Here is a 72,089-nt window from a genome sequence, read left to right as displayed (position 1 = left end):
CTGGGAAGTAAGTGACATTCTGTTTCTTGACCTGAGAATTGCATTTATGGTATGTTAACATTTAAACCAGCTCTAGGGAATTCCCTGGTGGTCCAGCGGTTAGGACTCCGCACTTCCACTGTGGGGGGTGAGAGTTGGAGAACTGAGATCCCGCAAGCTGCATGACATGGTCAAAAAATAAATAACTAAAATAAAATAAAGGTCATCCAGCCTAATAAATAAATAAATACATGAATACATACATAAATACAGAAATAAATAAAAATAACCAGCTCTAGGCTTAGGCTTTGTAAGTTGTTCTGTATATATGTTATACTTTAATAAATAGTTCGATTTTTTTTTTTAATTCTCTTTTTTCCCAGCTTCTTCTACTGCCAGAAAATACCCACTATATATTTTTTTCCTTTTAGGTACATTTTGAAATTTCTTTTCTAAAATTCAGCATTAAAGATACTCAGATTCATTCTCTGCACCCCACTCATGTAGGTATGAATTTGGCTCCGCCATCACTATTTAGCCATTTTAAACTCATTCTCCAAGGTCTGTTCTCTTATCTCCTTCCAACTCCCTCAGAAAACCATTCATGACGCTGGACTCTAGACAATTGCACAACCCTTTTATTGTCAGCTCTGGAATGAAGCTTCATGCATCACTAGCTGTGCGCATGCATTGTGAGGTAGAATTAATATCCTCTGTGTTGTTTAGTCTATATTTCATTGGCTAGCTGCCTAGAATGACTAAGGAAACTGCCTGAAAATTTGCCCCTTCCTCCTCAAAAGAAAAAAAAGGAAAACTCTGGAATTACTTTTACAGGTGGGAAAATTAATAAATGATTTAAAAAATAAACTGAAGGAGAAAAAAGAGTTCTCATACTAGTAGGGTCCTGATTGCACAAAAGTACTTCATTCAAACACAGCTATAGTTAGGCCAACTGTTACCATGCGCTGGAGACTTACAGATTGGGAGACCATATTCACAGGCAAAGCTTGTTTCACTTCAAATCTTAATGCAAAGTTAATTGCATACGTGAATTATGTTCTACAGAATCTCAAATAATATCAATGACACTAATGATATAACTTAGTACAGCTCTCTGGAAATTCATGAATACACCTCCTAATTAAGCTGAGTTTTGTAAAGACTTTAATCCTACTATACACTACAAAATAATTCATTGTAAATTAAGTTTAAGCATTTGTGTGTGTGAGTGTATGCCCGTGTGTGCAAACTCAAATATTAAATGTCAGGGGGAAGGATTAAAATGTGTGATTTTTCCCATAAATTGTTTTTGATAATTCTAGCAACTGAGGAGCAATGATTCCCTTTTAAGCTAAAGTCCTATATAATTTTAAGTGTCTTAAATTTTCTTCTTTTAATAGGTGAATTCTTTAATCCTATATACAGCACAACTTTTAGGTGAAAAGAATCCTCCTTGATGTTTGGAAAGACATGACACATGTTTTATAGCATCATACACTCTGATTATTAGCCATAATTTTGTTGTTTGAGATTCCTTCTGTCCTTCTTTATCTACCAGATACTCAGGGACACATTTAAAAATAAAGCCATGGATGCAACAAGCTTTAGGTCTAGTGTGAGCTGTTTTAAAGACAGGTGCACAGAAAGAGAAAAACAAACATTGTATATTAACACATATATGCAGAATATAGAAAAATGGTACGAATCAATCGGTTTGCAAGGCAGAAATAGAGACACAACATATGCAGCTTATTGTATGTCAACTGTATCTCAATAAAAGTTCTTAAAGGAAAAAAAAAGACAGGTGTGGTTTGGGAAGCATATACCTTAAAGGAAGAAAGTAATTAGGACTGCAGGTATAGCAAAGAAATAATTGCCTGCTTTTTCACACTAAAGAGAGCTTAGGTTTGTAAAAACACTGGTACTGGAAAGAAATATCTCACTCAGACTGAACCTAAACATCTCAGACATTAAACACCACGAATTCCCTGCTCACTGAGGTAAGATGTTGGATATATCATGTAGGCCCCATGAAACTACTGTGACGAGTCACGGCCTTTCCTCTCTTGAGCTAGCCCTCCCGACTTTCCAATCTGATATTCCATGTTCATTGATGGCTTATTCAATACTTTCCAAATACTTGAAACTCTGTGCTCTCTGCTGGCTTATTACCTCTGGCTCTCCAGGTGGTTTTGGGTCACATACCCAGAAAATTGCCATTGTTTTCTCCTTTCTCCAGAAGCCACCCTACCAGTTAAGGGCAGATTCTGTTCTTTTCTCCATTTAGAAACACCTTCCTGGCCAGCTGCCTTCCCAGGTTTTGCAGCCTAGTCCTCCTTTGTGGCCTCTTGGATACACTGCGAAGCAATGTTATGCAACATTTGTTTTGATACCAGGCTGCCTGCATTCAAATCCAGGTCCCTCTACGTATTGAGTACATCTTCACATACATTACTTAACCTCTCTCTCTCTCTCTCTCTGCCTCATTTTCCTCAACTGTAAATTGAGATAATATATATCTTGGAGTTTTTAGTGGAAACACTGCATGCAAAGGGCTTAGAAAGGTGTTGGGTATATAGCAAGTAGTCAATGAATATTGTTCTTAATTGTATGATCACCTTGGTCAATAACCCAAGAGCACCCAAGCTTGAACTCTGTGAACATAATGACATCTGGTACTTAATACAGACCATATGTTGATATAAGTCCAGTAAAAATCACATCAGGAAGATTAAGGAGTAAGATGATATGGAGAGAAGGTTTTTCAAGAACCAGAGTGGCCAAGGTCTGAGAGAGAGCAAGAAGGAGAATAAAAGCTGATCCCGACTGCTCTCTATCCTCTTCAATATCAACAACTTATACTAAAATCAAGCAATACTGAGGGTTTCCCCTCAGGAGTGGATGGCACAGTGGAAAAAGGAAAAGTGGTAGAGTCAGTGGGACCAGGATCTCCATTGAGTTTCTTGCCTACTCCGTGACGGTGAAGATAAACAAAATAAAAAAATCATTTTGGGAGATTATTCAGAGCATTATCTGTAATAACTCAAAAGAAATACTCCTGTCCTATATGTCTCCATCCTATTCAACATTCATTAACCCCCAGACGCTAATCTTAAAGAGTCACTGGGATCAGTCTCTGTTTCTTAATGTCCTGGGATTTCCACTATCAGCCTGGTGACAGCAGTTGTTTTAGAGATAGGGTTTCAAGCCATGCTAATGCGTTTAAATTCACTAGCTTTTGAAACAGAGGCAGCCACTTTCCCACTGTGATAGACAAAGGCTTGTCATCATTTTGCCGCCAAGGTGGTGGTGGGTGGAGAAGGCACCACCTCCAACCACCTCAGCTGCTGCCTGAAAAACAGTTAATTGAGACAATAGCTCAGCCAAGAAAGGCAGAGAGAGACAGAACCCTGGGGACACTTGTAAAGTTAATTAAACACGCAGGCCATTAGGCTGGGGTGGCTAATGCCATGGTGGTCTATGTAAGCAAACCAACATGGAAGCATAGAAATGCCTTAAGGTTATAAAACCAAAACGCTAAGGACAACCAGTCACAAACAGCCAAGAAGGCTTTAAGCTATACCCAGTCAAGTAATTTCCTCTTTTTGCTGCCGTACTTTCTCTACATAAGTCATTTCCCTGGTTCTTGTCACTGAGTGTTCCTAACCACTTGTGGTTTGGTGCTGCCCGATTGGAATCGATTTTTGCTCCAATAAACTCTTAAAAGGTTTAATATGTTTCAGTTTATCTTTTAACACATTGTTTGAGTCTCTTGATGTAACAGTAAAGGAAGAAAACCCCAGCTGAAATTTGCCAGTATATATGCCAGAAATTTTCCCTATCCTTAACCCATTTTGAATTGGATTTTGTCTTTTTCACTTGAAGAGGGTTGCCTAATACAAAGACCAACTGATAAAGATGTAAAGCTTTCCATGCTTGCTCTCTAAGCCTAGTTATCACATCTCTCTGAAGTTTACAGGATTCCCTTAGTAGCAAAGCCCTTTCCCTCTTCTGTGGCTGCTGATTTATTCTCAAATCACATCCCATAACTACCTCATAATTACACCACCTCCCCTTGCTTATCTTTAAGTCTAGGGCAAAAAGCACTGGGGATGGTGCAGGAAGGCAGGGGTCCTGCAGGGAGTCTGCTCTAGATCAGATATATACTTCTCATCAGTGCCTTAAAAGTACACTGTCACCTAGATCTCCTCTTTTATGTCTGCTATTCCCTCCCAATACACAGGTGCTTCAGTATGGTGTGCAAACTAGTAAGACTTGATCAATAAGAGCAGCCAGCACCCTACAGTGTTGTATGTAAATGTTTTCCTAACAGCATCTGAGAAATAACTTAGTCAAAGCAGCCAGAATATGTTCTTTTTTTAAAAATAAATTTATTTATTTATTTATTTGTTTGTTTATTTATTTATTGGGTCTTCGTTGCTGCCTGCAGGCTTTCTCTATTTGTGGTGAGCAGGGGCTACTCTTGGTTGTGGTGCACGGGCTTCTCATTGCAGTGGCTTCTCTTATTGCGGAGCACTGGCTCTAGGTGCACGGGCTTCAGTAATTGCAGCACTCATCTGTTCACAGATGTTCACCATATTTCTTTAAAAAAAAAAAAACTTCAAAATAAGAGGGGAATAAATGTCTGAGGATGGGGGATAGTTAATTAAGTTAGTTGTATCCTCAGTGGAATATTGTTGCCTGTGCTGTGTCTAGTCCAAAAAATCATTACCAAGCTCTATGTCAGGGATTTTTTCCCCTGTTTCATCTAGGAGTTTTAGAGTTTTAGGTCTTACTTACATTTAAGTCTTTGACCTATTTTGAGTTAGTTTTTGTGGGTGAACCTCTATAAGATAGAGGTTCAGTTTTATATGAAATGTCCAGAATAGGCAAATCTATACATAAAGAAAATATATTAGTGATTGACTAGGGCTGAAGGGAGGAAGAACTAAGGGGGAGGGAGGAGACTCTGCTGACAGGTACAGGGTTTCTTTTATTTTTTAAATTAAAAAAAATATTTTTTTTTGGCCCAGGCCACAGTATATGTGTTCCCCAACCAGGAATCAAAGCTCTGCAGTAGAAGCTCAGAGTCTTAACCACTGGACTGCCAGGGAAGTTCTCAGGGTTTCTTTTTTTTTTATTTTTTTATTTTTTTGGGGGTACACCAGGTTCAATCATCTGTTTTTATACACATATCCCCGTATTCCCTCCCTTCCTTGACTACCCCCCTCAGGGTTTCTTTTGAAAGGTGCTGAAAATATTCTAAATTCAGATTGTGAGTGTACTTGTGAATGCACTAAAAAAACATTGAATTAGATACTTTAATGGATTATTTATATAATATGTAAACTACATCTTGATAAAGATGTTTTAAAATGTTTAAATTTAACATATCAAATCATCCTGGAACTTAGATTTCACTAGATATCTTTTAAAGTGACGCAACAGCTTATACATCTTTTACAATATCAAATATTACATCTTTTACGACTATGCAAACCTAAAATGAAACGGTTTAGATGTCAGTTTAGAAATCTGTGTGCAGGTTAAGTATTTTTTCCAAAATTCTTTTGGAAGTTGTGTCAGCAAAACAGTGCGACTGACACTGGATTAGAAGGAAGTTCAGTTAAAATAGTTATTATGATCTTTCATGGGAATAGTTATCAGCACTTTCACTGAGGCAGTTGCAGCGAAAAAAGGAAGGCAAATATTTATTCATTCATCCATAAACTCTTTTTTTAAATTAATTAGTTTATTTATTGGCTGGGTTGGGTCTTCGTTGCTGCGCATGGGCTTTCTCTAGTTGTGGTGAGTGGGGGCTACTCTTCGTTGTGGTGCTCGGGCTTCTCATTGCTGTGGCTTCTCTTGTTGCAGAGCACGGGCTCTAGGTGTGCGGGCTACAGTATTTGTGGCGCACGGGCTTAGTTGCTCCGAGGCATGTGGGATCTTCCCAGAACAGGGAGCAAACCCATGTCCCCTGCACTGGTAGGAGGATTCTTAACCACTGCACCACCAGGAAAGTCCCATTCATCCATAAACTCTTAAAAGTAAGGCTTCAATGAACTGTTTGCTAAATAAACCTTGGAAAGGATGGTGGTGTCTGAGGCAGCTTCATAGTATATGGCTCATTATCCTACATAGAGTAATTACCCCAGAAAAAAATTATCTCATATTTAGAGCAGAAACAAAATATGCAGATTTTCACAAAGATTTCAAACTTTACCTTTAGTCAACGTATTTCCCTCTTTGCATCAGCAATCTTTTTGCTGTGTTCCCTAACAGGTTATGAAGAGGACAGTTGAAAAATGATCTTTTTCTGTCACCTGGGATGTGGATGAGAAGGGAAAGGATCTAAAAGGGAAGTGATCGTGACCCAACTAGATCGTTTCTAGAATGAATGAGTCAGTCCTCAAATAATGGAGATTCTGTAAGAAGAGAATTTCTTTTTTGCTTTGGTTGTTTTGGGGTCTTCATTGCTGCAGGCAGGCTTTCTCTAGTTGTGGAGAGTGGGGGCTACTCTTCATTGCAGTGCATGGCCTTCTTATTACGGTGGCTTCTCTTGTTGCAGAGCACAGGCTCTAGGTGTGTGGGCTTCAGTAGTTGTGGCACCTGGGCTCAACAGTTGTGGCTAGTGGGCTCTAGAGCACAGGCTCAGTAGTTGTGGTGCATGGGCTTAGTTGCTCCTCCTCACGTGGGATCTTTGACCAGGGCTCGGATCCATGTCCCCTGCATTGGCAGGCAGATTCTTAACCACTGCGCCACCAGGAAAGTCCCAAGAGAATTTCTTTTAAAAGAGAATGGAAGGGGACTTCCTAGGTGGCACAGTGGGTTAGAATCTGCCTGCCAATGCAGGGGACACGGGTTCAAGCCCTGCCCCAGGAGGATACCACGTGCCGCAGAGCAACTAAGCCCATGTGCCACAACTGCTGAGCCTGCGCTCTAGAGCCCATGAGCCACAGCTACTGAGCCCATGTGCTGCAACTACTGAAGCCCATGTGTCTAGAGCCCGTGCTCTGCAACAAGACAGGCCACCGCAATGAGAAGCCCGCACACCACAACGAAGAGTAGGCCCCGCTCACGGCAACTAGAGAAAGCCCGTGTGCAGCAACCAAGACCCAACACAGCCAATAAAATAAATAAATAAATACATAAATAAATAAATACATAAATTTTAAAAAAAGAGAGAATGGAAGAGAGCCTTGTTATAATCAATCACCACCTCCTGTTAGTCATGGGGAAACCAAAGGAATTCTTGACAGCCCAATACCTACCTCTTCAATCGCAAGTCAGTAAGAAAGCTCTATTCTTTAGGAAAGCACATCAGAGGGTCTTAGTTTTGGAAGGAAATTATCACTGGGACTAGGGCATGGCCAATTCTTTCATAATGTGCAGGTAGGCTTGGCAAATCTATCATTGAAGTGCTGATGTGACTGCACGTTTGCTTATGAATTGGTCGTGCATAGCAAGGTACGTTTCAACATTTGGAATTTGGCAGTTATTCTGTGAATTACTCCATATATTATTTGATGAGTGACAGAGGTTGCTATTTTAGGCAAAATGTACGGTAAATACAGGGGAGAATTCCTGTCGCATTCTGCTAATCACTTGCTACAGGTTTCTAAAATCCCATCATTAGAGACGCATCCCTTTGTGCTACAGAATAAGGTGGCACTTCTCCATGCCTCAGCTTTATAAAGCCCCTGGAAACTACCAACTCATTGAGCATCTATAGTCATTAGTACCTTTTTAAAATTAATTAATTAATTCATTTATTTATTGGCTGTGTTGGGTCTTCATTGCTGCCAGCAGGATTTCTCTAGTTGTGGAGAGCCGGCACTACTCCTCATTGTGGTGCCCGGGCTTCTCATTGCGGTGGCTTCTCTTGTTGCGAAGCATAGGCTCTAGGAGTGTGGACTTCAGTAGTTGTGGCACATGGGCTCAATAGTTGTGACTCGAGGGCTCTAGAGTGCAAGTTCAGTAGTTGTGGTGCACAGGCTTTAGCTGCTCCACGGAATGTGGAGTCTTCCCAGACCAGGGATAGAACCTGTGTCCCCTGCCTTGGCAGGTGGATTCTTAACCACTGGGCCACCAGAGAAGTCCCCACAGTCATTAATACTTTATGATGTTAATCAACCTATCAATTTCTGACCACCAAGCATAAAGTTCAATCCTATGCTCTGCCTATAAGGAGTTTACAATGTAACTGCAGAGAAGAAAAGGGCTTAGAAAGCTGACTACGATTACATGAATTCCTTTATAAGAGAATCAAATACACGGGACAAACAATAAGAGCTATTAGACTACTCAGAGGCATGCTTTACCAATTTCTCCCTCTTTCTTGATTTATCAGTTATTTCCTCCATTTAGAAACATACAGTAATTTCTCCCATCTAAACAAACAGATAACAGCAACAAAAAATTCCCCTAGAACATTGCAATTGCCTCCAATCTGTTTCACAGAAACTTTGCAGCACTAAATTTCTTGAAAATATAGTCTCTAATTCCCTTCATTACATTTTCTCTCAAAATTATTCTAATCAGACTATACAGCACCTGTCATTCCACCAAAATACCCAGTGACCTCTACAGCACTAAAGCTTATTGTCAATGACACATATTTAGCTGATTTGGTCTATCAGCAGACTTTGGCACAGTGATTACTCCCCCCTCCCCAAAATATTTTCTTTTTTTTTTTTTATTGAAGTATAGTTGATTTCTAATATTGTATTAGTTTCAAGTGTACAGCATAGTGATTCGGTATTTTTGGAGGTTATACTGCATTATACATTATTAGAAGATAATGGCTATAATTCCTTGCACTGTACAATATATCCTTGTTGCTTATCTATTTTCTATACAGAAATATGTCCTTAATGTAACTTTCTGGGTAACCACTCTCTTGGTTTTTCTCTTAACTCAATGACTATTCTTCATTTACTTTTTTTGATTATCCTTATCTTGTAGATTTCTAAACATCGAAGGCTTTAGGCTTAATCCTACGATTACTTCTGTTCTCTTTGCATTAATTCCTATAAGATCTTATCAAGTTTTATGGCTTTAATTGCCATTATTTGCTGACAACTCCCAAATTTATATATCCAGCTGAAACTTAATATGTTCAGGACCAAACTCTGGATCTTCTCCCCCAAACCTGCCTTGGATCATCCTTTCAGTTGTTTGGGCCAAAAGCCTTGGGGTCATGCTTGACTCCTGTTATGCTCACACATCCCTTTACCATTTTTCCATAAATCTATAAATCTTTCAATTTGTAAAATTTATTCAATCTAACTTAAAAAGCCTTCAATTCATTCAATCTTTCCACTTAATCCATAAATCTTTACAAAGAGGACTAATTATTAACAAGGTCTATTTCATCAAGGAGATTAAACTTGTATGTAAATGTAGAAAATCAGAAAACAAAATAAACAATTACAGGATAGTGTAAGTTTTGCGTCAGTTGTATTAGTTATGATTGTTTGCTTACATTTAAGAGAAAAGCCAATGTAGTTTTTAAAAGACATAAATTTATTTCTGTCTCACGTAAAAAAAAAAATCCTGGCAGTAGAATAGTTCAGGTGTGATATGGCATCTCTACAAAGTTCTCAGGGATACAACCTCCTGTTATACTGCTCTGCTAGCCTCAGCACAAGGCTTTCACCCTCAGCGTTAACTTATGGTCCAAGATAGTTCCTTTTTTTTTAAAGGAAGGAAATTTTTTTTTGGCCGTGCCCTACAGTTTGCAGATTCTTAGCTCCTCCACCACGGATTGAACCTGTGCCCTCAGCAGTGAAAGCATGGAGTCCTAACCACTGGACCACCAGGGAGTTCCAGTCCACAATAGCTCTTGAATGCATAGCCACCACCTCTGCATTCTAGGCTGTCTCATGGAGCAATGTGAAAGGGCACAAAGAGAACTTCTCCCAGGGGAGTCGGCTTCCTTTAAGCAGCTTTCTGGAGGCACCACAGAATACTTACATTTATATTTTATTGGCCTGGAATTAGTTACATGGCCACATCTAGGTGCAAAGGATGATGGGAAGTGTAGTATTCTAGTGTGTACAGCGTTATCTTGAATAAAATCAGGGTTTTGTTACTAAGAAGAAGGGGAGGTTGGATATTGGTTAGTGATGGACAGTCTTTCCCACAAATACAGTGTGTTGTAGGTGTTCAGATGAGGGGTCATAGACCCCCATTTAGGAGGCTAGAAAAAGTTGATAAGAGGAAATGATTTCTGCACCCGTAGGGCCCTGATTTAGAATTACACATATACCTGTCTCTATTTCCACTGGACTGTGAGACAGCTGGCACTCTGTCTTCATTGCATCTATAACCCCAGTTAGGGGAGCTTTTTACAAAGCAGATCTTCATATATTTTTGGTGAATTGAGATAAAGGTGATGAAGTTTTCGAGGAGGAACTGGGGAGAAATTGTGTCAGCAGTGCTAGAACTTTCATTAGCTTTCATCTTCAAAAAAACATACCTTGGGCTCTATATCACAAAGGCAGCTTACATTAATAATTGTTGGAACAGTTATAATTTCGTAACCCTTCAAAGGTCTTCCTACTAATGGCTGATCCGCTTTTTTAGTCATCTCAATGAGCAGACCTTCCTCCTTTCCCTCACGTCCACCCTCATTCCTGCCTCAGAGGTCCAAACCTGGCCAAGAGCCTAAAAGACAGGCCAACTTTGAAGTTTTGAAATCAGGATGGATCATAGGCTTTATGTAGGTAAGAAGCAGTGACTCAGGTTTGCAGAGACCATGACTTGTATCCTTTCACAGAGCACAGCTCTTGAAATAGGTATGACTGTAAAACCAACATTTGGACATGGATCACTGCCATAACTGATTCCCAGATGACTCACATTAGCTATTTGCAGATTTATGGGGTTATCTAAAGTTGAACATGGCAACTGCTGATTTACAGAGTTTAAAACCCAAGCTAAGACAACTCCTGATGACCAGGGGAACTTTAAGAGCAGCTGCTAACACACCTTCTCTTATTTCATTCCATTCGTTTTAACTGGTTTGAGATTATACAAAGAAAGAATGACTCTGAGATGACTACTGATTTACCGAGAAATAAAACCCAAGGTCCAACAGCTAGTTACCTTCCTGTTTGGTTTCGTATTCTCTTACTAAGAAATGACTGTCTGTGCACGTTAATTACAGCAAAGCGGATGGAAACTTGGCTGCCATGTCTAGACAATGGCTGAGCCTGAATCTGGTTGAAGACCTGGTCCAGTTTGAACCTAGATTGTATCGTGACCCTCTGAATGGCCTCTACCCACTTCCCAATCTTGAGACAGTCTGATATAGGCATGCCGCCAGTTGCTTCAACTTGGGCATTTCTGTATTATCGGTGGGGTGTGGAAGAGAGAAAGCAGACTGCACCCCCTTCAGATTCGGCCTGGTAGATCTGAAGAGTTGTGTTGGAATGCGGATTTCCGATGTTCCTTAAGATGTGCTCTTAAGTGCCCTTCAACAGCTGAGCTTCTTAGAACCTTCTCTTATCTCTTAGGAAAAAGAGATAATTTTCTCTGTTCTGTTTCCAGTTTTCACATGTGATGATTTGTGAGGCAGCTACAAAGCCACGAGCTCCTACTTACTGTTTAGGACTGTAGAACTATCAAACAGGGCAAACTGATAAGCTCCCAAAGTCAGGTAACTTAAAGATAACCGTGAGCTTTTCCTTCGTCTCTTCAGCCTGAGAGAAACACTTTAAGCTCAGTGCCTCAAGGGCAGAAGGAGAAAAACTACCTTTGCAAACAGAGAAATGCTCCTTTATTGACTTATGTCTTCAGAAACCTGAAATCCAGAACTCCCAATCAGTTGGGATGTTCAGTCCCGTGGGAAATGGAATATTGCACCTAAGAATCAGAGCATCACAGAGTCGTGACAAACCTTAGATTTTGAATCCAACACTCTGGTGTTACAGGCGATGAAACTAAGACAGAGAGAGGTGAAGTCCGAAGTTTAAAACCTAGTCCAAGAGCGATGTATTCACAAATGGAGTACAAGGATAGAGGTTGAACACCTGTCTCAGTATCTCAGTAAACTCAGTTTATTGCCACCTTTAGCACCTCTAGCTGCGCGTTAACTGAAACATAATTTATTTGCTTTTGACTAGAATTACCTCAGCTCAGTGTGGTCCACTTGTCTCTCAAGGTAAAATGAAATAATATTGTCTAATGCATGCAAGATGGTCTAGTGGAAAGAGTAGGAGTTTAATTCTGGCTCTGTTCCTCTTCGGACAAGTTACTTAAACTCTCTGAGCCACAGCTTTTTCATCTATAAAACAGAGGTAATTCTCACCTTGCAGGCTTGGCAAAAGGATTCCAGATAATGTATCGAAAGAAGACAACATGGTATTTGGCACCATTTGTGTTCAATAACTAGTTATTATTACCATCCTTTTCATTATTAAACATCAGAAAGACAAACTGCCAACTTGAAATTGAGCACACAGCTCATCAAGTCATCTCTCTACAGAGTCGAACTACTCACTGCCAACTATTGCAGAGAAACTTCTTTTCTGTTTGTAAGAAATCCTAGCTTTTCCATATGGGAACTTATATTCAAGTTGAACTTAACTTCTTGCATCCTCGAAGGAAGTGCCCCTCGAACCTCCTTGTCCTGAATTATGCTGTATTCTTGGACACACTTCCATCCCACATTCATTTGTTGTGTTCTGAATGTTTCCAGGGTTGCTATGGTTGCTAATACTCATTTCTAATCTGCAGCAGCAGGTTTGAACTGAGAGGTTACCAGTTAAGGGGAGGGGAGGGGTATGGCCACGTCAGACTTCAAGCCTTTATATAACATGGTCTCAAATTACCAGTCAAACCTTGTAATTTCCAAATTTATAAAATGAGATCATGATACCTGCTTCACAATTTTGTTGTGAGAATTACATGGGCTCATGCATGTTAAAGAATGCAACTTGCAATGTATCAGGTGTTTAACACATATGCTTATTCTTCATCCTCCGGGAGGTCCCATTATAAATACTACAATCCTACCAGTCTGGTTAGCTCACCCTACCTTTTTTTTTTTTTTAATTTTATTCATTAATTTATTTATTGGCTGTGTGGGGTCTTCATTATGTGCAGGCTTTCTCCAGCTGCAGAGAGCGGGGGCTCCTCTTCATTGCGACGCTCAGGCTTCTCATTGTGGTGGCTTCTCCACCAGGTGCGCAGGCTCAGCAGTTGTGGCTCTCAGGCTTAGTTGCTCTGCGGCATGTGGGATCTTCCCGGACCAGGGGTTGAACCTGTGTCCCCTGCATTGACAGGCAGATTTTTAACCACTGTGCCACCAGGAAAGTCCCCAGCTCACCCTACCCTTGACACACAGACATCTTTACCTCTTTTCTCTGCTCTCTTCTCCTTCTTCCTTCCTCCTGCTTTTAACCACTTCATTACATGTAGTTGTACCAAAGAGTAAAGGACTTTTTATAACTGGTTTTTTATTAGTGGCTTTATTACTCTATCTAAACTAAACTGCTGAAAATTTTTGAGGAACAAGCAGAGGTCCCAGAGAAGATGGACTCCTGGTCATGTGTATAACTCCAACGCTGAGCAAACATCTTGGCGTGTCACGATCACTCAGTGTGTAATCAGGAGTCAAGATTGTGGCTCTCGAATCTGAATGTGCAATCCAAACGTTTCTTGCTACCTTTGGACTTCAGGCAAGTGATCTGACCTTTTTCAGCTCTATTTCCTCCTCTGGAAAATGGAGATAACAATAGCGCTTTCCTCAGTGTTCTTTTGGGGATAAAACCGAACAATGCATATATTAAGTGTTCAGTACATTCCACATATTATTGATAGTTATAAGTAACTATTAAAATATCATGTGGAGATAAGATAATTGGCAGAAAAATGCATGAATAATTTGATGTTATTTAACCTGTAGACTAAGAACTGATGAGGAAGGGTCTTGGGACCCTCTGTCTCTTTCATTTAAGTGCACACTAGTCATATTACTCTCACCTATTCCCCTCCACGCATCCTCCATGCTGTGATTACAGTACCTTTTTCATGTACTTTATTCCATTTTGAATGCCCTTTCCTTTTCAGCCTTTAGAAATTGTACCTTCCTTTCAAGATACAAAGTGAATCCAGAGACCCCCATGACGTCTTCTTAGATCCCCCCATCTGCCTTTCACAGTCCCCCTTCACCCCTCCTTCCAAATACGATAGAGGATATGTCTCTCTATCCTCTGTTACTCCATGGAAACCTGTCCACACCTTCTCACAGCCCTGCATATAATGGCCTGATTGGTTTTTACAGCTTTTCTCTATTAGATTATGAACTTTTTGCCAGTAGAGTCCTCTTCATTTTTTATCTCCCACTTTAGGGAACAGGGCAGGCCTCTGTCCCATTTGATGAGATCCCACTGGATTGATTTAATTGGAACTGATGGCAGTTTGTGAAGACATTTGCCTCTGCTGCTTCTCAAGCCCTGGTTAATTTGACAGTTTACTCAGGGACTTCCCTGGTGGTCCAGGGGTTAAGACACCATGCTTCCAACACAGCAAGTGCAGGTTTGAACCCTGGTTGGGGAACTAAGATCTCACATGCCTCAAAAGACAATTTACTCTAATTACCTCTTACTGGAATCGTATTGTCAATTTAGTTTCTTGAGATTCTCAATTAAAATAGCAAACAGGATTGAGTGGGGTGGGGCTGCCTTAAGAGTGATTATAAAAAACTTAGAGGCAGTACTGTAGAGACATGCAAATCAGTACCGAGAATCTTCCCCACCTAATTCTCCGAGTTTGTAGAGGTTCTATCCTTTTCTTTTAGAAGGAGTCAGCCTGACGAATTGAACACAAGGGCTGGTTTAACCAACAAGCTGCCTGGAATATATCTGAATTCTCTACTCTCTGAATGCTTTTAATTCTGAAAGTGTCTTCTGGGAGAGCCTAGCCTTATCCATAGGTTCAGGTTTGAAAGCAAGCAGAATGAAAGACGGCTGCAATTGTTCACATGTGCTTGAGTTACGTGTACTTAGTTTTTTAAAGAGTTTTTTTAAAAAGAGCTTGTAATATGATAATCACTTTCTGTAAAAACAATATTTAAAGATGCTTAATGATTTTTTTAAAAAGTACAAAATATGTTCTATTACATTTCTAAAAAGTATTTGTACATTAAAAATATCTCAGTGCACATTGGAGTCATATTTTAATTTTGTTCTTGAAAAGCATAGCAACCACTTCTACATTTTTGTCTTTAAAACAAAAAAACACTTTTATTCGTTCCATCCAATCTTGTATTTTAAAAATTACATATCATTTCTCATAAGATACATTTTTCATCAGGAAAATTATGAGCCACATTAATATCATGCAAGTGATTATAAATTCATTCATCACACTTTGAAAATGCTGCAGGTTTTGAAGGCAAGGGAACTGCATGAAGTTTGTGTATCTCCATAATCGGGGGTTTCTGCACATACTCTCAGTCTCTCTAAGCTTCCAACTTTCTGGGCCAATCTTAATTACTCTCTCACGGGGCAGATGTGCAGATTAAAATAGGAAATGCACATATAAGCCTGAACATAGCACCTGGCACCTGTAAATGCACGATAAACATTTCTTTTTATTGTTAAACTTCACTCTGTTTCAAGCACTGTATCAGGTCATGATGACATAAAGATAAAAAAAAGTATCCTGTCCTATTCCCACTTTGTTTAGAAGAAACCAAGGAAAAAATTAAAATTATCTTCTAATGACTGACAGCCAGGAAACCTGGGCACTGGAATCTTTATCCTTATGTTTCTGAACATAAATCATTATGTTTCTGAAACTCCAGCTGACCAAAACATTTTCTTGATTTGGATACTTAAAAGACTAGAGATTCCAATTGCCAAAGATGTTTGTGGTCTTACACTAATCACATATCTTCCAGTCAGAGGTCAGGTGGCCTGAAGTTTACCAACAAGGAAAGTGAACACCTTTCTTTAAGTGTGCTAGCCTGAATTGGTGACCTGAACAACCATTTTTCAATCTCAATGGGCCTTCTTCATTGTCTTGAAAGCAACTCCTCCTTATCCTTCAATAGTCAGTTCAAAAGTTACCTCCCCGGGGCTTCCCTGGTGGCGCAGTGGTTAAGAATCCGCCTGCCAATGCAAGGGACGCAGGTTCGATCCCAGGTCTGGGAAGATCCCACACGTGGGTTTAGTTGCTCAACCCATGTGCTAAAACTACTGAGCCTGTGCTCTAGAGCGCATGAACCACAGGCACTGAGCCCACATGCCACAACTACTGAAGCCCATGCGCCTGTGCTTGGTAATAAGAGAAGCCACCACAGAGAAGCCCAAGCAACACAAAGAAGAGTAGCCCCCACCTGCCGCAACTAGAGAAAGCCTGTGTCAACTTAAACTGGAACTTGCCATCCACCTGTACAAGAATTAAATCATTTTGTGCTGCTGTAGCTACTGGCCTTCCACTACTGGCCTTCCACATCCTCTGAAAAGAATTCAGGATGGAGACCAGGAATGAGGCACTCTGTGCTTTGGAGGATGGGCAGAACAGGCCTTCAGATAGTTAGATGTTTTCAGGAACTGATTTTATGAGCCCAACCCTTGCATCTCCTCATATCTAGAAAAGCACTAAATCCCTACCTGGTGATGTCTGTTCCTCGTGACTAGCAGAAATGCCCTACAAAATTGTGTTTGATTGCATGTACTCCTCATTTACTAAGAATATATATATACTAATCTTCCCCCTGCCTCTTTGGAACAGTTTCTCAGAGCTATCTGGGATGCTGTCTACCGGTTGCGGTCCTAATTTTGCCCCAAATAAACTCAACTCACAACTCTCATGTTGTGCATTTTTTTAGGTTGACACCTGCATGCAGCAACAGAAGGCCCAACACATCCAATAAATAAATAAATAATTTTATTTAAAAAAAAAATTGCTTCCTCTCTGTTTTTCACTGTTTGCCCACACATTCCCCTCAGTGTTATCTACACTGTCCTCAGTTTTGCATGGCACGCTATCACAGGACTCCATTATAGTACCTGCTATCAAATAGTGACAAATTCATGCATTTATTATTTATTCTCAAAATATGAAATTTGGACTGTCATGTCTGATCATATTAATATGTGTATCCTCATTAGATATGTTTGTTTGACATTCAGTAAGGATTGTCTCAAAGGACCAAGTTGACTCTAAGTTGCTTAATTTCTAGAACTTAGTTTCTTTAGCTACAACATGTTCACTTGCAGTATGTAACTGCTAAAGTCCTATTTGGTTTCCAAATTCTATGAGTCTGTAACATCGAGTAAATTAAAATGTGCAGTTTTATTCTCCTCTTATTTCAAAGATTAGAAAACCAGAGCTCAGAGAGCTGATGTGATGTTAACAGTGTTGAAAAGATAGAGCTTGGTGTTTCAGAGAATGGGCTCGAGGGGCAGAATGCCCGGGTTTGAATTTTGTCTCCATGGCTTGCTTTGCTTGCTCTGTGACTTTAGGCAAGTTGTTTAAACTTCCTGTGCTTTTTAAATTATCTACAAAATAGGGATGGTAATATCTATCTGTCAGGTTGATATAAAGATTCAATTACTTAACATACGTAAAATGCTAAGAACTGTGCCTGATTCATAGGAAGTGATAACTGTCAGCTCCATCCTTATTGGATATCTCACACCAGTTAACAACACAGAGGGTCTTGGAACCAAACAGTTCAGTCCTCCTGGCCACACAAACAGTGCATCACCTGAGCTAAACTCAAAGGCCAGAATTAGACAAGGTTGTAAAGAACAAAAATGAAAACACTTATCACCATTTGGGTTTTCCTTTTCTTTTTTTTCTTTCTTTCTTTTTTCTTAAATCAAGCCCTTTAACAAATTATCTCCCAAAGCCCATCTTTTCCTGGTAGAAGTGGATTCCTTACCATGATGTGAGGCCACAGGATGAACTGTCAGATTTGAAAAGCAATAAATACAGTGAAGTTCAGTTTCCTGGGAAAGATCAAATGTTTTAAGTTTGACTTCCTTTCTATCCCTAAAAAACATTTCAGAAAGAAAAGACTGATGAATTTCTCATTGATCTTTTTCCTTTGTATGTTTTGTTAAATTTTTTTTTTAAACCAGGCTGCAAAAAGTTGTTGTTCATTAATGAAACTCAGAAAGTCGTCAAATCCCTTTGAAGTTTAAGACAGCATCTGTTCCACTGTCCAAAGAGAGTGGAGAAATTAACATCTCCATCACGTGGGTTTCAATGTAATTCAAGTTATTGCCACCCAGAAGTTGCAGGTGCAAGGATATAGCTAGCTTTGAAAGAGGAGGGAAGGGGGCAGGGCACAACCTTTGAAAGAATGACATAGTACAAGGACATGACATAAACTGATTAGAACCAAATGGGTCCAAGATGGCAGACAAGTCAACTTCCAGGCACCATGACAGTTCCAAGGCTGACCATAAGGGTAAAAAATTGGGCAGTGGCCCAATTCCTGGAAATCCCCGCCCCTTCCCAAAATAGCTGGAATACTCTTCCACTGATTAGGCTATGAAATTACCCACCCCTATAAAAACTGACAACCCCATACCCTGGTGACTTTCTCACTTTCTAAGTTGGCCCATACTCTCTCTGTGGGGTGTATTTGTCTCTAAATAAATCCACTTCTTACCTATCACTTTGTCTCTCACTGAATTCTTTCTGCGATGATACATCAAGAATCTGAGCTTCATTAAATCCTGAAATCAGTTGTGTGATCCCAGTTGGAAGACCTTGGATTTTGGCCAGGTTCAAGTTCTGGCCATGTGGGTTCGAGTCCCAATCTGAGCTTTGACTGGGTTCGAGTCCTGGCCACAAGGGTTCAAATTCCAATCACAGTGTAGGCTGGGTATGAGTTCCAGCCACCTGGGTTCAAGTCCCAATCTGAAGTGCACGGTTTCAGCATTTCCATGAAGCATATGCATGTTAGTATGTGTGTGCACACATGCACAATAAGGACCAGGTTTTATAAAATGCGTATTTTAAAAAGTAAGTTATAAAAGCATTGGAATTAAATTAGAATTGCTCTTCAGGTAGATTCTTTTATTACCAGTCAAAGCCTTTTAGAGTTCAGTCAATAATAATCTAGATCTTGTTGTACAAAAATATCTAAACATTCTAAGTGACAACTTAAAATTTCTAGTTCAGCTAATTGAAAGGAATACTTTTGAGAGTGGAAAATCAAATTCAAGCATGATACTTATCTCTCTTATCCTTCCCAATCAAGATTTCAAAAGTTAGAGTATTAAAAAATAATAATAAATATTATAATTTTAACTTTGCATATAAATGCACACAAATTTGTCAGTCTTGATGTACAGTTATGGCATTTTGTGGGGGAGGGGAGGCATATATCAACTAATCTGTGCCATGTATCTTTTATAAGCCATATCAGTAATGCAATCTCTATAATTTCTAGTTTTGGTTTCCTTAGAATGGAGTGAGAACTCTGGAAACATGTAGAATATAATCTCAATGCAGAAAACTCAAATATTTTCTTCTCATCCAAGCCTAATTTGATAAGAATAATTTCAAATAACATTAGTTTTACAGAGCAATTAATCCCCCCACATACATTGCTTTGTTAATTTGTGTATAATTTACTAAAGTAAGTAATCATAATAATAACTGTCAAAAATGGAGTAAGCTTCCCTTCTAAAAAGATAGAGTAGATATGTTTTTCCCTATTCCTCCTGCTAAGTATACCTAACATCCTTGGAAAGTGTATGTAAGGCAAACAAAAAAAGACCTTGAAAGGTCTGTTTCTGAAAAACAGACAGAATATAATACAAAGGGAAAAAAAAGATTAACAGAGTCCTAAGAACTTGTGGGATTGTCACAAATCTAATATTTGTGAAAAGGAAATATTTAAAACAATTATAAAAATTAAAAGTTAAAGGACCATAAAGGGAAATAAGGCTTTAAAATTTCATTCAATCTAATAAAATCTCAACACCAGTTTTTTGTGATAAATTATACATATGTGTAAAATGTAGTACCTGGAGCAACCATTTAAAAAATTATATGAAGAGATACAGTGAAAAAACTATAGACAAAACAAAATGGAATTTTAAAAAAATTATTTAAGCAACCCATAGAAAAGAGAGGAAAAAAGAAATGAAAAACAGAGAGAACAAGCAGAAAATAGATTTAAATGGCAGACTTAAGCCCTGACTTACCAATAATAACATTAAATGTAAATGGGTTTTTTTAATTAATTAATTTATTTATTTTTATTTATTGGTTGTGTTGGGTCTTCATTGCTGCCCACACGGGCTTTCTGCATTTATGTTGCAGTTGCAGAGAGCAGTGGCTGCTCTTCAGTGTGGTAAGCAGGCTTCTCATTGTGGTGGCTTCTCTTGTTTCGAAGCATGGGCTCTAGGTGCTCAGGCTTCAGTAGTTGTGGAGCATGGGCTCAGTAGTTGTGGTATACGTGATTAGTTGCTCCACGACATGTGGGATCTTCCAGGACCAGGCATTGAACCCATGTCCCCTGCATTGACAGGCAGAATCTTAACCATTATGCTACTAGGGAAGCCATAACTGTAAATAGTTTAAATACAGCAATCATAAGACAGAGATAAGCAGAGTAGATAAAAAACATGATGCAAGTATATGCAGTCTATGAGAAACTCACTTTAAATATAATAATATCAGCAGGTTAGAAGAAAATGAATTAAAAATGATACATCATGTAAACATGAAAACAAAGCAAGAATGGCTATTATTAATATCAGCTAAGGCGGGGATTTCTTTGGTGGCACAGTGGTTAAGAATCCGCCTGCCAATGCAGGGGACATGGGTTTGAGGCCTGCTCCGGGAAGATCCCACATGCTGTGGATCAACTAAGCGTGTGCATCACAACTACTGAGCCTGCACTCTAGAGCCCATGAGCTACAACTATTGAGCCCATGTGCCACAACTACTGGAGTCTGAGCACCTACAGCCTGTGTTCCTCAACAGGAGAAGCCACTGCACTGAGAAGTCCAAACACCACAACAAAGAGTAGCCCCTGCTTGCCACAACTAGAGAAAGACCACACGCAGCAACAAAGACCCAAAGCAGCCATAAATAAATAAATAAATAAATAATAAATAAATGTTAAAAAAAGGTATGCAGCATGTTATTAAAAAATGTATATATATATCAGCTAAGGTAGATTTCAAATCAACAAAAAGTATCACATACTAAGAGGTATATAATACAAGAAAACATAGTACTCCTAAATGTAGATGCCTTAAACAACAGAGTTTCAAATTCTGTGAAAGGAAAATTGATACAATTGAAAGGAGAAATAGAAATATTCACAATTATAGTTAGAAACATCAACATCTTTCAACAACTGAGAGGACGAGATGGAAAATCAGCAAATTAATAACACTCAATGACATCAATCAACAGAATCTAATCAGCATCTGTGGAATATTCCATGCACCAAAAGCAGAATATATTCTTTTCAAGTACCCACAGAACACATTCCTAGATGGACCGTATTATGGGCCCTAAAACAAATCTCAAAAAATGTAAAAGAAATGAGATCATACAAAGTGTGCTTTTTGACCACAATGAACTTGAATCTAGAAATTGTTAACAGAAAGGGAAGAAGATCGCCAAATACATGAAACTAAACAACACACTTTTAAATAATCCATGGGACAAAGGGGAACTTCCCAGGTAAATCAAAAAGTATGCTTAACAGAATGAAAATAAAAATATAGTTTATCAAAACATGTGGTTTTGATGTAGTTAAAATATTGCTGAGAGGAAAAAGTATAGTTCTACATTCTTACATTAGCAAAGAAGAATTACCTAAATAATTATGAGAAATATTTAAAAAATATACCTAGCTATTAATTTAGATTGATCCATATATTCCTTTTTTTTCCTTCAGATATCATATATTCTTATAATCCTACCAGTTGTTACTTTATTCTACTACTACTAATTTATTAGATGACCGAGACAAAAGAGGATATTGCTATCTGCCAAAATAAATGACAAATCAAAAATGTGAGAAATGTAGAAGTACCTACAATTTAGGAGTAGTGTAATATAATAACAACTGAGATTAAATTGGCTTTCATTCATCATTTCCAAATTTCTATTAGTTTCTTCTTAATTTCTTTTTTTGGCTTGGCTTTCTTTTTTGTTAAAAATTTATCTATTTAGGGAAAAAAATAGTAGAATCTTGTGTGTGTGTGTGTGTGTGTGTGTGTGTGTGTGTGTGTGTTTGATAGAATGGAAATCTGTCTTTTTTATCCAAGTAAGCTTAATACATGTATTTATATTTATTATATTGTCATTAAAACTGGACTTATTTTTACCTCTGATTTCATACATTCTATTTATCATACAATTACATTTGTGGAAAGAAAAATGACATTTTATATTTGTACACTTTGTGTGTCTCACATTGGTGGCTATAAGTGGAATTAATTTATGAGTGGAAGACATTTATGAATATGGAGGATCTGAAAAAAGGAATGGTAGGTGAGATAGAGAGGGGAGATTAGACATGAGAAATATTTAGAGGGTAAAATTAAAATAATTTGAATGTTAATTGAATGAGGGAAGTGGCAGACAAAAGGATAATTTTTTGACCTCTAACTGGGAAGACTTAACATAGGGTGGCACCAAACAATAGATGTATGTAGTAAGGTTGCACCAAATGTTCCGTTCCTTTTCCTGTATGTCCTGAACCTTCAGGGACCCTCCATGTGGGAGAATTATACTTTCCACCCCACTGATGTCAGTTGTTGCTATTACTTGTTTAGGCCGATGAACTATGAGCAGAAAGGTCATGTGTCTTTTCTGAGCAGAAGCTTCCTGAATTTAGCCCAGTATACCATCTTCTCTGTTTTATTTAATCTGAGATAAGGCATCTCCCAAACAGAAGCTGTTCTCTCAGCCTGGATCCTGAAGTAGAGTCATGAACCAGAGCCTCAGTCAATCACATGAAACAGAGAGAGAAATAAACCCTTGCTTTCATAAGTCACTATGATTTAGGGTCATTTTTTTGTGCTGTAGTAAAATTTAACCTCAGCCGACTGATATATGCCAATAACTTTCACTATTATTCTATCAGAACACATTACGTATATTAGCTGCAGGTACTGACACTACTTTTTTCTCCTAAACTCAACTTGCATGAGTGGTATGATATATATTAAGTGAGTAAGTGTTTATAATATTTGAAATTGGACCTAACTAGTAAACCCTCACTATGTGGTCAATTTACTTAAAAAGAGGTGTGGATAGGAGAATGAATGTGTAATTATTTCAACTTATTGATAATATTGTTATAGCAATAGAAAACATTTTTAAGTTTGTCTCTACAAAGGAAAGGACTATTTGTAAAAGTTAGACTAAGCACAACTTTTATAATTTATTTAAACAATTATTTTTAAACCACAAAAATTTTCTCCCATTGATCTTAATGTTGCCATTTCAAAACGAAAAACAAAAAACAAAACAAAACAAAAACCTCTTAGCCCTTTAGATTGGGTCTCATATTTCAAACTATAAATAGGACCCTTTGGAGAGAGACAAAAGAACAAAGAAATTTTGAAGGCTTATTCAATCTTTTCTAATTAATTAATTATTTATATTATTTATTTATTGGCTGTATTGGGTCTTCATTGCTGCACACGGGCTTTCTCTGGCTTTCTCTTGTTGTGGCAAGTGGGGGCTACTCTTCATTGTGGTGCGTGGGCTCCTCGTTGCGGTGGCATCTCTTGTTGCGGAGCATGGGCTCTAGGTGCATAGGCTTCAGTAGTTGCCACACATGGGCTCAATAGTTGTGGCACATGGGCTTAGTTGCTCTGTGGCATGTGGGATCTTCCCTGAGCAGGGCTCAAACCCATGTGCCCTGCATTGGCAGGCAGATTCTTAACCACTGGGCCACCTAGGAAGTCCCAGGCTGATTTAATCTTAATCGTGTCAGTCACTTGTAGAAGTCTTGGGATGATTAAAATTTCATCTGTCAAAATAAAAATAAGCCAATGACAGGCATTGTTGAAGAATAATATTTTGCAGAAGATATTAGACTCCCTCTCTCCCTTCCTCCTCCTCTCCTTTTATATAAGTATATGTATTTTTTGAATCTACTATGGCCCAAGCAGTATGCTTGGTGCTAAGGATTAATCAGAAAGTGGGGTAGACTCTGTCCCGACCTAAAGTGAACTACATGTGTTTACATAGACAGGACACACATTCCTTCCTCATCTAAACAAGGTATACAATTTTTAGCAAACTTGCAGTCTTCATCAACTGGAAAAAGGCAAAGCAGATTTCTTACTTAGATGCCTAGTCACGCTCAGGTGCAGCTGGTCAGTTAGAGGTCATTGAAGAAACAGAGGTTGTTAGTCTTCTCCAGTTTGTGTTTTCTGGTAAAAGGAGGCTCCTCCTGTACAAACAGCTATTCGAAGAAACCAGTTCCTGACGCAGAGTTCTTTATTAAGATGAAATGGTGGAAAACTGTTATTTAGCTTAAAGGCAGAGTGGCATGTTTAAGAAAACACTGGACTTGCGGCAAAACAAAGTGTGAGGCTCCTCCTGTAAGTCACCTGCCTGAAGGCAAGTAATTTGTCCTGATGGTAAGATTCTCATCTGCAAAATGGATGCAGTGATACCAGTTTTATCCTCTCAGCATTGCTGGGAAGGAAGGACAAAAAAAACACATATAATGTTCACTGCAAATATCTCTTACTCCGTTTATTTCATGCCTTACAATTTCCTCTTTTTTTTTTTTTTTTTTAATTTTTGTCTGTGTAAAAAAAGTACCATAGATCTGGATTGGCTCCTCCCAGAGCATCCAACCACAGTACTGCTTTAGGTCAGTTACATAAATAGATACTAAGTAACCAGTCATGAATTTACTCTTGAATTTATTCATTAAGCCACTATTTGAAATGTTAATTTTAAGGCTTTGTATCAGGTGCTCCAAGAGATACAAAAGTGAATGACACAATTCCTTTAATACCACAGAAACCCTAGTTTTAAGACTTTATCCCAAGGGGACAGTTGTACATACCAGAAAAGATTTTAAATGAAGGTCATGTCTTCAGCACTTTTATAATAGATAGGAAAGAACAAAATAAACTATCAAGCCAGAGAGATTGGTTAGACACATTCCTAAAGTATTACTAGTACAGAATCATATGCAGTCATTAAAAGGACTATGTAGATCTCTAGATCATTAACTGAAAATATACAAAATATTCAGTTAAAGGAAGAAAAATTTACAAAAAGTAAATGTTCCTCTTTGTGCAACTTCTGTATATCCATCCCTGTGTCTATATGAAAAACCTGATACCATTTCTGAGTGTTTATTCTTTTTGTACTCTTTCGTGCTGTTGCTCATTTATAATGAATAGACAAGACTTCTACAAAAATAATAAAGCTATTTTCAAAGAAATGAAAGTAAATAAATGGCACAGGACTAATCTTCAAAGATTCTACAACCAAAACTAGGAGAGATTACATACATAAACATAACTATAAAGTTAGAAAGGGATAAGTATGATATGAAAGATAGGCATCAAAAGAGATAAGAAGAGGGAGCGAGAAGAATATTGATGCAGGCAGAGATGGGAAAAGAGTATTTTAGGCAGAAAGGACAAATGGACTGAGGTATTGAGATGGAAATGTGCTCGAGGTTGTTTAGCCTAGTGTGCTTCACATGGAAAGGTTTGCTATCAGACTGGAATTTTTTTTGTCTTTTGTTTTTATTTCAATTTTTATTTATTTATTTATTTTTGGTTGCATTGGGTCTTTGTTGCTGCGCACGGGCTTTCTCTAGTCGCGGTGGTGGGGCGGGGCTACTCTTGGTTGTAGTTCTTGAGCATCTCATCGTGGTGGCTCCTCTTTTTGTTGTGGAGCACGGGCTCTAGGCATGCGGGCTTCAGTAGCTGTGGCTCTCGGGCTCTAGAGCACAAGCTCAGTAGTTGCTCTGCATCATGTGGGATCTTCCTGGCCCAGGGATCGAACCCGTGTCCCCCGCCTTGGCAGGCAGATTCTTAACCACTGCGCCACCAGGGAAGTCCCAGATTGGTATGTTTAAGGCAATATCAAACTAAAGAGTTGGGCCTTTGCTGAGTTGACAATGGGAAGTGGTGATATTTTAGAATAGAAGAACGATATGTTCAGATTACACAGTGGAATAATTTTGCCATATGAGGATGCCCTGGTACAGCGACTAGCAGTACCACCCTTAGACCCAGGCCCCAGTTCTGAGTCTATTTTCAGGGCCAGCATAAGCTTCTACTCTGGATTTGGAAGTCAGAGGTTCAAAGAATTGTGCAGTGGGTGCCTGATTTTGGGAACTATAGATGTGCTCGTATGTGTAAGTTGGTGTATTCAATGCATGTCTGCAAGGTGCATCACATTACAGGATATAGGCAGGAGTGGGAAAAAAAAAAACCACGGATGGTCTCAGGACCAGAGGTAGGAGACTGGAAGCAGGCAGCTGGTGGCTGGTAGTGTGTTTTTGCACTGTTGTTCTGGTATAGAATGCTGAAGTGTTTGAGAATTCTAAATTTGAAACTGGCCTAACAAGTTTGTACGAAGGTATATTTTTCAAGGAACTAATTTGATTGAATGCTTTGCTCACTTGATTTATAACCATTGAGCATTTAGACATATGGCACGTGAGCCTCTATTAATACTCTCATGCCGAGTCCTGAGATTGTTAGTGGTAAGGCTGGAGATGGCCCGTAGTGGATGCTCAGTCAACTTTGGGTGGGTGACTGCTTGACAGTGATGACCACCACAGTGACTGCAAATGAGGACAGGTGACCCGGGGGTAGACCAAATTGGCCAGGATTTCCGAGAAACTCTTCTGCTATACTTTCAATTCAACATAGTCAGTTAGTCTAAATTTAGTTACTTGGAAGAGAGTTGGGAAGTCATGTTCAAGTTGTTATATTTAGAAATATCTTTTATTTTATTTAGGAATTTAAAGACATGAAAAATAGCAAATATATCCCTTCTCTTTGCTCTAAAAACAGAGGTGTAAAGATTTATTTTCAGTTAACCATTTATTTTTGGACACTCCCACCAAAGAAACTTGCCAGAAGCCCTGGTGTAAAAATCCTTGATTCAGTCTGCCCTGAATCACTGACTCATTGTGTGTGACGTGGAGCAATTCATTTGACCTCTCTTCACCTCAGAGCTTTTAAGCTGGAAACATAGGTGTAAAGCAAGAATGTGCTGAAAACCAGATGCTCCATCTAAGTTAGCTTCCTTGGGTAAATACATTATGCAAAAAAAAAAAAAAAGAACATTCAACTCTTTCAAAGAAGTATTTTAAATTTGGCTTTTAATTCTTAAACATGGGGCTTTTTATAATTTAGGTAAACTCAGAATACTCATGTATATCAAATACCTTCTGAACTACATACTGCTGGTACTCAATGAGTACTTTAAAAGGATTTTCTTTAGGAATTAAAAGCCAAATCCATAGCTTTTACATCTTCAAAAAGATTTGACCAGCTTTTTAAATTTTTGAATTCTGAGCATATTCTAGAAGTACAGTAGCAGGAAGCCTTACTGGAACAGGAGAAATCGAACATCTCCATGACAATGGAAGAACAAGGTCTTAGGCACTTTCTTTTCAACAACACCAGTAATTATGGTTAACATTTATTGAACACCTATCAGAGCTTTACATGGATAATTTTATTTACTTCCAACATGAACTTCTAAGGTAAGGTTTTACTACTTTCTCCATTTTACATAGAGAGAAACTGAGACCTAGAGAAAGTAAGCAATTTGCCCAAGGCCACACAGGTAGTAATTATATGGGTGCCCAAAACAGGTAGTTTTGGGTCCAAAGCCCTCAAGTGTACACTTGATATCGTCTCACTTGTGGTAGAAATCGCTAGATTAATACACCAGCTGATAACCTACTGATTATACAAACCTCATCATGTTCAAGACTGTCATACTGTCACTGAACAGAGAAATTCTTTGGAATTCACAATTCGATTGTGTTTTGCAAAAGAAGAGTTCTTGCTCTTTTGTTTTCCAAGTAGACTTGAGACCAAAAATCTAATTTTAAAGAGTTATATGTAAAAAGCCCAAGAAACCGATGTCTTCATCTACAGCATCCTTAAAGCAGAAGTTCCCAAGCTTCAGGGTGCATAAGAATTACCTGAGGAAGCTTTCAAAGTAGATATATTCTCAGGACTCACCACTATAAATTCTGGTGAACTGGGTCTGGGGTTTGGACACAGATAAATCAGTTTTTTTTAAAAGCAGCCTGGTGATTGCCATGGAGGCTGCCCTGGTCCGCACTTTGAGAAGACTTTAAGTTCCTTTTCTACCTCTGATTCTTGGAGCCACCTGGCTTTTCAGAATAAACAATGAGGCAACTTCCCCAATTGCTTAATTAGAAGCCTGACAAATTCAGTGTGAACAAACAACAGGTGCTGTCTGCAAGAGGCGAATTGGGAACAAAATCAAAATACGTTCTGGTTCTTGGCTAAAGCATAGTAGATAGATGGCACCACTGCAGACTAAAGTCTCAGATCCACACAGATCTGGGTTGAACTTTGAAACTTTAAAATACTGGAAAGCAATGCTGTGGGAGAGAATGTGAGAATGTAATTCCTTTGACGGGCATGACCATAGCTTGCTTTCATCTTCAGGTTATCCTGAAGTCTACAGTAGGCAGGATGTGACTCAGGCAATACATTCAGTCACGTTTCTTAATGGCATTTTTAGGACTGAGAGCGGCAGTACCAGGTACCTTTGGAATGGTAATTCTGCTAATTGGGTTTTGGAGCTAACACCTCGCTTGGACAAAGGTAGGAAGTCTCACTTTACTGAATTGTTTCAGGCTTTTCCTCTCAAGGATTTCAGCCACCTGTATTTGAAGGCAGGCTTCTTACCCCAAAAGCTTGAAGGAGAATTTGGATTTTCTTGTTCTCCTAAAAGTGTAAAATCAGGTTGCAATGCCTGAGGAAAGGGAAATGAATGGATTCCTTAAAAATCTTATATTCCCAATTCCCTCTTCCCCTTGGAGGGCTTTCTACCAAATGCCTGATTCCCTCAATTTGAGATTTTACCTCCCCTAAATTGAGGCATGAAAAAAAAAAAACTAGTGTGAATCATTAGAGAAAATAAAAAGTTTGCTTAGCATCCCCCCCCTTTTAAAAAAACTTTTAAGTATGTGATGTGGTTTCTAAAGAACTAAAAGATTTAGGGTTTCACAGTATTTCCGAAGACTGAACAATAGTTCACTTGGACAAGCAAATTTTTAATTTGTCCGTGACCAGATTTGAGGGAAAGCAATCCGTGAACCCCCTGAAATTGTATGGATTTTTTTGAATGTACATTCACTTTTCTGAGAATACATTATTTTTTCTTACTTATCAAAAAAAAAAAGGTTCCTCTACCTAGGAAACTCTTAACTATCCCCTCTAATAAGAAATATATTAGTTTCCAGAAATTAAGCATATCTTTAATATTTTTTAAAAGCTGAAAATCCTGCTAAGCTTTTCAGGAAAAAGGGGAAATGCCACCTAATATGCAAAAAAAGATGATTTAAGTTATGTAGTTCTATTTTCACATTTACAAGTATTAGCAATTGCTTGTGGGCACTTCCATTTCAAAATCTTCTCCTTAGTCATTATAATTGACTATTAAAATATCAAAGGACAGTTAGATGTCAGACTTCCCCTCAAGCAGTGCTCTCTGCTCTTATTGATTTGTCATGTAAAATATAAACCCTTGCTGACAGAAATGTTGGTATTTAAATCGAGAATAAACAGTTTGGTCCTTTTCTGTAATCTGGATCAGAAAATGCAAGTGATAAAAATGTCATTTAGGCTACATGAAATAACTTTGTCCCTCTCTAACCTGAAACACATGTGAGCCTGGGGATAATTCTTAAAATTTAAATGGTCCAATAACATGAAAGCAACGCTCCTATATATCCAGTGATTTAAGGTAAAGTTCTAAAATATAAGATTTTAAAAAAATAATAATAATTCAGGTGGTTATAGTTGGGGATTTTGATATTAATCAAATCACAATCTCAGGTATATTTGAGCATTCATCTTTTAGGGTTTAGATGAAGTTATAGGATATTTTAAAGCTAGTATTCTCATCATGGAAAGGGAGGTTGAAAGCCAATTATAAAGAGAGTATATGATGAGGAAAGGGAGTTTTTGTTCCTTTTCTTTCATTTGGGTAATCTTCAAAGCACAGCTCTAATAATAGTCAAAATCTAATTTTAAAATAATCAACAATCAATAAATTATTATTCTATCTGATATAGTGAGATCTTCAAAAACTGTGATGAGAAATAAAATCATCTTCTGCTACCTCCATCAGTGAATCAATAGGTATTTTGATCTCTTCCAACCTGTTCATTCTAATTTCCTAGGTGTCTGATAGATGCTTCAATATCTCCCTCCACCACAAATGAAAAACAGTCATACCTTCAAAATTTGGTCTGAATTAATCCTAGAGCCTCAATAGTTTAGCCTTGGAATTAACATTAAAGGTAGGCAGTCCAATTTCTATGAGCTACTGGAAACCTCTTCGCATCATCCAAACTGGGAACTAGAAAGCTAAATTCGGAGCAATCTCTTTCCATCTTTGCACAACTCAGGTTCCTTACAAAATTCTTCACCTTTCGTGAAGCTGAGAAACTGCGTTTTAATCCTTATTGGCGTACAGTCTTAGGCTCATAGAGAATATGTAAAATCTCACATATATATGCCAGCTCTGTAAAAGTTTTCCAGTATCTGTTAGGTTCTCTGAATCCTTTCTGTCATTCTGAGCATTTCTATTTCCTATAGTGATGCTTCATATGACAGGGTCTCTATGAATATTCTTCTTCGCACTGCTCGATCACTTCTCAATGTGAAACAGTTTGCCTATGTTCTTAAAGTAAAACATGGATTTATACTCTACTACATCTGGTATGCTTAATACATACAAGCATTTTCCAAAGTCTAGTCTGTACATGCTTGGGGACCCCAAGACCCTTTCAGGGGACCACCAAGATTAACACTATTTTCATAATAATAATACCAAGAAATTATCTGCATCGTTCAACATGTTGACATTTCCACTGATGGTGCAAAAATAACGCTGAATAAAGCTGCTTATACCTTAGCTTGAAACAAGGCAGTGGCATCAAACTTTACTGTCAGTCTTCGTATTCTTTAGCACCACACACTTACAGAAAATAAAAAGCAAATTTCATTTAAGGAAGTGCTTGATAAAGCAGTAAATAATTATTAATTTCATTAAATGTCAATCCTTGAGTGTATGCTTTTTTTAAATTATTTACTTTATTTATTTGGTTGCACTGGGTCTTAGTTACGGCAGATGGGCTCCTTAGTTGTGGCATGCATGTGGGATCTAGTTCCCTGACCAGGGATCAAACCCAGGCCCCTTGCATTGGGAGCCTGGAGTCTTATCCGCTGTGCTACCAGGGAAGTCCCTGAGTGCATGCTTTTTAACCTTCTGTGTGAGGAAACACCAGGCTACCATGTTTGTCTGGAGGAAAAGCTGTCATGTCATTAAGTTGTGAGCTGAGCTGGCCACTTTTATCCTGGAATATCATTTTTGCTTGAAAGAACAACTCAAAGACAAACTACTATTATCCAGACTTGGGTATTTTGGAAGGCATTTTATTTTTTTGAAAAATAAGTGAACTTGTCAGTAAAATGAAAACTATAGTTACTGGCGTTATTTGATGCTAGTGAAAATATCTGTGCTTTCAAGGGAGAATTAGAATTTCAGTAAACTTTATTTGCTTCCATGACCATGACAGTTTCCCAATATTGGAAGACTTTTTGGATGAGACTGGTGGTGATTCAGTGATTGTGACTTTTAAAATATGGAATAATGAAATATACCAGCAGTTGGAAAATCTACATAACTTAGTGAACTGATATTTTATAAACGATTATGATATCACAAATTCATGAATGGTTGTAAAAGATGCATTTAAAGTATAAGATAAACCAGCAGGACTTCCCTGATGGTGTGCTGGTTAAGAATCCGCCTCTCAATGCAGGGGACATGGGTTCGAGCCCTGGGCCGGGTAGATTTCACATGCAGTGGAGTTACTAAGCCCATGAGCCACAACTACTGAGCCTGTGCTCTAGACCCAGAGAGCCACAACTATTGAGTCCATGTACTGCAACTACTGAAGCCCGCACGCCTAGAACCTGTGCTCTGCAACAAAAGAAGCCCACACACCACAACGAAGAGTAGCCCCTGCTCGTGGCAACTAGAGAAAGCCCGCTCACAGCAACGAAGACCCAACACAGCCAGTAAATAAGGAAATAAATTTACTAAAAAAACAAAATTCTCTTAAAAAAATAAGATAAACCAACAGATTTTAATGTGGCAGAGTACACAAAGTTCAATCCTATTGTTTAAATTCAAAATTGCAATTTACCTTTAAAAAATTACTATTTGTCAAGTTTTGACATAGCATCAAAGAACAATATCTAAAAAGGCTATTAAAATATTTCTCCATTCCCAATTACATATCTGTTTGAAGCCAGATTTTTTTAATATAAGCCAAACAAAACAACAATTGAATGATGAAGCAGATATGAGAATCCTTCTTTTATTAAGCCAGATAGTAGAGATTTGAAAACATGGAAAACAATGTCATATTTCGGAAAAATATGTTATTAAGTTGATGTCATTGTGTGTATTATTTTAAATGAATTAATAAGTATTTTCAAACATTTCCAGTCAGCTTTTCTTTTTTTAAAATTTATTTTATTCAAGTATAGTTGATTTACAATGTAGTCAGCTTTTATTTCTAATATGCTAAATATTGATGCCTATAAGGCATATACACAAGTTTTTTGATGTCCTCAATAATTTGTAAGAGTGTACAGAGGTCTTTCACAGCAAAAACTTTGAGAACCACTTATACAGAGAATTATGAAGGTACTAAATCCTTGTTCTGGGAAATTCTCGGAGTGTTTAGAACTCTGAGCTTTCATTGCTGAGGGTGTGGGTTCAATCTCTGGTTGGGGAATTAAGATCCTGCAAACGGGGGGTGGGGGGAATAAATAAATAAAAAAGAAATCCTTGTTCTGGAAACTTTGTCTCTCAGACATACAAACACTTGCTTTGTGTTGTGGAAGGGAGGAGATCAGTAACAACTCACATTGACTCCAGTAAATCTCCTACCTCTGAAGTTCTTTGCCACACTGTCTTGTATAGTTGAAAATGTATTAGATATAGGTTGGGTAAGGTAGGTCTTAGAATGCCAAAAACCTGAACCATCTGTCATCTTCTGATCCAAATAGCTCATGTTTAATACAGAAAGCTAAATTTTACATTAATTATCAAATGTTATTCGGTTGGTCGTTGCCATAGCTTGTTTGTGAACTGGTTCTCACGTCCCTTAATTCGTTGCTTATGAATCAGCACTAGACAGCTGGTAGTCGTAACTCAGTCCTGGAACTCAGGAAGGAATTTCAGTTACATGTGATGATTTGGGGTATATCCATGGGCACACAGAAGAATTTAATCTATGAGAGTCAGTGAAGGGACAGAAGAAAGCTGAAGCAGGTCCAATAAGTGAGCACAGGATAAAACTTTAGTTAATTCTTTTCAAGAGTAATATAAAGAATAGAAAGCCAGGAGAAGAGTACTAATGGTTTCTGTATACCCACAGTGGTTATATTAGGAACCACTGGTTTACACTAGGAAGCTCTACCTAAAGGAGGGGCACCACATTAATCTCTTAATATAATCTAACACATTCTATCATCATAACAACTCTGTAAAGCAGGTATTTTCTCCATTTATCAACTAGGAAATAAAGGTCTAGAGAGGTGAAATGTGATTCCGGGATTACACAAATGGATCCTACATCATGCAATCTTGCATCAAAAGTGGGATCTGAAGTTAAGTTCCTATTCTGGATCCCTTCCCTAAGAAAATCTGACAAAAACAATATTCTGCCTCCAAGGAACTTTCACCTCTGGCTTTAAATTGTGCTATCCTCTTCCCTCTCCTTTTGAGGGTAGGGTGGGGACATTGGTGGGGGGAGGAGAGACTAATAGAAATACGTGGATATATAATTAGCTTTTATATTTATCTGTAGTTATGGGGCATTTATTTACTTTTGACTGTGTTGGGTCTTCGTTACTGCGCTTGGGCTTTCTCTAATTGTGGCAAGCAGGGGCTACTCTTCATTGCAGTGCATGGTCTTCTCATTATGGTGGCTTCTCTTGTTGTGGAGCACGGTGGGGGGAGCTTCAGTAGTTGCAGCTGGTGGACTCAGTAGTTGTGGCACCTGGGCTCTAGAAAGCAGGCTCAGTAGTTGTGGCGCAGAGGGCTTAGTTGCTCCATGGCATGTGGGATCTTCCCAGACCAGGGATCTAACCTGTGTCCCCTGCATTAGCAGGTGGATTCTTAACCACTTCCCACAAGGGAAATCCATTATGGGGCATTTTACTTTTGCTTTATGAATCATGAATTACAAGTAGAAGGGGAAAAACAACAAATGTGTTTTGTTTAATACAAGAAACCCAGTTTTACTAAATGTCCTTATTGCTTGAACTCTTAGTACAGAAACAGTTAAATGCTACCAAGAAATAATTAATAATCCTGCATTACCTATAATATTCACAGAAATTCAGAGTTGAGGTTGTGTTCCTGTGGGGTCCCACAGCTAGACGCTTGACATTCCGCAATTTCCACCCCACTCTGTCGGTTTAATTCACATTATATGTAAGAGTACACACCTTAGATAATATATTTTAAATTATAACTTAACATTTAAAAACCACCATGCAACTAAAACTCACAAAGCTGGAGTCTGATTCAGTGAAATGAAACTAGGCTTTGAAGTTTAAGCCAGTTTCTCAAGAGTTGACCACCTAAGGCAGAGTTCAAACAAAGGCTGAAGGCTTCAAGGTTCCTAGGAGAAAATGAGTAAGTGGGTTTCCCCGCAGCGGTGTGAAGTCATCAGGCCAAGGTAATACTTCCCAGAGGTGTAACTGCTGTGTGTGGGGAGGGGTGGGGTGGGATGGGGGGTTGGGGCATGGGCGGAAATGCGTGGTACTTTGCAGGTCGGCCTCTGGGGACTGGGTTAGCTGACACCAGGTATTGCCGTAAAATTCTTGACCTCTAATCACAGCCCTCTACACCACATCCTGCGAGATGTGTTGAAAAGCATCGCTCCCAGTTTACTGACTTTTCTGTTTTGACTTGTTCATTATTGTACAAGATACGTGATGGGGAACAAGAAACCAGTTTTCAAGGCCTAGTCGAGTTCGAAGGAAATCCACACCTCAGAGGAACCTTGGAAGGAAAAGAAAAAGAAAGAGAGAGAGAGAAAAAAAAAGAAAGAAAGAAAGAGAGGGAGAAAGAAAGAAAGAAAGGAAGGAAGGAAGGAAGGAAGGAAGGAAGGAAGGAAGGAAGAAAGAAAGAAAGAAAGAAAGAAAGAAAGAAAGAAAGAAAGAAAGAAAGAAAGAAAGAAAGAAAGAAAGAAAGAAAGGGGAAAGAAATCTTTTATCCTATAGTAACTTCTGCGAAATCTCCAAAAACCGAAATAGTTAATTTGTAAGCTCACTTCCATTTTTTCCTAAACAGTGCCACCTACTGTCCATTTGAAGTCATCAGGAGGCTTGTTGGCGAGGACCAAAGAGAAGTAAAGGGGAAAAAAGGAACGGAGAAAATTAACTCCCAGCCTTGGGTCATTGCAAGAAAGATGAGAAAAGGCCATCATGAAACAGAAGTAACTATTTTGACTCGTTATCTTCTTAAAAGGCTTGCAAGAAGCAAAAGCCATTTAAGCCATTCCCTTAGAAGTAGCTTTTTTTTAAGAGCGCTATTTTGGAGTCCTCTAGAGGACGATTTTTATTTTGTTATATTTTATTTATAATGCTTGCTGTTGGAGTATTTTAATGTTCGGGGACCAGGTTAAGAAAAAAATACATTTTTTTCCTACTTTTTCGCCCACCCAAGACGAAACGTCTGTGAAAGGGGGACTTTTGACACTTGACATCAGCTCAGAAACTTTTGTGTAGGCGGGAAGAAAGGGTTAACAAGTGGTAGACCAGTCACTGATTTTTAGAGTTTCAGCCGGCTTTCGGAGGCTCCAGGTGTATACACACACACACACACACACACACACACACACACACACACACACACACACACACACCCCTTCCAGCTCTCTCTCTTCCCAGGGCAGTTACTTAGCCTAAGGGCACCATTTGGTCTTAAAGCAAATTACTTAAGCAGGACTGGCAGTGCATCGCGAAGTGGGAATCCTTGTAACTCAGAGGAGTCAGGGATGTCTACACAGCTTGGCCTCCCGGCTCCACCGCTGGAGGAAAGGAGGGAATCAGGTGGTGGCCAGCATGTGTGCACAGAATTTCTCTGCACACGTTTGCAATCAAGTTAATTGAATTCATTGGAGTTTAGAACCGGCCGCTAGCTCAGAGAGAGCTTTGAATGGCCAATTTCTCTCTCCCTCTCCCCTTCCCCGCCTCCCGCCCGCCCGCGCTCCCAGTTCCCTCCCCTCCGGGTTCCCCAGTCCGCACCTCCCTTCTCCACTCCCCTCACCCCCCACTCCCTCCTCCGCCCTATTAAAACACCCACCAGCTCACTTGTTAAGACCCCCTTAAGTTGGAGGAGGCAGAAAGGCAACAACCGCGAGGAAGGAGAAGTCAAGACGTCTGGAAAGAATTACCCAGTCCTGGCTTCCAGCAGCCCATTGAACCAGGGACTTGAACCAGCCCCAGCCAAAGACTTTCTCCCGATTCTGCGCTTCCTGGGTTCTGCTGAGTTTTCACCAGGCCTTTTTTTTTTTTTTTTTTTTTTTTTTCAATACAAAAAAAGAGACTTTCCGATATTAGGGGAGGAGAACTAGAGCATAAAATAAAATAAAGTTAATTTATTTTCAAATCACAGATAGCATTTTCTTTTGAGTTAGAAGATTGAAGTGCAACGGAAATATTTTAAAAAATACCAGTGATTTTTTTAAATTGGGGGAGACCTAAACATTTAAAAGACTCCCCCATCCTTTTTAAATGTTGTTTTTAAATTTTTTATTTTTTTTGGCCGGTCGTCTCAAATTCATCTGATCTCCTATTACCTCAGTTTTGGAAACTGCCCGCCACCGACCCTCCGGGACCACACAGACAGGCCAAGGACAACTTTATGACCAAGAGCTGAACAAGGTACGTTACACTGGCGCGATTTGATGAACGCTGAGGGTCGAATAGGCTAGGGAGAGGGAAGACATTATCCACGTTAAGAGTTAAGAATATATTTAAGTCAGTTTTCGACAGAAAAGTTTGAGGTCTGAAAATTTCCAACAGACTGCAAATCAGGGGATATTTCAGATCACTGTCAGGCTTAGCAACGTACCCCTGTCTTTTCCCATCCCTGCGGCGCTCGCCAGAAATCCGCTGCCTTTCTGGCGGTCACACAGGTAACCTCTTTGCCTGGGAAAGGTTGCACGTCCCGGGATGTACTTTTCCATTCCGCATTTTCGGGAGCTGCAGAGGGGCTCACGGGTTAGGAAACAAGAATTTCCACTGTGTAAGGAAAATGCACTCCACACAGCCGCCCCCTTCCCCTTTACATTCCCATCACTTCTTTTTTTTCCCACACATTCTCTGTGGGGAGGAAAGCCCTGGACAGCCTAGCGCGTTTTCCAAGTCGGAAGCCTGTTTCTTACTTGGAACGCAAAGGGTTAAAGCGATCCAGGGTTCCAGCTCTGGCCCCCGAGAAGGAGGGTCCTTCGCCACCTCCTCGTGGCTACCGGCCTTGCTCGGCCACTCCCCTTTTTCCCCTGGCCTCCCCTGCTTTGCACTCCCTGCACCCCGTTAAAGTGTCAGAATGGGTCTGTCCGGACTCAGCCCGGCTCCGGAAGCCATACTACGGCCAGGGGTCCCTGACTCAGGCGGTGGCACTCGGAGACCCGAGCGGGAGGAGGGCGCGCATCCCTCCTCTCGGCTGCAGGGCCGGGCGCCGGCCCCCGGGGGCAGGGCGTGCATGGGGACCGCGTGCCGCGCGCGGGCAGCTGCATCGTCCCGGGAGCCAATTCCGACGTGGCACCGAGCACGCCGGCGCCTCTTTCTACTGCTGCAGCGCGGGGCACGGTCGGGTGGGGGGTTTGGGGGTGCCGTCCCGAGCTCCCAGCCCCGGATGGGGTGGGGGGGGGCCTGTGGGAGCCGGGGTGAAGGTGGGAGGCGAGCCAGAGGCTAGGTTGGGATAGATAATCAACACCTTGGGCGGAATTCGTCACGCTGGTTCCCGCCCAGCGTGAGCGAGGGCTACAAAATGGGTCCCTGTGAACAGGAGGGCGGGTCTGAAAGGAGGGTCTGTGTGAGGGCGAGGACTGGGAGGCGAGAGGCTTTTCCTCTGGCCAAGGATACGCAGCCGAGGGGAAATGGCTCAGAAGGGATAATTAAGTCTGGAAAGAGGGGCTGGGAGCTGAGAGGCGGTGCCTGGGGAGGAGGGTTTACAAGACCCGGGTCCTATTACACAGCCTTAGGTGCCAGCTTCCCGCGGCCACTCCCTCCATCCCCCAAACGCCCGCGCTAAGTACTAGGGAGTCACCAACCCCACGCGCCTCTGGGTCGAGCAAGCTGCTACAGCCCTGCTCCCAGGAGGTGGGTGTAGGAGCACAGTTGGCTCCTCCCTGCCTGGTTCCACACCCTTGGGGGCTATTGCTGCAGGGCGTGTCCCTAGCAGCTGCCCAGAAAGGCTACACTCCTCCAACCCACGTGGCTGGCCTGGGATTGCCTTTGACGTCACACCCAGGGGGGAGGTGTGACGCAATAGATATGGAAATCCTGATTGGCCATCAAGGGCTTCCCCAACTGGCGGCCTGAGTATATATAGAGTTTCAGCTCAGCCTCAGAGAAAAGCCAAGGAAGTTGGTAGTTGAGCTTTGCTGGAAAGGGGAGGCGACGAATAAGCAGAACAATTCCACTGCCCATTGTAGGTTTCAAGGTTTTTTCCGGCAGATTTCTTACTGTAGTGAAGGCGTATGATAATGTACCTTTGAAGGTTTAAAACAAGATTATGATTTTTTAAAAAGGTCATTTAAACAAAATATTGTAAAGATCAGCACACATTCAAACATACCAGTGATGAAAGGCTAAAAATTAAAATGTGTATTTATATAGAATTGAGTAGAGCAAATAGTTATGCCCATCAAACTATTTCTAAATACAATTTAAAATCTTATAGAATAGGGTTGAAAAGAACTCTTAAATTCTAAACTTTTTCCCTTTTCATTCTAATATGTGCAATTTGAATCATTCATTAAATTAGTTTTCACTGCATTTTTCTAGAGGCTAAATAAGATTACTCAGATGGCTGAAATACTGTTTTTTCTTTAAAACTTATATTCCATCAAAGGTTTTCCTAATATTTTGGTTATTTTAAATTTTCAATAAAGTTTAACTCTTTGAAGTACAAATTTTAGTATGTATATTATGTTGTGTATGCATTAAGCAATATTGGGACTAAGAATTCAAAATTCTAAGACATTTCTGGATTAGAGCATTATAATGAGGCCATCATGTCTCCTGTTTTCTTTTTCTTATTTATGTAATATCTGAGTAGGGTGAATAGAAAAGCTTTTCCTAGAGGTGTTGACAAATTTAAATTACCAGAGTTGCTTGTATTGTACCTAGAACTGAATCCTTTCTTATCAGAGAAAGCTATGATGCTTATAAGAATTCAAGGTCTTAAATGGGTGACTGGCATCAAGTTTGAATGTCACTCTCCACAAAACAAAGATGATGCTTCGTCAGCTACCTTCCTGGAAAACAAGAATTGTGCAACAAATGAGTAACAGACTTACTAGAAAGTAAGTCATATTGAAAGGAATCATTAATGTTAAGTCTGTAGCATAGTCCCACAATACTGAATTTCATAAACATGACTTTTAGCCCGTGGTTTCCTGATCAGCTAAGATTTTTTTTTTGAAGAAATATTTCTTGAATTGTTAAATTCATACCTTTCACTGATTCATTTATTTTCTGTTATTGGTTCTGTGAGGCAAGGCCTTATCTGTGGATTAATGGGGGGATCCCCTTTAGCAAAGCTGTATTACAGTTATATTTTTGTTCAAAAAAACAAGTAGCATGTTACATGATTAACTTCTTGACTTATGTAATGTGGGAGCTATGAGTTAATGTAATTGCAGAATAGCGCATAAACCCCACTGTCCCTTTCTGGGTTCTCTTTTTATCCATGAACACCCAAGCTGTGTTCCACTAAGAGGCTGTAAGGACAGAACCAGTGACAGTGCTATGACAGCTGAATGGGGAAGACAGCTCCCTGCAGGAAAATCGTTTTCATCATCCCAACTTGGTTTTAATCCTTTTCTCTGTAGCAGCAATCCACATAGACTTAAGTATCATCCCACTGCATATACCTTAAATTCAATAATATTTTGAATGTTATCGATAACATAATGTTATCGATAACATGTGGAGTTCATAAATATACTGCCTAACGATCTAGGAAAATGTCATTTATACATAAGTCAAAATAAATACAAGGTCACATTCAAATATTTTTTTCTATTTAAACTATAAAATATTTAGAAATGAATGTCTCTTAAAAGCATACATCTGTATTGCAGTTTATTTTAAAATGAACAAGATGTAGTGCCTCTCTAGATCAAATTCATCATAGGAAAAGCATACTCAAAGAAGTTTTTAAATAACCGTAGTATAAGACAAAATGCAATCTGGCCCATAAAGAAATAAAATAATAGCTACTATTTATCATATGTCTAATATGTATCAGGCATTGAAGTAGATACTTGACATATATGATATCTAGTACCCCTCCCGCCCAACAAAGAAAACTTTATGAAAAAAACCTTGCCTCAGAAAGGTAAAGCAACCCAGAGTCACAGTGTTAATAAGGAGAGTGGATGAAATTTAATTTAGGAATTCCTGAATATAACACCCTTGAGCTGGACTGTGCTGCAGCTGGATTAGTCAAGTTTTACAGGGATTCAAACTGAGGAGAAAACACATCTGATTGAGAGAGATCAGGAAAGATTTCATGAAGAAATGTGGCATTGTGATATATATAGGTCTACATAGGGAATGACCTATAGAGACAGGGCCCATGAGCTGATGGAGGAACGTGTAGAACTATGATTCCATGCCAAGTCTTTCTGTAATTTCCCCCTTTGCCATAGTGAATTTAGGATGGCAAAGGTCAGCAACCAATAGGGCATTTGGAAGAATGGTCATCTTAGGAAGTCATTGATCAATACGGATGGTGCAAATGAAGAGAAATCTGAAACCTAGATCCAGAGACATCTGGATCCAGAGACAGCTAGGATGACAAGGTCTTTGAAAGGCTTATTGCCTAACCCTGCAAGCTCCAGTCAGGGGCTCTGCTAGAATAAGTGCAGCAGGACTGGAAAGACAAAGGCCAATTTCAAAGCCAGAGAGGGAGAGGAGGTCAGAAAGGGAGAAGGGAAGGGTCTTGTGTTCTAATGTGAAGACTACTGGGAGGCTTCGTTTGGCTACTTCTCTTGGGATTTCTTTTTGAGGACAGTAGCAGAGGCAACCCACCTGAGGGATGTGTAACAATGCAAATGAGATCATGAAAGTTTTCTTAGACTTCAACCCAGTGATTGCCAAACTTTGTTGCAATGCAAATTACTTAAGGAGATTTTAAAACTCCTGATGCCCTTGTAGCACCCCATGCCAATTAACTCCGAATGTTTCAGGAGCCACCCATCACTCGTTTTTAAAGATTCCCTGGTGAGTTGGATGTACATCAGCATTTGTGAACCACTGCTTTTTAACCTTTGGTCACCATACTTTTTCTTTCTTTTTTTCATTGGAGTATAGTTACTTTACAATATTGTGTTAGTTTATACTGTACAGCAAAGTGAATCAGCTATACGTACACATATATTCCCTCCTTTTTGGATTTCCCTCTCATTTTGGGCACCACAGAGCAATGAGTAGAGTTCTCTGTGCTGTGCAGTAGGTTCTCATTAGTTATCTATTTTATACATAGTATCAATAATGTATATATGTCAATCCCAATTTCCCAATTCATCCTGTCCCCACCTCCTCCGCCTTGGTATCCATTCGTTTGTGCTCTACAGCTGGCTCACCATACTTTCTAATCCACTGCTAGCAGGCACATGGCCACAAGCAGAATATGTCTTGTTACAAAGAAGTGCATTTCCATATGCCTTGCTAGTGTCACTTGCCTAAGTCAATATTCCTAATTCTAATCATTCTACATATGACTTGAGGCCTATTTCCCCCTTCTCCCACACAACACCAGTTTAAGAGTAAAGAAAACCTGTGTCCTAAAACCATTTTTGCTATTTATCAGATGTGATGTTGACCCATGCATTCATTTACAAAACATTAAAAAAAAATCTCCCTTTGTCTTTTGTGCTTTTGTGTGTTTAAATATTGGCCACAAGTAAAAGGACGTTGACCTGGTCTTCATTAGATTTTGTGTGTCAGTCTCTGAGATCAATCTATTCCCTCAGTAAAGCTGACTCTAAATGTGCGTTTTAACCCTTTGGCCTTTTAAATTTTGGTACTGAGATACTAGGCAGCTGTGCGAAACCTTACAGAAGTAGAAAGGGCAAGTGCACTCTATAACTTGAGTTACTTTTCCTTTATGTTAAGACATTGAAGCCGTTAATATCCCATTGAAACTGATATATGTATCGGTTTCAATGGGCTATCACTTGTGTGTGTATGTATATATACACACACAAGCACCTGGTTACAGTAACCCTGCAAAAAGGTATCATTTCCATTTTGCAGATGAGGAAATGAGGCTCAGAGAGTAGATACCAATATCAGTTTGCTCTTTGTATTCACCCTTGTTCAGGTGCCTCTGATGAGGAGCCTGCCCACAGTGCAGCCTACATCCATCCTTCTCCTAGACACTCAGCTGTGGGTTAAAATCATTAAAAATGAATAAAGTTATCAACACCCCTAAACATTTGAAGTTCAAAGGTATCAATTGTCCAAGGAAATATGGCTCATTCACAGACCCCTCAAACAGTTTGTCTGAAATCAGACAGCTAACATAAGGTGGAGCTTGGGCTTGAATCTATTTCTTCCCTGTCCTGCTATTCTTTCCACAATGCTAGAGTTATCCCTTGTTAACTAACAAACAACAGCTTAAAGGAAGGAGAGTCAGGCTGATTAGGTAGGTGCTGGCAGGATATTAAAGTGCATAGAGCTGACATCACTGAGCTCTAACCGTTGATAATTTCCTTTTAGGTATTTAAATGAGTTCCATCTTTTAATCTCATAATTAGGTAAAGTCAATATGGTTAGTTTCAATATATAGATGAAGAAACTGAAGGTGACAAGTATTATGTAGCTTGTTCAAGGTTACCCAACCTTTAAAAGAAACCATTAAAAGATAGGAGTCTATTCCAACTCGGTCTGGTTCCAGAGGCCAATATATGCGGGTGTGTACACCCAGACACACATACACACACACAGTCACAAGTCATTAGCACCAAAACACAAAGCAGTATATAGATTAATGGACAATAAATATGGTAAGACAACTAGAGTTTATATGGAAAAAAGATGATCTCATTATCAGTCATGCTTCAAACTTGACCCCCGAACTCATAAGATTGCCCAGACTGCAACTTATAATTTCAGGAAATGCTGTTAGGGACCACTTGCCTCTTCTAAATTTGTTATCCAAAGGCCTTGTAGAGCTGGTCTGGTCTTGCCCCCTCAACCATGACCTTTAAATAGCTGGGCAAGAAATTATAGAACTGGTTTTAAAAGAAAGAAAAAACCTGCTGGAAGAGGAATACCCTTTGGGGCTCAGCACATCCACTGCCCCTGCAGCAAAGACAGAGGAGGGCCCTGTGCTCTGTCAGTCTGCATTGACAACATGAGTCCACAGGAATTCATTCACTTATTTGAAATGTATTTATTGAGTACCTACTATGTGCCAGATCCTGTTTTTTGGTATAGGAATACAAAGTTGGTTGAGATACACAAGTCCCCATAGCCAAAGAGTGTTCTTAGTATAACTTAGAAAATCAAGAAAGGTCAGGGGAGACAGTGACAGAGAGTGAAGAGAGGGCAGGATGGAGGAGTTACTTTATTAAGTAATTAATTAATTAGCTTAAATGTTTCCTTTTATTTCTAAAAAAATTTATTGGAGTACAATTTATTCCAGTTGATTTACTGGAGGGGTTACTTTAGAAAGAGTGCTAAGGTAGCACCTCTCAGAAGAGGTGTCACTTGGCCTTTCCTAAATACTGACTTGACTCATTTGAATTCATTTTAATTTCTCCCTGATCCAAAATGGAAGTCCCCCTTAATGAAAGCTGTGGGAACTCAGTTCACCACTGCACTACAGCATTGAGAGAGGTTGTTATTTTCTCTCATCCATCGTTTGCTGTCTAGTTAATACAGGAAGGTCAAAGGGGAGGAAAAGGCTCTGGTGCCCAGTGACTTATAGAGTCCCACTTGGGGTGTATGAGCAAACAGCTGGCTTATATCTGCTCTATGGGGGAACCGAGGGAAACCCAAGTGCCTTTCTTATGTCTTTTTTAAACAGGATTTTGACTGTTGGCATTAAGAGCAGCACTGCTGCTGCGTAGATGGAACCACCAGCCAGCTCCCTTTGGGACAACATCATTCCAGGCCCCTTTTGTCTATACCCACGTAGGAAGATATATGAGCCCAGAAATATTCTCTGAGTATTGCTGGTGTTGTATCTGTACTTGAGTATCTAATATCCATTTTTCCATTAGAGCAGCAAAACAGTTTTCAAAGTTCTTTTCTGATCTTTCCTTATACAACATGTTTATTAATCAGAAACAAAAGGATGCTGCTCATTTTGTCATGAAGGCTCAAATCTACTCAGCCAATATTTACTGAGAATAGTCTAATCCCCTGGCATTGTGGCACCATGTGAATCCTACTCCTGGTTTTGTGATTTGGGGCAAGTTACTTAAATACTCAGTCTTGGTTGCCTCGTCATATGTGTGTGTGATTTGTGACATGAGATTAACAATATATTTACCACCTAAAGTTATTAAAATTAAATAGGATCTTGCTGTTCGAGAAAACAAAACTTGCCTCAATGCCTGGAGCCTAGTAAATGATGAACAAAAGTTAGCTGACATAACAGTGATGCCAATGATGATATTTAGGAATAAAGTCACATTGGTCATTCATTTCCTGAATACCAACCATAGCCAGGCAACGTTTTATGCCTTTGGGACACATTGGTAAAAAAAAAAAAAAAAAATATATATATATATATATATAAAATTTACATTTATGTATATAATGTATATACTCTAAAATGCATATATATATATATATATATATATATATATATATATATGTAATTTATGGAGTTTACATTACAATGCACCAAGCTATTCTTTAACACTTGGTTTGCCCTAGAATTCTGTGAAGACTAGTCCTTAGTGAATAATTGGTATCAAGGCTAATAGCAAGTTAAAAATCAGTTAATAGGCTAAAGTCTAATACTGGGCAAAAAAAAGAGTCCAAGTTTTATATTTTAAATATTTATGGAAAATAGATTTCTAAGTCTTCTATCTATCAGCAAATGATCTAGGATGAATGATCTAGGATGAAACTAACCATATTTTCCAATTTAACAATAAACCATATGTCTGACAAGGAGGGTCTGCTTATGAAACAGAGTATTTGAATCGGGGATTGTCTCAGAAAGTCTCACACATGTGGTGTCCATATCTCTGAAATTATAAAGAAACACATCCTGTGTGTGGGTCCCTGAGATCAATCTATTCCCTCAATGCAGCTGGCTCTTAACCCTTTGGCCTATACTGAGATGCTGTGTGTGTCATACTAGGCAACAACGCAATACCTTGCAGAAATAGAAAGGTTCTATTGCTGCAGTTTACTAGCAACTTTTCCCAGGCTGCAAAAGGACATTCTGTAGACTCCTATGATGTAAGAGGGTGTTCCCACTTCAGTAGTGGCCAGCAGATGCTATGCAAACACTATGTGTCCACATGTGCTGATAAAAGCAAGGAAAATGTGAATAATGGAAAAGAATGGCAGGCAGCTCTTTTGCTGGCTATGGTGATTTGAAACACAAGCAGAACACACGTTAAGCTTCTCCCAGGCAGAGCATTTTCGTCGCCTTGAAATTTTTGACTCTTGTGAGAATGACTTGTGTCTTGGAAAAGACAAGTTCCTAGTCTGGTGCTCCCAGCACCTTTAGGCATTGGCTAATGTACACTTTAGGAGTTTTCAGCATCCAGTCAGTGGTTTTGATTAACAAGGGATGCTGTGCTCTCTTATCTTTCACTGAAAACTCAGCATTTCATCATTGCCCAGGAGCTTGAACTTTCCATTTGTGTCATGATTACCTTTCTCAGACTCACATGTTACATACTATGGTGTCCTATATAAGTGCTAAAAGCGGAACGCACAGTTGGTTTTTGTTTTGTTTTTTAGTTTCCATGTTAGCTGATACTTTAAACTGTATTGTGTTTCTGATATTTTAAAAAGAGTTTCACAAACACTTTGATTTTCCTCCTCCTTGTAGCCCTGTGAGGGGTCGTTGGCAAGTATTATCATCTCCATTTAACAAAGAAACATAAAGCCCACAGGCTCAAACCCTGGTCTCCAGCCTGCTCTGCATCCCTTAGCTTGTAATGCGTTAGGGAAACCAAACCCAAAATGTGTAGCAGACACACAAACAAATACAAACTCAGAAATTATTTCTGGTTAACATAAGAGTCCAAGGCAGGTATTCCTGATTGGTGGCATTGGTGGCTGGCTTCCTTCCATGTGGCAGTTCAAGGACCAAGCTCCCTCTGTCTTTGGGCTCTGCAATCTCCAAGGACCTGTTGATATGTACATCAAGACTGTGGAAGGAAAAGAGATATTGCCAGAGGCCCATTCTCTCCCTTAAAAGCCCTATTGGAGGTGGCACATCTCAGATTAACAAAAGCTGGAATGCCATGGCCACATCAAGCAGTCTGCTCAGAAGGAGTGGAAACACAATTGGTGAGCAGTCACAGTAAGTTACCCTAAACTGTAACGCATATCCACTCAAGACCACCTCAATGACGACCACAGGGACTAGAATGTGAATGGTGTCACTTGGAGCTGAGTGATGGGATGGCCACACAACTAGTAAACCAAAATGTTAATAGGTTTTATGTCAACATTCAATTTGAAGTCTTACTGTGGAATAGGAAAATATAATAACATATCCAGCAAGAGATTTTGCAGAGCTAATTGCTTAGCCCAAGGTACCTTTGAAAATAAATTTACTTAGCTTTCAAAACTAATTGAATTAAAGGAAAAGATTAAATATTAATTATATGCAAATATGACAAAAACCCTGAAGTTGGTATGAATAATTGAACATGGGGACACTGCATTTATACCAGTTGTGACCCTCATTAGAGTTCATTCTTGGAAGAGGAGAAAAAAAAACTTCAGGGAGAAAACTATGATATTGTGATTAATTATAATAAATATAGATTTGGTCTTTGGCACAGGTCTCTTAAAACCCTTGGAATTTCCTATAAAATTAGAGATGTCATTTGTCATGTTCGTGAGGACACTTTTGGAGTGCACTTAGTTGAAGCTGGTTGCCAGTGGAGCCAAGCGTGATTAGATGGAACTTCCATTTCCCTGCCCAGACCACTGCGGAGGGAAGACAGCCTGGAGATTGAGTTCAATTGCCAGTGGTCAATGATATAATCAATCATGGCTGTGTAATGAAGTCTCTAAAAACCCCAAAGGAGAGGGTTCAGAGAGCTTATGGATTGATGAACATGTGGAGATCTGGGGAGAGTGGTGCATGGAACTCCACGCCCTCTCCCCATATGATGCCCTGTGCGTCTCTTCCATCCGCCTGTTCCTTAGTTACATCCTTTTATAATAAACCAGTAATCTAGTGAGTAAACAGGTTTCCTGGTTCTGTGAGTCCTTCTAGCAAATTAATTGAACACAGGAGGGGATCTTGTGAACCTCTGATTTTTACCCAGTTTATCATAATTACAGGTAACCACCTTGGCTTGCAACTGGCATCTGAAGTGTGGGTGTGTGGAGGGGGCGCAGTCTTATAGGACTGAACTCTTAACCTGTGGAATCTCATGCTGTCAGGCATATGATGTCAACTTTGATTTAGTTGCCGGACACCCAACAGGTGTCCCAAGAATTGCTTGTGGCATGTGTAGGAAACACCCTCCCCTCCACATGTTGGAATTAGGTCCAGAAAACCAAATCAAAAAAAAAAAAGGGGGGGGTTGTTTTGTTTTTCAGTTTTTTGTGGTCTCTTTTTTTTTTAAACATTTTTTACTGGAATATAGTTGTTTTACAATGTCATGGTGGTTTCTACTGTACAGCAAAGTAAGGTAGAGTTCCCTGTGCTATACAGGAGTTCTTACTAGTTATCTGTTTTATACATTTTAGTGTATATATGTCAATCCCAATCTCCCAATTCATCCCCGCCCCCCCGCCCCGGTGTCCATACGTTTGTTCTCTACATCTGTGTTTCTTTCTGCCTTGCAAACCTGTTCATCTGTACCATTTTTCTAGATTCCACACATATACGTTTAATATACGATATTTGTTTTTCTCTTTCTGACTTACTTCACTCTGTATAACGGTCTCTAGGTCCATCCATATCTTTACAAATGATCCAATTTTGTTTCTTCTTATGGCTGAGTACTATTCCATTGTATATATGTACCAGATCTTCTTTATCCATTCGTCTGTCAATGGACATTTAGGTTGCTTCCATGACCTGGCTATTGTAAATAGTGCTGCAATGAACATTGGGGTGCATGTATCTTTTTGAATTATGGTTTTCTCTGGGTTTATGCCCAGTAGTGGCATTGCTGGGTCATATGGTAATTCTATTTTTAGTTTTTTAAGGACTCTCCATATTGTTCTCCATAGTGGCTGTATCAATTTACATTCCCACCAACAGTGCAAGAGGCTTCCCTTTTCTCCACACCCTCTCCAGCATTTATTGTTTGTAGATTTTCTGATGATGCCCATTCTAACTAGTGTGAAGTGATACCTCACTGTAGTTTTGATTTGCATTTCTCTGATAATTAGTGATGTGGAACAGCTTTTCATGCACCTCTTGCCCATCTGTATGTCTTTGGAGAAATGTCTATTTAGGTCTTCTACCCATTTTTTTATTGGGTTGTTTGTTAAAAAACAACAAAAACAACAACAACAAATTTTAAAGGTCTACCGAGCACCTCTTCTATGCTCGTTATTGGAGATGCTTTGAGAAATACAAAATATATGATCCTTCTATACTCTAGCTCAAAATATTTTCAGGAGTTTCACAAACTGTAGGGAGAAGTACAAAACTGATTATTAAGAACTGAAATGTACTTTTAGGCTCTAATGTGTTAAAGCTCTTAAGACAATGGAAAACTTGCCGGTTGAAATGATGCTATTTCTTCTTTACTTATATGATTTATTTCTGCAAACATCTATTGTATCCTTACTGTGTTCCGGTGAAGTTCCGTTTCTAACCAGCTGGTATTAATGATGGATGAGGGTGCAGCCATATGAACAAAGGAATGTAATTCAGAATTTCAGGGGCTTTGATACATGCCTATGTAGGATATCTACACATAAAGAAGTTTTAATGGCAACAGAGACTTGGGAAATAATCGAGTCTAAATGCCCTCATTTAATAGATTTTTAAAGACTGAGGCCCAGAGAGAAAAAGTGACTGGCTCAAGGTCGCACAGCTAATTGATGGAAGAGCTGTAGAAGGATAGAATCCACGTATCCTTACATACAACCTTGGCTAGCTGCATGGGAAAAGTGTAAGCTGAGGGATTTGCATTGGAGATGAGATAAAATTACACATAAGAAATTTAGCAAAACCTGTGGATTTTTCACTGGTCAGTATTGGGGGTGAGGAACATGATGGTGCGAGAAGAAAGAATGCCTTGCTTACTAAAAAATTTAGATTTTATGCTTAGCTATGACCACATACATAGAGTGCATCCTTAGACAAATGATCTAATGAACCAAAAATAATGCATCCAGGTATTTGTTTAATGCATTATGGTTTTCAGTGGTACACTGCACCATCATCTCACTTGATGTTTGAAAGAGTCCTCTGAGGTGTGCTGAAAGGGCATCCTTATCTCTGTTTTGCATATGAGCAAACTGAAATGCAGAAAGTCACACAGCTAGTTAAGTGAGAAACTCAGGATTAGAACACCTGGAATGCTTCTAGTCTGATGCTCTCCCCATGATACCATATATATAACAAGTATGGGACAAGAATGGTTAACCAAGTGTATCGTGATTATTTTACAGATGCATTGTGAGAGGTTTCTATGTATCCTGAGGATAATTGGAACCACACTTTTTGGAGTTTCTCTCCTCCTCGGAATCACAGCTGCTTATATCGTTGGCTACCAATTTATCCAAACAGATAATTACTATTTCTCTTTTGGACTATATGGTGCCTTTTTAGCATCACACCTCATCATCCAAAGCCTGTTTGCCTTTTTGGAGCACCGAAAAATGAAAAAATCTCTAGAAACCCCCATTAAGTTGAACAAAACTGTTGCTCTTTGTATTGCTGCGTATCAAGAAGATCCAGACTACTTACGGAAATGTTTGCAATCTGTGAAAAGGCTAACCTACCCTGGAATTAAAGTTGTCATGGTCATAGATGGAAACTCAGAAGATGACCTTTACATGATGGACATCTTCAGTGAAGTCATGGGCAGGGACAAATCAGCCACTTATATCTGGAAGAACAACTACCACGTGAAGGGTCCTGGTGAGACGGATGAGTCACATAAAGAAAGCTCACAACATGTCACCCAGTTGGTCTTGTCCAACAAGAGTATTTGCATCATGCAAAAATGGGGTGGAAAAAGAGAAGTCATGTACACGGCTTTCAGAGCACTGGGACGAAGTGTGGATTATGTACAGGTAGGTTTTCACATCTGCCAGGACAAACACACATTTAAATAAAGCACCTTTTGTATCTCTCCAGTCATATGCTATAGCCCATCCTTGTCCCTTCTGGACACAGTACTCCTTTCAGTTCATCTGAAAACAGCATGACTGTTGAAAGCACATTCTGAAAGAGAGAAAAAAAAATATTGTAAAACGGTTAAACTATCTATGGAAATGCTTAACTTGTGCAGTGTTATTGGTTGGAATCAAGATTTTTTTGAACAGGAGACCCTTCCTTCCTTCTCCCCTCTCTTACCTTCTCTGCCTCCTTGGTTCTGCCAAATCAATTCCAACGTCATTTTCCACACTCTTAAAATCTCCAGCGTTGTAAGAAAATAGTGTCTGCTGTAGCAGAAGGAGCTTGAGAAAATCTGCAGGACTAAGGGAAGGATATAAAATATTTTTCACAGAGACTAGGCAAAATGGGGGCGATGGAAACAATTTTGATTTAAAAGTGTAGGAATTCAAAACTGAAACATAGAGGAAAAAAAAAGAAAGAGGGAAAAGGAAAACAAAAAAACAAAACAAAAACAAATTAAAAAAAAAACCCTTAGAACAAAATCTAAGTCATGTTTATTTCACTCCCCAAACAGCATTACCTCAACTCCCTGCAACTTGACCTTTGAAAGCGTTTGTGATGGTGTTTGTTTGCATGAAAATTGGACAAGCTGTGTCTCTCATTAGTTCCCTGACTGCTAACTCTAGGTTTTCTCTTCTTCTAATTCTCACTGAAGCTTTCTTCTTTAGAATGCTAATAGGGTTCCTGTGAGTTTTCTAGTTGTAATTTTCTGTAGATATTTTAGTTAGATTTTATTTATGATGATATTGAAAAGGGAGAAATGTCTCTGGCTTCAAATATCCACTGGACACTTCCTCTTCTCTTAAATGTGAAATCCTTATTTTAGGAAGACATATGTTTTAGAGGCCTTATGCGCACAAAGTGATGCCCAGTGGGTCTCTCTGTGTAATTGGATAAGAATAGGCTCTGCCTTCAATGTCAATTGACTGAGGTTCTAATCACAGTTGACCTTGAGCAAGACCACCTCCCAAACCTTGGTTATCCGGTTAGAAGAAACCAATCTCACAAGGGATTTGAGATAACTATTTCAAATTATGTATCCAAAGGGGCTTAGTAAAAGTTGCTGATAATGGCATTGTTAATATTATTAAAGCGTTAATATTATTGCTGTTAATATTATTGTTATTTTTTATAGTTCTTTCTCAATCTCTAGTACATGTCAGTTGCCACCATAGGGTTCATTTAGTTAATATCTGAAGAATTTTGAAGTATTTCTTCAGTTAATATCATCTGCATAAATCTCCCATCTAGGGAGTTGATTAGAGCTTCAGCACCAAGTGTCTCCTAATTTCTAGAACTTTCACAAATAAGGCTGTTTCTGTTAACTTAGGACATTTTTACATATTTACCTATTGCAGCTTCAGGCCCAAATAAGAGGATAAAATGAAACTTTTAATGTAAGGGATGTCTAAGGAACTTACAGCGGATTTGAAGAATGAAGCTCTAGGCCTAAAATGAGAAAACATCTGTTTTGATGTTTTGCCTTTAATTCTAGTTAAAACAATTGCTACGTTTGTCATTCCTAATCAAGACGTCATTGTGTGGTTTTTCTTCTTTTTTTTTTTTTAACCTGCTCCTCCCAAAGCCCCTTTTCCCATCATCTTGTTTGGAATTTTGTTTGTATCCTTGACAACTTGACTTGTGCCTGTCCAGGAAAAAAGAACACAAAATATGAAATGTTAGCGTAGGCTTTTTGCTAGTGCCCCAATCAGGCTTGAGAACTGTCCTTTCTTCAGGGTGAAGCCTCCAGATAGACTGACCCTAGCAACAGCTGTTAACTGGGCCCCAAATCCTCCTGAGACTTTCAGTCCATTCAGAGCATTCAAACAAGGGTAAAAAAATCTTTCAGCATTCTGAAACCAGTAAATACTATCCTGCCATGCCTCATCAAATCCGCTGATATTTAACCATTTGTGCCCTATAAAAACAGAAATTGCATAAAGTTCAGTCTGATACAGTACTCTCATCCCTCCTTCTGACTGACCCAGGGTCCAAGAGTTGCAGAACAGAAGCCACAGAAAGACAAAAGAGGAAGGGGGGTGAGGTTGTTGGCTCCGGAGCATTACAAGTGATTGAATGTGGCGCTCAAGCTGCTTAGGGATGGAAGGAAGCAAAGTTCAGGTACTAATACACGAGAGAGAATGGGGACTTGGGGAAGAAATCGACCATCTGCTCACACTTGCTAACCTGGCTGGAGAACACTGCTTAACTGTGCAGAGCGATGGCCAAAATGATTGGTTTCCAGTTGCAGGTGGGTCCTCGGTACTGATCGGCACTCTTTTCACTTGATCCTGAATAGATGCCTTGCTTATTCCTCTCGTGTCTGTTATTTCATATCTTCATCACTCTCCCAGGGCCTTACCCAAACTCCTCCCTGCTTAACTACAAACAGATGATCTTGCCGCCTACAAAAGAGAAGAGCAAAAGTACAGGCTCTGAAGCCTGTCAAGATCTGACTCTCTTCTGCTTACGGTTTCAAGGGTACCCAACCTCACCTCGAATCTCAGGGTTAACCTTTCTACCTGCACTTCTGAGCTTCCTGGGTTGGCTCTCTCTGGTCTCTTTCAGAACAAGGCTTTATCAATTACCACCTCTTTCTATCTCTGTCTTCTCATCTCTAGTCTTCTATAGCAGTTACTGTTTCAGCCTTGTTGCTACTCAAATCATAAATGCTGACATGGACAATGGAGGGAAGCTTTAGTCTAAGACAAAGCCAGCGTGGCAGGAAATTCATCTATGATGCTAGTGGCTGCTTCTAGAGATGAGATAGAAAAGCAGCAGAAGAAAAACAACAAAGTGAGAACATGAAATATAGGGAGTGAGAAATAAGGAGGTGAAAGAGGAAGATTTTCTTAATTTTGACTCCAAGTGTTTTCTGGAGAAACTTTTTCATAGATGTAGAAAAGTGTAATGGGCAAAATTAAAATCACCTGCAGCAGAGAGGGAAGAGAGAAATTAGGAATTTGGGATGAACAGATACTAACTACTATACATAAAATAGGTAATAAAGACCTACTGTGTAGCTAGGAAACTATATTCAATATCTTGTAATAATCTACAATGGAAAAGAACCTGCAAAAGAAAAGATATGTGTGTGTGTGTGTGTGTGTGTGTGTGTGTGTATCTGAATCACTTTGCTGTATACCTGAAACATTGTAAATCAACTATACTTCAATTAAAAAAAAATCATCTGAAGTGAATACATGACCCATACATAGTTTATCAAATTTAATACTTTCCAGCATATACTTTTCTATTTTTCCACATTTTAAAAACAATTTTGAGATTATATATTTACTTTTTTGTATTTTTTACTTAATGGTATCAGAAGACTTTTAAAGTATCTTTTGATACCTAGATTAGATAATCATTTTATTTCATATCCCTTTTCACTGAACATTGTTATTACCACATACGTGGCCACCAGTCTATGTAGCAAGGAAAAAAACAGTATTGTCTGATGTGTGCCTTAAGAATTTCCCAGGTAAAAACTATACAATAAGTATGAGCATTTTCTAAAAGGGAAGGGTAAAGGAGGCAATTTTGTTATTAATTTAATCTGGCACTACTATAGCCATCCAACATTCTTTGAGCAGGAGAAAAGTAAGACTAAATCATTCCTAATAGTAGAGTAAGTTGACCCTCATTATTCGCAGATTCTGCATTTGCAAATTAACCTACTGACTGAAATGTATTTATTACCCCAAATCAATAGTTGGCAGTGATTTTGTGATCATTTGCAGATATGCACAGAGTGGCAAAAAAAAAAGAAAAGAAAAGAAGAAAATTGAGTCACCTCATGTGCATGTTCCCAGCTGAGATAAAAAAAGATTATGCTCTGCCTTTTTGTTTCAGCTTTTATACTGTAAACAAGTAACTTCTTTAGTCTATTTAATATCATGTTTTTCATATTTTTGTGCTTTTTGTTGATGATGTAGCTATTTAAAATGGTCCCTAAGTGTAGTGCTGAAATGTTGTCTAGTGTTCATAATATAAGAAGACTGTGATTGCCTTACAGACAAAATAGGTTAGATGAGCTTTGTTCAGACGTGAGTTGCAGCGCTGTTGGATTGAGTTCAATGCTAATGAGTCAACAGTACGTATTAAATAAGGTGATACATATAAACAAACACAAATAAAACAAGGTTAGGTATTGGTCACTAGATAGAAATGTAATCAGAGGCTTTGAGGAACCTAACTCTGTATTTCCACTAGAAACAATTTTTTGGTATTTGCAAATTCATTGTTCACAGAAACTTTGTAGACCATGACTACCGTGAATAATGAGAACTGACTCTGAATAACATTTGATTGGTTCCTATTTTCTGAAAATTCCTGAAGGGTCATATTGAGAATGTTCATGTGACTTTGTATTCTTCATTTTAGAGGATGAAGTTAAGAGCACATTGAAATAAGAATGGGGAAATTTGAATTCTTGATTTAACTGTTTACTTGCCTTGGGCCTCAATTGGGAGAATAGATGATTTCCAGCTCAAGTCTTTAATTTAGGACTGTCTTAATTTCTTTCTAGCAACATACCTATGCTTTGTAAGAGTGGGATCAAAAAAACAAAAACGAAAAACAACAACAGCAACAAAAGAGAGTATATCATCAGAATTTTTTATTTTTAATCTACCCTTTCCCCCAAATTGTATTCTTGGATATAAACCCTGATTTAAGGTGACCATTATACAATTTCCTAATTCCCCTCTTTAGAGTGAGAATTCCAACCATTTGGAACAAGGGTGTTTCCTAACTTAAGTCTTAGAGGTGACAACATTTGGTTTCTCATTTTTCCAGCTGGTTTGTCACCTTTGCTTTGCACCTTCTATAGCTTTCACTCATGTATAAGCCTTCCTGAAAAAGAAAAGAGAATAACCAAATGACTCCTTTTTCATCTTAAAAAGATTCTAGGTTGCGCAAAGGCAAATATTATTTTATAACAGTCTGGGTAACACATTCTACCAAAGAGCAACAAATTAGGGCCAAATTGTGTAAGTGTCTATGATTTCTAGATAGAGGCTTTCTATTGGCTAGATTTGAGATCTTATACCAGAAACCAAATTACTATAAGAGAGGATCCTCCCCATCCCCCATCTCTCTCCCCCAAAGTTTCTTTCTTTTCTTAGAGGGCATTTGTTTTTTCCTGAAACAGTTTCACTGATTAATTTCAAAAGTTTTTTTTGTCCTCAAATTCCTAGTTTTGTGATTTTATTTTTGCCACTCACAATCTGTCGTAAACTGCTCTCTAATTTTTTCCCCTAGTGGACAGCCCAATCTAAGGATTTTATATTGCCCACTCAATAATCCAACTTGTTTAACTTAAATTTGTTGGGCATTGGACTAAGTATTAGTTTCTGCTCTCTGAGTGCATCATAGTTTATTTACAGCTATGATAAGGAAGACCCCTTTCCTCATTGGACTAGTGTTCTTAGTTTTTGCCTCTGGTTTTTATTTACCACTTCTTTTTATTGAGCATTTACTATGAGCTAGCCCTCGTAAGTGCTATACATTTTCTAGTTTATTCTTCATTACAACAAACGTATGAAGTAGATATGCTTATCCATATTTTTCACCTGAGAGATGGAGACTTAGAAAGGTGAGGTAAGAAGTTTAAGGTTACAAAGCTAGTCCAGGTGAACATAACTAGTCAGTGGTGGATTGAGACTCAGATCTGTCTGATTCCAATGCTTTGTGTGATGCTTTCTTTTCCCTTTCAGTGGTGTTTACTGTGGCATTGTACTGTTAGGAGTTCGGGGAGCTAGCACCATCTTGTGTTTGCTAGTAAATAACTCTTGGTGAGTTTTAAAATTCTGGCTGACTTCCTTTCACTAGGGGAATATCCTGGGGGAAAGAAGGGGTTGTGGGGGGGGTGCCTTTCCATTTACTATGTGGTTCAGTTGTGGAAGGGAAACTGGGCAGTGGGATCATGACCAAAAGTAAATTTCAAACATGGTAAAAATAAATAGTCTCCCTGGGTCCAGGTTAAGATGAAGGGTCAAGGTTAAGGAAGAGTTGAGCCTTATAAGCAGGCAAAGGATGAAGGCAGTAGCAACAGAAGGGGTCTTGATTTATTCACCTGTTTCCTCATCGAAAGCAGCCAGAATAATTAAGGTTTCCTCTTGCCGTGTAGCTCTCAGTGCCCTTTGAAGTGGTATGGGGCAGGCAGAGGTGGAGAATCCACCAGTCACTCTGAAAGGAGGTAAATATGTTTTTAAAAAAATTGAAACATGGAGAACTTGGCATTTTAAACTTGAGTCTTAATCTGAAAGGCATTTGGTAGAATAATAACAGGAGACTTTTATTTAAACTGAGGTAATGTAGATTAACTTAACGATGAGTGAGCTAAGTTAGAGTGGATTTATAATCTAATAAGTTATGTAACAGATAACCATAGTCTATAACTATTATACATAGGTAGTTCCAGACACATTTGAATTTGTTCATTGTGATAAGAGATTCTTCAATTTTCGTGTTCCTTTTAGAGAGTCTCTCTACTGAGTCATCTATTTGTGGTAAAGTTTGTCATGCTCTTTTAGGTGTGGGTTTACTTACAGTATAAAAATTTACAGATTATTATCCTGTGCTAATGATATACTTCTCTATAGTCCTTTGTAATTACAAAGTACTTATTTTTATAAAAACTTCTTAGTTATTTTTTTAATAAATTTATTCATTTACTTTATTTATTTATTTATTGGCTGCGTTGGGTCTTCATTGCTGCACAAGGGCTTTCTCTGGTTGTGGTGAGTGAGGGCTACTCTTTGTTGTGATGCATGGACTCTTCATTGCTGTGGCTTCTCTTGTTGAGAAGCATGGGCTTTAGGCACATGGGCTTCAGTAGTTGCATCACATGGGCTCAATAGTTGTGGCTCATGGGCTTAGTTGTTCCTCAGCATGAGGGATCTTCCTGGAGCAGGGATCGAACCCATGTCCCCTGAATTGGCAGGCAGATTCTTAACCACTGCGCCACCTAAGAAGCCCCACAAGGTTCTTTTATATTTGGTGTTTTACTCCAGTATCGTGGTGATGGTAGATGACTTATTGAAGGTCATAGAAGCAGTGAGATACACGACTCACAATTTAATTGCGGCTTCTTGAGTCTGAGGATATTTGTTCTTATAATAGGCAAATCCTGGTTAAAGAAAAAAATCTAGTTTATTAATATTTCCTACTTTTTATGCAATTACTCTTATTTATAATGCATGGAGATGGAAAAAATCTTTTTAAAAATCTACTAGAACTAAACTTGGGGCTTAGAACATATTTTATCTCAACTTCCAAAAAGTTTTATGAAGGAGAACCCTCCCCCTGCAGCCAATTATTGGAGGCCCAGGGTTGGTAAACTTTGCTTGTAAAACACCTGACAGTAAAAGTTTAGGCTTTGTGGGCCATATGGTCTGTGTTGTAACTATTCAACTTTTGCTCTTTTGGTATGAAAGCAGCCATAGATAAGATGAAAATGAATATGCCTGCCTGGGTTCCAGTGAAACTTTATTTATGGACACTGAAATTTGAATTTCATATAATTTCCATGTGTTACAAAATATTTTTTCGATTTTTTCAACTATTTAAAAAGGTAAAAGCCATTTTTAACCCACAGGCCATATTGAAATTGATGGAAAGGCAGACTTGGTCCTTAGACCTTCGTTTGCCAACTCTTGTTTTAGATAAGGAGAAAAGGGTGGCACTAACTTGGCTAGAATAGTGAAGGAGGGGAGCCATGCATGGTCCTATGCACTTAAGCTGCTGAGTCTGTGCTTAAGACTGAGGTGGCTGGTTCCTCCCAATAATGTCTCCTTGTCTTGATATTTTTCGTTCATTTGAGTCAAAATTTGGTGACTTTGCCTCATTTCCATGTCTCCTAGTGAGAAATCTTATGACTGGCTTTCATGTAGTTTAAACAAATTACAGTGATACATTCATTGTGGACGGAAAGACACTTTGATTTGTTCTCTAATTGTTTCCTGTGTGCAAATCAGTCCTACGGTTTTTCCCAGTGTGTGGTTAAGCTCCTTGTGAACTGGTGTATTTTCCCCCACAGCTTCTAGCCCAGAGCTAAACAGCCAACATTCGTGGAATTACATACTTCTCATTAACTGGCGAGGAGACTTCTAAAAATCCTGTTTCTACTAGACTGATTTAAAGAAGGGCTAGAGTTATACCCTTCACATACAAGCAAATCAGTATTATTATGTCCACGAACACACATGCTTTCCCAGACTGTTGTAGATGGTGGCTTTCTAGTTGGCATTCTATCACCAAATAACATCCAGAAATTGAACTTCTTTATAATTGTTAATTCCACTCTAACAAACCCCTCCCAGGAGATTTCTGGGAGCTTTCCCTTCTGACAGTTAAACTCACCACGTGAACAATCTCTCTCAGAGAACTTCTGGCACGTTGCTGTTGGAAACTGGGAGGGGCAGGACCAACTGAAATATGCAGAACCTCAGGAGTCTGGTTCAAGTTTGGTCATTTCAGAGAGGCAGTTCCCTGGCCTTGCTTATGCTCGGGAGCAGGCGGAGTTACGTGAACACTAATTCTAGATCGCTCCCTTCCTGTTGTGTTCAGTCTTATTTTAGCTTTCTGGTTTTACCTTTCCCAGCTTGAGTCAATAGAGTGTGGCCATAAACTCTGGATGCTGAGAGGTTGAAAGGTGGATTTGAACTTCTGCCTTCACCCTGGTTACTGGCCTGCCAGGCTTGTGCCGTGTACAAAGCAGTACAGTGACAGACAGCGCAAGAGAGAGGCAAACCATCGCTATTGTGGAATTTGTATAGTTTTCTGAGGCTTAGGATGCTTGGGTACAAATCCAAGTATTAGCAATATTCTTTTTTTTTTAATGGAATACTAAGGCCTAGCTGCTGTCTATTTTTTTTCCTCTAAAATCAGTGAGACCATGCTGGACTAAAATACAATGCCCTCCCAAAATAGGGTGGGGCGTTATTTAGAAAATGCATGCTTCTAAATAAGTAAAATAATATAAAAAATTCAGAAATTAGCTCTAAAATTGTTATAATTAATTAAGTCCAGAGAGGTAATGATTTCACTTTTTATAACTGGATACCCTGTATACTCCTTAAGTCACAAGTTGTGATATTGCATTTAAATTGCTGTTTTCACCAATATTCTTTATTAATATATATTAATTTTATTTCAGAAAAAAACAGATATTAGTAAAATTAAGGTAGACACATTTTTTTTTAAATGTTGAGATTTCCTAGGTATGTAGATGAGGGATTCCTGCAATATACGTATGTAAAATCCCCTTTAACTCAGAGTTCATGCTTCTAAAAGTTATTTTCATAATTTTTTCAGTCCAAACTGGTATATCAAATCCCTACTACTTTTATAAAGCAGTTTGAAACACTGTAAAAATACTTGCTTTTGCTATAAATAAAGAGACTAAAATCTTGATTAAATTCATAAATGTAGCTAGGCTACATAGAAAAACAGTGGAATTGCAGATAACACTCCCGTCTCTGCCAATCATGTCATTTACTGCTTGATGCAGATGTGAAACTGATCCATTACCTGTCAACTTTGATCACTTTATGTCTTCTTGGACCTGGCTGCATTTTCCAGAAAAGGACACTATTTTATTAATATCAATCAGGAAAAGAGAGGTGACAGCTCTTTTCCTACTTCTGCTTTTCTTTGATCATGTGGAAGAAGCTCTAGCCACAGGCGTAACATACCTAATTCCTCCCTAAGAGAAGTGACTTAATCGGATTGGTGAGTATGGGAGGCGTAAGGGGTAGCCTTCCCCCTTCCCCCTTTCTTCTGGGAGAGGGCTACCACGAAGGAGCCAGCATCTGCCATACGTTTCGAAGGAGCCTTAACTGTGCCTTCAGGAGGAGACTGGTCCCACTTAGACGCTATTTGGAATTGACACATTGGACTAATTCTGGGGAATGTAATTACAAAGCCTGCTACTCCATCTTCTTTCCTTTAACTCATTTCTTACTTTCTTCTTTGCAGGTTTGTGACTCAGACACCATGCTTGACCCTGCCTCATCTGTGGAGATGGTAAAAGTTTTAGAAGAAGATCCCATGGTTGGAGGTGTCGGGGGAGATGTCCAGGTGCGTATGGCTTCACTTTTATTATTTATTTATTTATTTTTTAGCTGCGTTGGGTTTTCATTGCTGTGTGCTGACTTTAGCTGCAGGAGAGTAGGGCCTACTCTTCATTGTGGTGCGCGGGCTTCTCATTGTGGTGGCTTCTCTGGTTGTGGAGCATGGGCTTTAGAGTGTGTGGGCCTCAGTAGTTGCAGCACTTGGGCTCGAGAGCTCAGGCTCAGTGGTTGTGGCACATGGGCTTATTTGCTCTGTGGCATGTGAGATCTTCTTGGACCAGGGATCGAACCCGTGTCCCCTGTATTGGTAGGCAGATTCTTAACCACTGTGCCACCAGGGAAGTCCATGTCTTTACTTTTTTCATGAGTCACTTTTAGTAGCACACTTACTCATTGATTCTTTGAACATATATTTATTATACACCAAACTCTGTGCCAAGTATTGTTTCTGGTGCCAGAGACATACTAGAATGTGCCTTGGACCCACTTTATACCCCTTCTGCTATCTAAATTGATAAAGTAATTTATGATTTATTTGTTTAATCTGGGGTTAGAACACATATACATAGTGGCTGATAAGTTATATAAAATATAATGTAAATGTGTAATGATTTCTGCAGTATCTTCATAAGCCACAACTTAACGTTCTGGTAAAATGATGTTGGAACCCATTTAGTACAAGGGTTAAAAAATGGAGCTACAGCAGGAGATGGAGTCCATACAGTACGCTTATGTATTTAAAAGCTGAGCAGTATATGGTTGGTCAAAAATCCAAATCGGAATACAAAGGAAAAAAAAAAGAAGCAGCAACCCAAATTTACACTAGAGAGAAAGTCAAAGGAACAATTAATTACGTGGATTTTCCAATTATTATTCATTTCCCATTACTTGCTCTCAATGGAGAAACAATTAGTGAAACAAATATTGATGAAGGTAATTTGAAATTTATGGAAAGGGAAAACAAATATGTGAAAATATATGAAGATTAAAGTGAGTCCTTTGCAAAAGTGCAGTTAGATTTTCACAAAAGGTGAGAAGCACATGGAATTTTGACTTTAAGCGTAGATATTGCGTTGCCATGTAACCTGTATTTATATGCATGGTGATAGTGAAGGCAGAGAAAATGCACTAGATGGACAAAGAAATAGTCTGGTGATAAAAAGGAAATGTGTAAAATCCAGATGAAAACTGAACAAAATTGAAACAGAGGAGAGAATTAAGACATATTGCCCCCAAAAGCTAATAATTTTAATAGCGTTTGTGTAGAGCATTATTCCAGGATTCCAGTTTTGGGGTGAAGCCAGAGCAAACACTTTTATCATTGGCATTGCTAAAGAGGGGGAGGAAAGAGAAAAAGAGAGTTGGATGAGTTGAAATAAGAAGAGAATAGGACTTAAGAACCTTCAAATATGGGATGATAAGAAAGTGGGAGAATAATTTAAGGGCTGAGAACTAAAGCCTAAAAAACATCCCAGTATTATAACGTAACAAGAAAAGGAAACAAAACACACAAGAGTAAAGAGAGTGATGAGGTAGAAAAAAATTATTGTCAACAAGTCCCAACACATACACACAACTTATCAAATTAATCTATTAATACAGAATCAAAGAAAATCAAGTAAAATAATGTTTAAAAAAGACAGAAGCCAGAGTAGAAAGATTAAAAAAACAAATATTATTCTAGCTAGTAACCTCACAATGGTACAAATTTTTTGTGGAATTTTTTGCTGGAGCTCACCTTTATTTAACTTAAAAAAAAAATTTTTTTTTTCTCAATTTATTTTTTGGCTGCCTTGAGTCTTTGCTGAGCATGGGCTTTCTCTAGTTGTGGCCAGCAGTGGCAGCACGGGGGGGCTACTTTTCCTTGCGGTGCACAAGCTTCTCGTTGTGGTGGCTTCTCTTGTTGCAGAGCACGAGCCTTAGAGTGCGTGGGCTTCAGTAGTTGTAGCATGCGGGCTCAGTAGTTGTGGCTCATGGGCTCTAGAGCACAGGCTTAGTATTTGTGGTACACAGGCTTAGTTGCTCCGCAGCATGTGGGATCTTTCTGGCCCAGGGACTGAACCTATGTCCCCTGCATTGGCAGGCAGATTTTTAACCACTGCACCACCAGGGAAGTCCTAATTATTTTTACTTTTATTTTTCTTGCAGATTTTAAACAAGTATGATTCCTGGATCTCCTTTCTCAGCAGTGTGAGATATTGGATGGCTTTTAACATAGAAAGGGCCTGTCAGTCTTACTTTGGGTGTGTCCAGTGCATTAGTGGACCTCTGGGAATGTACAGAAACTCCTTACTGCATGAATTTGTGGAAGACTGGTACAATCAAGAATTTATGGGCAACCAATGTAGTTTTGGAGATGATAGGCACCTAACGAACCGAGTGCTGAGTCTGGGCTATGCAACAAAATACACAGCTCGATCCAAGTGCCTTACTGAAACACCTATAGAATATCTCAGATGGTTAAACCAGCAGACGCGATGGAGCAAGTCCTACTTCCGAGAGTGGCTGTACAATGCGATGTGGTTTCATAAACATCACTTGTGGATGACCTATGAAGCAGTCATCACTGGGTTCTTCCCTTTCTTTCTCATTGCCACAGTAATCCAGCTGTTCTACAGGGGTAAAATTTGGAACATCCTCCTCTTCTTGTTAACTGTCCAGTTAGTGGGTCTCATAAAATCATCTTTTGCCAGCTGCCTTAGAGGAAATATCGTCATGGTCTTCATGTCTCTCTACTCAGTGTTATACATGTCAAGTTTACTTCCCGCCAAGATGTTTGCAATTGCAACGATAAACAAAGCTGGGTGGGGCACATCTGGAAGGAAAACCATTGTTGTTAATTTCATAGGACTCATTCCAGTATCAGTTTGGTTTACAATCCTCCTGGGTGGTGTGATTTTCACCATTTATAAGGAATCTAAAAAGCCATTCTCAGAATCCAAACAGACAGTTTTAATAGTTGGAACGTTGCTCTATGCATGCTATTGGGTCATGCTTTTGACACTGTATGTGGTTCTCATCAATAAATGTGGCAGGCGGAAGAAGGGACAACAGTATGACATGGTGCTTGATGTATGATCTTACGTTGGATGTTTGCAGTTACAGATGCAGACACACACAAAACCTTAGTTCCTCTAGGGACTGTATGGTATTGTGGCATCATATAATGCCACCAAAGGAGACATATCACTGCTGCTGGGACTTGAACAAAGACATTTGTATGGGTTTATTTTAATTCTGCCAAAGTAAAATGATACATGAAGAAGAAGAACTCAAATTTAACCTGATATTTCTATGAAAATGGGAAGAATTCTTTGTTTATGCACTTTTTCCTTACTGTACATCCGCCTAACAGTGTTTTGCCCTATATACCTCACTAGTCATGCTTCATGTGGGTTATCATGGAAGAAAAGGATTTTGGAAACTCAAGGAAAAGGTCTTTCAACATATACAACCTAACTTATGGACTGTGTTGATAGCTAATTTTTTTTTTTTAGAAAGGTTTTTCTGTTTAACTCTACCAAATGAAATGCCAAAGGAAATTTTACAGGCCATTGGCTGTGCTGTATTTTTATATAATTGTACTGTGTTTTAAAATTTTGTATGCCAATTTTAAAACAAATTTTGCATATTTTATATTTTACTTCTCTGCCAAAATACACCTGTTCTTCATTTTTTTTTTAATAAAATAGGTTCTGAAAAAATTCATACTTAAAAAATTTCTACCCAAAATGTGAAGCTTGGTTGACTGATGCTGTTCATGATAGAAAGAATAAAATGTTTCTCTCTCTCTCTCCCTTTAAAATTGAATAGTTTATTTCTGTGAAAAAGTATTTAAACTCTCAATATTTTAACTTTTTTTCATTTCTTTTAGAAAAGGCCAATATACCTGTCACACTTCGGGAGTAGAAATTCATACTTGTGTGTACAAAAGAGAAGTCTTTGGAAATCAAGGCCAAAGGGGTAGAAAAGTGCAATTTTTTCATAAAATTGGGGAAAAAAGGGAATGCTAGTTCTCAAAAGAAAATATTAGGCATCCAGCAGTGGACAAAATCTGGGTATCAAAGACTGTCTTTGGAGAGTCTCACAGTGTTTTCCCAGGCTAAGTAAAAAGGAAAGTGGGAAAAATTATCTGTATGATTTGGACAAATACAATGCAGTTATCATTTTGTTCTGTGACCTGTATTCACTGGATCCTGTCTATATGTTGAACATACTTTATCTTCCTTCTTTTTTCCAGCTTGTCAGTTCACTTTACACGTGAGTAAGTGGTTTATACGGGTGAGTAGGATAAATTATAATAAGGATAAAGCATATAGATCCAAAATTGGCAGAATCAACCTCCACGTGTCCTCTTTAACTTTCTAGGGAAGATTTTTTTCTGAATTATACAGATAATTGCTTCATCTCTTCTCTTCTTGGCCTACATAAATGTGTTTACATAGTAAACATGATATCAAGGTTTAATAGCTATATCAAGAATTCGCACATGAAAAAATTGATGGACCAGGTACCCTCAGCCTGGTTAATTTAGCTACTACAGGGCCTCAGTTATCTACTTTGACTTTTGACATGACCCGTCTTGCCTTGTAGCTGGTGCTGTGTAGACCTGTGTTAAAAACACAATTGAACACATGAAGAGTTGCATAAAAAGTATTGTGATGAAGCAGAAATGTGGAGAAATGTTCAACCATGTGCTTCCTGCCTTTCTGCTTCCTTTTTATGCAGACATCTATATTCCATCCATCCTGCCTAAGAAAAAACTGCACATTCTACCTTCAGAGTACAAACAGGTACATAGTGTTCTACAACTTAGACTCTCACTGATTGGAGAGCTTGTGGGAAAAAAAACAGACCATGCCATTAAATGAGACTAAAACTTGAGTTTGCCTTTTTAACTATTTATGTTCTAAGTTAAGCTTTGATAACATTCAAATGTCAAATTCTCTCATTCTTATAGAAGATTGAATTAATTGCCTGTATTTATTTTAGCAATTATTCAATGTATTTCCAGTATAGGATGTATGGTATAATTGAATTCTTTTTTGTAAATAAAATATTTTTGATAAGATTATTGCCTTTTTTTCTAAGGGAAGGGGGAATTCAAACAAAGCAAAACAAAATATTTTATTTTGATTGTGAGGGTATGGATTTAAGAATGGGGTATATAGAAAAATAAACATAGTTGGTCAAAGATAATAGAAGTCGTTTCATGTTACTAATCAGAAGGTAGAAACCTCCAAAGTTGGTATGGTTGAAAATCTGGAAAAATGAGAGAGACAGAGAGAAAGAGACAGTCCCAACTAACACAACTCTTGTCTTTCTTTAATCTTCTCTTTCTTCTCCTTCCCTGAAAACAGCCCAGATTTAGACAAAAGTTGCTTCACTATAGTAATCTGTCATAGTGGCAAAAAAACAAGGATTTTTCAGAGAAGTCATAGGTAAGTTTGTTATAGCATCATTTATGAATAATAACAAAATCTTAAAATGAGATTTAATAATGAGGGCAATAATTAAATGAATTACGGCATTTCCAAACAATGGAATATCATTACCCATTAAACATAATGTTCTCAGAAAATATGAGGATGTTGGAGAAATGTTACATTAAAAATAAATAACCATTTTGTATAGTAACATCCCAATTTGTAAAAACAAAAATGTTTAAACGTGGTTATCTCTACTCTTGGGAGTATGACCGATTTATAATCTGTATACATGTTTGTATTTTTCAAGTACCGTAATCATGTATTGCTTTTATAATCAGAAAAGGACAATAAATATTGCTTTCTTTAAAAAGTGGGTTGGGGCATCTAATAGCATTTCCTGGTTTGAGGAACTTTAATAGTAATTAAGTCATTTCACTACTTAATCCCTCAAATTCATCTTATTTCCCAATTCTTTTTATTATTCGGTTCCTAAGAGTCCTTTATTAGCTCGGTACAGTTAACGTTAAAGAACAAAACACTATAGCCATCGAACATTATTGCTACTCTAGACACCAAAATAGTGATGGTTCCAGTCCCAGTAACTTACTGATAAAGTCACTTGGTGCTATTTAGGGGTTGGCAACCTTTTAATGTAAAGAGCCAGATGGTATACAATGCAGGCTTTCCTGGTAATATGGTCTGTCATGTGACTACTTAATTCTGCTATTGTAGCACAAAATCATCCGCAGGCAATATGTAAACAAATTTGTGTGGCTGTGTTCCAATAACACATTATTTACGGACACTAAAATTGAATTTTGTATAATTTCCATGTGTTTTTCCTTTGGTACTTTCCAATCACTGAAAAATTTTAAAACTATTCTTAGTTCACTACTATTACCAAAACAGGTGAAGAGACAGATCTGGACTGCAGGCCATGGTTTAACCACCCCTGGTCCTTAGGAATCTGTTGACTTCTTTGTACCATTGAATACTCACACTGACACCCCATTTTTGAGCATGTGCCATGTGCCAGGTACTGCCAGAAGCACATTTTATGAACCAACTATTTTAGTTCTCATATCTGTCCCAAAGGGCTCTATTATTGCTATTTTACAAGTGAGGGATCTGAGACTTAAAGACATTTGATTCTTTAAAATCATAAAGCTAGTGAATTGTGGCAGTGGCATTTAAATCTAGGAATTCTGATGTCAGACTGACCCTCTAATTTCAGTTTCCACAAGTATGTTGACATATAGAAATGTGATTGATTTTTTTTTTTTTTTTTTGGCCTCACTGCATTGCATGCGGAATTTCCCCCACCAGGGATCAAACCTGTGTCCTTTGCAGTGGGAGTGTGGAGTCTTAACCACTAGACCACTAGTGAAGTCCCAAACTGACTTTTTTTTAAAATAACTTTATTTTATTTATTTATTTCTATTTATTTAATTAATTTATTTATTGGCTGTGTTAGGTCTTCATTGCTGCACACGGGCTTTCTCTAGTTGCGGAGAGCTGGGCCTACTCTTCGTTTTGGTGCGCGGGCTCCTCATTGCCTTGGCTTCTCTTGTTGTGGAGCACGGGCTCTAGATGCGTGGGCTTCAGTAGTTGTGGCACATGGGCTCAGTAGTTGTGGCTCAGGGGCTCTAAAGTGCAGGCTCAATAGTTGTGGCGCACAGGCTTAGTTGCTCTGTGGCATGTGGGTTCTTCCTGGAGCAGGGATCGAACCCATGTCCCCTGCATTGGCAGGCGGGTTCTTAACCACTGCGCCACCAGGGAAGCCCCCCAAACTGACTCTTTAAACTAGTGCCACTCAATACGTCTTACTCTGTCCAGCAGCAGCAGCGTCACTTGGGTATTTGTTAGGAATGTAAATTCGTGACCCCACCCCAGACCCACTGAATCAAAATTTCAAGCTGGGCCCCGGAATTTATCTTTAAGAAGATTCCCAGGTGACTTTTACTCACATTCAAGTTTGAGAAGTGCTGCTTTAATTTAGTATCTTATATTGTTTCCCTTAGACAAAGTATAACTTCTATAATTCAATTCAAACACTTGTATTTTCCTATTGAACTTTTCTACTTTTACTATCATATATGTATGTTGGCAAAATCTGGTTTCAATGAAGTTTACTGAACACCTGTCATAATCAAGAAATAAAGAGGTGTATATGTTCTCTATACCCAAAAAGCTTAATTGTACAAGAGTAATATAATCATATGAACTTTTGATGCAAAATGAAATAATAGGGGTATAAAGAGTGGTATGGGGATTCAAAAAAAGCAGGAATGAAATGTACAATTAGCTCTGTAAAGGTAGGCTTCGAGATAGGATGGTATTGAGGCTGTTCTTAAAGATGTGCAAATTTGGGTGAGAACTCGAGACTTTCAGATGAAAGGAATCATATGGGAATTAATATGGCAACAGAGGTGTGATTTTGATACGTGATTTTAAAACAGAATTGGCAAGTTTAATTAAGGTGTAGGGTGTGTTTAAGCAAGAGCTGAGGTTTAACTACAGAAAGTAAATTTCAGGGTGGGTCTGGAAGACAATAATCCAACTAGGAGAAACACTAGAATGTGATGTTTAAATCTGAAAGATCGTAGTACATGCAGATATTTTTGAATAGGGTGCTAACATTGTTGTAAACTGAACTATTTTATGGTGGCTTGGATTTGAATATTCCACAGAAACAATTATGGTTATAACGTGATTTGGTTCAAGTGTGCTTATAATAAACTGGTATTGTCCTTCCAGGTACTTGGCTACTCTCATCATATTTCCTCCAAATCTGCCTTTCATTTCACATTCTCAGCTGATGAATAGCATCACCTCTTGCCAGTTGCCCAAATACTATCTTCAGCTTCTTTTATATGCCCTGTAATCAGCAGGTCACTACAACCATTTGATTCCACCTCTGCATTGTCACTCAAATTCATCTCTCACACGGTTAAGATGTTCTGTATCTCTTACCTGAACTGTTAAAAACACTTCCTAAGGACTTCCTTTTCCCCCATTTCAGTTTCATCCAATGGATCCTCTACATTTCTGTCAAAACTATCCTTCTAAGGTCTAATTCTGAATACAAGGGTTTAACTTAATCTCAACGTCAACAAGATAAAAGCATTAAATGTTTAAGAAAGATTCAGGGTTGATGATTATCTACTTATATCCTCTCTTGCAAGCCTTCATCCTCCTATTTTTGCAGTCTAACTAAACTAGATGTTTTTGTTCCCTCTTGCACACACTTTGCCCTTTTTCTTTATCTTTGTTGGCATTTTGCTCTGAACCTGAAATGGCTTTTCTCCTCCCCATATCTTCTTGTCAAAATTCTTCTATATCCTTCATTCAAGGCATAATTTTACTATCATCTTCTTCCCCAAATACCTCAACCTAAAGGGATTTCTCGCTCCCCTTCACTCTCATAACATTTCGTTTGATCCCTGTCATGCAGTCCAGGCTTTTTCCTCTGCCTTATGTTATGAATATCAGTGCACTTCATAATATCCTGGTAGACCAAAAGGTTTTTGGATTTTTTTCTGCTTGTTTTTGTTTTTTTTTTTTGACATACCAAAAAACTGCATATATTCAAAGTGTACGATTTGATTTTTTTCTTATTAGTAATGTATATATAGCAATCCCAATCTCCCAATTCATCCCCCCAACGCCCCCCCCCACTTTCCCCCCTTGGTGTCCATATGTTTGTTCTCTACACCTGTGTCTTTATTTCTGTCTTGCAAACAGGTTCATCTGTACCATTTTTCTAGATTCTGCATATACACATTAATATACGGTATTTGTTTTTCTCTTTCTGACTTACTTCACTCTGTATGACAGTCTCTAGGTCCATCCATGTCTCTACAAATGTCTCAATTTTGTTTCTTTTTATGTCTGAGTAATATTCCATTGTATATATGTACCACATCTTCTTTATCCATTCACCTGTTGGTGGATAGACCAAAAGGTTTTTGAAGTTAACACTACATTTTCATCATTTTTGAATCCTCCTAAGTGACTAGCAATTTGGTGAATAAGCAAATGAATATATGAAAGAACAAGGAATGAAGGATAGACTCACATAATGAATCTTCTTTGAAGAAAATCTGTGGCATTTTTCACACTTTGCTTACAGGAAAAGTTTTGTGGTGTGAGGACTATACTTCCTTTCTGATTTGGACAGTGGGCTGATACCTCTGTCACCAAAAAGAGAGTTACCTTGGTATTGTCTACTAAGTTAAGGGATTCATTCAATAAACAGCTTTTGAGTGTGATTATGTGCCAGACTTTGCTGGGATTTCAAAAATAATAAATTTTGCCTACCTTCGAGGAATTCTTTGAGTTTCTCCAGCAAGCTGTGCTCCTACTCTCCTGTGGGCATTTCCAAAAGATTTTCCCAACCTAACTTCCTTCCCACCATCACCTTTGTTTAATTAACTTCTATTCTATACTTCAAGCCCGGTTCAATCACTAATCCTTCGGGGATGCCTTCCACAACTACCATGACCAAGTTCATTCCCCTATTATATTATCTAATGGAACATTTTTAGTGCTTATTTTAAAATTTTCATCTCTATGATTCCTTATTTAATATCTGTCTCTCTCATTAGTGGATAAACTCAGTGGAAGAAGGAACTGTGGAAGATTGTATCTGCATCAAATCCTCTGATCTTAGTATATAGATTGTCATCTGGTAGGAACTTAATAAAAATTTGTGAACTAAATAAGTGGATGAGAGAGTGAAAGTCCCAGTACAGCTTGAGAAACAGCCATAGGGTCCGAATCCCATATAAAAAAAAAATCAAGCTCCCAGCTTTTCATTTATAAAGAATTCCTTTATCCCTGGATAGACTTAAGGCAGAAAGAGGAGATAGATACTGTGGGGCTTTCACAATTAAGAGAAAGGAACATCTCTTTTTCAGTTGTGAGAAAGCTGAAGTGGTGATTCACTAGAATTCCTATAATAAGGAGGCACAATCCTGACAAAAATCATTCTTTTTTGGGGGGGGAGGTGGCGATTAAGACTTTTTGTTTATTTATTTTTTTCAGCTCTTTATTGGAGTATAATTGCTTTACACTGTCGTGCCAGTTTCTGCCGTACAACAAAGTGAATCGGCTACATTTACATATATATCCCCAACTCCCCTCCCTCTCGATCCTCCCTACCACCCTCTCTATCCCACCCCTCTAGGTCACCACCAATCATCAAGTTAAAAATCACATTCTTAACGTAATAACTTAATGTTAAGTGCTGCATTTCCTATTTTGATTTGTGATTCATGTTTTCCTTGATATATTTTGGGTAAGTATTTTTGATATGTGCTCCTGTGTTATCTGGTTTCCTGGGATATAAAGTTAGTCCTCTTACCCAACGAAAGCATTTCTGAGAGTAAGTTTCATCTTCAAAACATAAACTATATGGGTAATAATATATGATTAATAATTGCTTACATACAGCACGTGTGAGGACTTTCCTACACAAGCACATTGGATGTATTCGTGGAGCCACCTCTTAGCACGGCTCACTCTCATTTGTCGT

The 72,089-nt window shown here is 38.7% G+C and overlaps 1 protein-coding gene across 1 annotated transcript; it reads left to right on the top strand.

Moving 5' to 3' along the window:
• The first annotated feature begins 36,613 nt into the window (after window positions 1-36,613).
• Window positions 36,614-66,917, top strand: HAS2 (hyaluronan synthase 2). Its single transcript, XM_057735706.1, has 4 exons — window positions 36,614-37,169; window positions 50,313-50,939; window positions 61,030-61,131; window positions 63,273-66,917. Exons 2-4 carry the CDS (start codon window positions 50,313-50,315, stop codon window positions 64,200-64,202), a joined length of 1,659 nt encoding a protein of 552 aa, XP_057591689.1. The 5' UTR covers window positions 36,614-37,169; the 3' UTR covers window positions 64,203-66,917.
• The last annotated feature ends 5,172 nt before the right edge of the window (window positions 66,918-72,089 follow it).

Source organism: Hippopotamus amphibius, chromosome 5 (assembly GCF_030028045.1).
Source record: "Hippopotamus amphibius kiboko isolate mHipAmp2 chromosome 5, mHipAmp2.hap2, whole genome shotgun sequence".
NCBI classification, from domain to species: Eukaryota; Metazoa; Chordata; class Mammalia; order Artiodactyla; family Hippopotamidae; genus Hippopotamus; species Hippopotamus amphibius.
The sequence above is the reverse complement of the archived record's forward strand: the minus strand, read 5'-3'. Positions and strand labels throughout refer to the sequence as shown.

What these genes read in the sequence shown, in the direction of transcription:
- HAS2 (XM_057735706.1), top strand. Translation starts at nt 50,313, where the DNA reads ATGCATTGTGAGAGGTTTCTATGTATCCTGAGGATAATTGGAACCACA. An exon ending in GAAGTGTGGATTATGTACAG is followed by an intron (nt 50,940 to 61,029) that starts GTAGGTTTTCAC and finishes TCTTCTTTGCAG; the next exon opens with GTTTGTGACTCAGACACCAT. An exon ending in GTGTCGGGGGAGATGTCCAG is followed by an intron (nt 61,132 to 63,272) that starts GTGCGTATGGCT and finishes TTTTTCTTGCAG; the next exon opens with ATTTTAAACAAGTATGATTC.